We start from the raw sequence: 72,089 nt of genomic DNA, 5'->3' as shown, positions 1-72,089 counted from the left end.
CATGATAGGTGTGACCTCTGTATAGATTTTTTACACTTTTTGTTTGTAATTTGTACTCCCAATTCTCATTTAGGAACACTCCATCTAGGATTGAGGTGCTAGGAATGTCTTTTGAATTTGATGCAATGTGGTTCTCTATGGGTTGACTCTTAGTGGTCGTTAATTTAGGAGCACTTGATTTCTCTCCTACCAAGGATATTGACATATGGCCTTTTGATTTTAACTCTCTGTTGAGTTTATATGTGAAGCTAATTAGTATATGGCTTCTCTATATATAGCACCCGAGTCCCCTCTATATATATATCATCTTATGTGTGTATTCTACACACTTTGGGGTTCTATTTCTCTGCTCTCTCTTTCTCTCTCAACATGGTATGAGAGCATGACGTTTATGTTTTTTATTTTTCTCCTAATTGAAAATGATGTTGCAGAAACTACTCGTTGTGAGAGCTACCAGAAGTAATGTTCTCTACAACTTTGGAGAAGAAACTTGTTGCAAATTCTACACCCATTCTAAGTTATCGTTCGCACATGTCTGAAAAGCAACTTTCACTTTTTGCTTTCAATTTTGATCCTAATTCAAAACAATTTTGCAGAAAAAGCCCCACCAGGCCATTGGAATCAATGTGGTCTACATTTTTGAAGAAGAAACTTTTTTCAAATTCTGCACAGATTTTGAGTTATCATTCTCAGACGGTAAACATGTGTGAAAAGCAACTTTAATTTTTTGTTTTTGATTTTTCTCCTAATTGAAAAGGATTTTGCAAACATGGCCCGTGAGGGGCATTGAAATCGATGTGCTATACAACCTTGTAGAAGAAACGCTTTTCAAATTTTGCACAGATTTTGAGTTATCATTCTCAGACGGTGTACATGTCTGAAAAGCAGCTTTTGGTTTTTCTTCTGATTGAAAGCGATTTTGCAAAAACGGCTTGCGCGACCCACTAAAACTGATGTGGTCTACAACTTTGAAGAAGAAACTTTCTCTAAACTCTACAGCAATTTTGGATTATTGTTCTCAGACTGCGTACATGTGTGCAAATCAATTTTTTCTTTTTGCTTTTTTTTTTCCTCCTTATTGGAAAAGACTTTACAAAAACAGCCCGTGTGAGCCATTGGAATTGATGTAATCTACAACTTTGTAGAAGAAACTTTCTATAAAGTCTGCAACGATTTTGGATTATCATTCTCAGACTGCGTACATGTCTGAAAAGCAACTTCCACTTTTTGGTTTTGATTTCTCTCCTAATTGAAAACAATTTCGCAGAAAAGGCCCACGAGAGCCATCGGAAATGATGTGGTCTACAACTTTGCAGTAAAAACTTTCTCTAAACTCTGCACAATTTTGGATTATCGTTCTCAGATTGCGTACATGTCTAAAATGTCTATAGATCTATTTATGGATATTTATCATGAATATCGTTGTGATTCAGTTGATCCATTGATGATCATCCAAATTTTATTGAGCTACTAATGGTATATGATCTTTTGTTATATGATGTATTTGCTCATTGATTTTGGTATAATTATTTTTCTAGAGATATCGATATAGTTAACCTCGTTTTATTTATAATCTCTCGTTGATACCATAGTGATTTTGATGGCACCATGATGATGTTTTGTTAGTACTTTGGTCATGGTGATTTTTGTTGATACCATGATAATATTTCTTTGATACCATGGTTATTCTCAATGATACCATGATGTTGTTTCCTTGATACCATGATGTTGTTTCGTTGATACCATGGTTATTCTCAATGATACCATGATGCTGTTTCGTTGATACCATGGTTATTCTCGGTGATACCATGATGTTGTTTCTTTGATACCATGGTTATTCTTGGTGATACCATGATGTTGTTTTGTTGATACAATGGTTATTCGCGATGATACCATGATGTTGTTTCGTTGATACCATGGTTATTCTCGGTGATACCATGATGTTTCGTTGATACCATGGTTATTCTCAATGATACCATGATGTTGTTTCATTGATACCATGGCTATTCTTGATGACATCATGAACATGATGCTTTTTGTTGATATCATGATGATTTTTATTTTTTTTGATACAAAGATGATGTTTTGTTAATACTTTGATGATATTCATTGACATCACTACGTTGATAAATTTTGTTTTATGTAGTATATACAGAGGTCATTTGCATCACGTAATAATGCATCTTATGTATATATGTTGTCAAAAGAGTGGCGTCGCAAACCATCTCTTATGGAATTGTGAACGTAATTATTTCACTAACGATGCTAAAAAAGTTCATGACTATGTTTTTTGAGTCTATGATCTATGTAGGATTGATCAAAGAATTCATTTCATGAAGACAAACTTGGTGAAAATAAAAGATTTATGAAGACATGTTTGGTGATGCCATATTGATGACAAGCTACACAACAGATTCACAGAGACACTTCTGATCATGAGCTAATCGATAGTCTTTACACCTCTTTATTGAACCTTTGTATTGATTATTGTATTTGATAGGATAGGAGTAATATAAATCCTCATAAAACATTCATTGTAAAAGGAGTGATGTAGCTCCTCATGAACATTTGTACATTCAATGATTTTTATAATATAACGGTGGGTGTATATAGAGATGTGGGTTTTTTCCTTAATCCCCCAAGGGTTCTTTCATCCATAGCTAGGGACCCTTATTTGAGCGGGGTTGTTGAGCTTATATGTGAAGCTACTCAATATATGGCTTCTCTATATATAGCACCCAGGTCCCCTCTATATATACATCATCTCATGTGTGTATTCTACACACTTTGGGGTTCGATTTCTGTGCCATCTCTTTCTCTCTCAACACTCTCTACATTGCTCCGCCTTGTGTAAGCTCTCCATTTCCTTTTCCCTAGCTGCAATGATATATCGCTCAACTTCTTGCACTTCGGTAAGGCTTCTACCATAAGGTAATATAACCTTAGAGTGGAATAGCTTTGAAGAGTCAGGGGGTGCAGTGAATGGAGTATTCACGTGCACACTCTCAAAGAGCATGGGTTCTACGTTGGTCATGAATGGCAAATTTACTTCCCCATCCCCCTCATTTACATCGTTAGCTCCATGTTCGGAGCGAGTGGCTCTACTAAAGGTTTCCTTCAAGCGGCTAAGCATTCTCGGTCCGGATCTTGGGCCCATGGGATGCATGTCTTGTCTTCAGCTATAAGGATTAGGCATTGAGTAGCTTTTCATGATGTCATAGTTAGAGGAAGATTCACTAGACGCAATATGAAAGTCCTAAGTGGTACTTCCTTGGGTCATTGCCGAGGGCCCAAGACCTAAGGTAGGTGGGTATTGAGAACTCTAGCACCTGTATCTGCTCAGGCCTTGATCGTGTAGTTCTCTTTTAAATTTATTGTGATTTCCATATCAAGACCATTCGTCATCAATTTTGACCTCATCGTCTATTAGGAGTTGAATCTCAAGGGTATTGAGGGGTAGAGCTTGAGGAATAGGTTGCCTTGCTACCTTTCTCTTCAAAACTCAAATTTGTGCTTTGTCTCGGGATTCTTCAATCACATGCTTTCGTTTAAGCTTTCTTTCCTTTGTTGCATGCATTCTTTGCAAAATATTATTAGTAAAGGGTAGATGGTATTTGAGTAGGCGAAAAATGTTGATCCAATTTTCCATGATCTCTCCATCTAAGGTAGCTAGTTTGACAGCACAACTCGGTGAAACATCTTCAATGACAAAAGGACCAAGTTCTTTTTTCTTGATTTGGGGTATATGTTGTTTCAAGGAGTGCACTAGAGCTAAATCCTCTAGTTTAAAAACTCTGGCTAGCAAATGTGAGTAAAAATATTTTTTTGTTTTCATTTTTGTGTATATATACAAGCAATGGCCACTAATCGTTTTTTATCTAGTTGTTGTAAGTCCTCGAGTCATTTTAACCCCTGTGCAATATTGCATCCAGTTCATCGCCAAATTGAAAGGAGTCATGTTCAAATTTGTTTTAAATGAAACTCGATACAACCACAAGGCTAGATGAAGATGTATCTCTCAATCTGTTCTGTCTGAACTAGCAATTTTAGCTACTACAAAGCTCATAATTCTATTTTTATGTTTTTCTTTACTATTTGCCTTGGGATGATAGGATGCATACTTGTTATGGATTACCATGAGCTCAATTAATAAGTTCTCTATCACCTCATTGAGGAAATGCAATCCGTGATCACTTACAAGATCAATATGAAGTTCATATCTAGTGAATATGCATTCATACAGAAATGCAATAGTAGTTCTAGCATCATTATTTCTAGTGGCTTGTGATTTGGTCCATTTGGTTAAGAAATTTATGACTACAATAATATATTTCACCTGAGTTTGTCATGCTAGTGGTTGACTCACAAAGTTTATAATCCACTTAGCAAGTGCATGTGCTCCCGCTCCCAATCATAGGTTGTCGTGGCATACTATCAATTTGTGCCAGTATCTTCGCTTGTTGACTTGAATTGCATCGTCAAAAAAATTATTTGGCATCAACAAACAATGTTGGTCACCAAAACTTACTTTCAATAGAAGAGAGTGTAAACCAGACTGTGAGGTCCCCAGCCCTAGAAGATTGAGGTGACCTGATAGATGGCCTTCCTTTATCCTCAAACTCCATTGATGACACCTTAATTTGTTTCCACAAAGTAGATATACAAGCAACAGAATAGAGGAGGTCCTCTATCCATAGTAATCATGGTTGTAAGGCTCATACACCACAGGCTAGGTCGATAAATCAAAGATTCTAATAGAAGTTATTTCCTATAACATAGAGATGGAATCCCATTGACATATTTATAATCCATAAACAATGTAAATTCTCCCATGTTTAAGAGGCACGGTCTCCATTCATAAACCTTAAATGTTATATGAGACATATTCTAAACAAATTAGTAATCTTGTGAAAAGTACCCAACTAATCCGGTCCATAGCTTACATGGGCACGTATGTTTGGGACATCTCGACTCTCGATCCTATATGAGACATCCATGTGTCGCATTACATATGGAAAAACCTCTTCCATTGTGAGGATTACAAAGGAAAAACCTCTTCCATTGTGAGGATTACAAAGGGTCTACTCTCGACCTTAATTTGTTTCCACAAAGTAGATATACAAGCAACAGAATAGAGGAGGTCCTCTATCCATAGTAATCATGGTTGTAAGGCTCATACACCACAGGCTAGGTCGATAAATCAAAGATTCTAATAGAAGTTATTTCCTATAACATAGAGATGGAATCCCATTGACATATTTATAATCCATAAACAATGTAAATTCTCCCATGTTTAAGAGGCACGGTCTCCATTCATAAACCTTAAATGTTATATGAGACATATTCTAAACAAATTAGTAATCTTGTGAAAAGTACCCAACTAATCCGGTCCATAGCTTACATGGGCACGTATGTTTGGGACATTTCGACTCTCGATCCTATATGAGACATCCATGTGTCGCATTACATATGGAAAAACCTCTTCCATTGTGAGGATTACAAAGGGTCTAGGTAGGAGATAGGAGCGAAACTTTGTGGTAGCAAACATTAGTGCCAGAACCATGTGTTCTACTTCGGTAAATCCCTTTTCTCACGGGGTCATGACACGACTAGAGAAGTAAATAGGGTGCATGAAAGAAGTTTGGGGGTCCTTTTGCATTAGCACGGATCCGAGTCTATCACTTCTTACACTAGGGTTCACATAAAATGGCTCGTCCCACTTAGGAGGTAAAATGGTGGGAAGCTTAGCTAGGATTTGTTTTGGCTCAGTAAATTGCTGCTCATTCTCTTCACTCCATGAGAAGACCTCCCTCTGGGTGATTTTTTTTTGGGGAAGGACCACTTGAGATAGCAAGTGAATGAACCTTCTTAAGTATCTTACCTTGTGAAGGAAAGAAACCAAATGCTTAGCGGTGGTGGGTGACGACAAAGATACTAGGGCTTGAAACTTGCTAGGGTCAGCCTCGATCCCTTTTGCTGAAATTACATGGCCAAGGAGAGTGACTTTGCTTTCACCAATGTTACACTTATCCATGTTGAATTGGCCACCCAAGGTTTGTAACCTGGTTAATGCATCATAGAATTTTCTTAAATGAAGGGCCAAAAGGCATCACCCCCCCCCAATAGTGAACTCTCAGTGCTCTTTTATAGGTGTTGGCTGCTTGGATTAGGGTAATCCCGGTCTGATTAGGGTAAGCTAATCAGGGAGACAAAGCAAGTGGTGGGCCCAGTGTGGTTAACCCTTGATTTGTCTTGGGAGTTATTTAAAATGAAAACCTCTAGGTGGGCCTTTGTGACCATCACCTAGAAAGAGGGAATTTACAAATTGGGAATTTACAAGGCTTGGGTGAAAACTGAAGAAATGATGATCATAATTATTGAAAATGGCATCGTGGTTGCGTGATTCCGGTGAATGGTGTGTTGCCGGTGCATCTGTGTAGTGTGTACATCTTGTCGGGGTAGGCCGGGACATGCCTTCGGCGCATTTCTTCTTTTTGTCGTTGGCGGCCCGTGCTTTGGGTTTTCTCCTTCTGTGTCAATGTCGATGGCATAGAATCCCTTTGGTTTTTCTTACTATTTTATGTGTGGTGCATGTGTATATGCATGTGTGTGTATGTATAGGTGTGTGAGTGTATTCGTATATGTATGTGTGTGCGCGAGCGTGCGTGGGAACGGGGGTGGAAAGCCTTATTATGTATATAATTATTATATTTTTTAAAAATTTAGTTTTCGGTGTTTTTGACTGCAATGGAGGTATGCAATGAGAATGGGGAGAGAGATGGGGTGAGAGAGTGGGTGTGAGTGTGTGTGTTGTGTGTGTGGTGTGTGTGTAGAGAGATAGAGAGAGAACAGAGAATTTATTGCACCTGTGCATGCCCGTTGTCGTGGTGTGGCACGTACATAGTGTAAAAGAAAACACATTCACCTCACTCTTGACACTTCTCAATGTATGCAGATAAAAGAAATCATGTACATATTGTGATATATGTTGAAGCGCCTACGGCTGTCATTATCATGTACATACCTATCCGCGGAGTCGTGGCCCTGGATGTGGCGCATTTGCATGATTTTACACTTGATAAGATGCTTAATTTGGTTTTACAATTTATATATTCCAAGTGTTTTATGGTGGCACACTCATCTCGCCTATAAAGATTGATGCGGGCAAAACTTGCCAAAAATAGCAGCTAGCAAGCGCGGTTGCAGAATTGCGTGGAAAGTGACCCAAAATGGTATATTGTTGGAAAATGATGCTTATCTATGATTTTTATGCTTATGCGAGTGATCCCACAAATTTAGGGATTTTTTTAACTCCGTTTGGGATTTTTTCGCATCAAAAATGACATTTTTGGGTCAAAATGACCTAGTTTTGGTTCAAAGTGGCAAAATGGCCCAAAAATTGACACATCAGCTGAAAATGCCGTGGGGAAGAGATAGAAGGGGGCTTTTTACAGAATAAACTAGAAATTTTTCTCTACTGTGTAATAGCTTCCATGGTTGCTCAATCTATGTGTGAGGAGTCCCGCCTCTTCGCAATCTTGTATCTGAGCTTGTGAGGGAGTGAATTAGGGTTTCCCCTTATCAAAATGGTGTTTGGGCTTCAATATAGAAGATCTTAAATCTCTGAAAAATCAGAAAATTATCTTCATGAAGGTGGAAGCTCGAGCATTCCTTTCAACTGTTTGATGTTACGACTATGTAATTGGGGGCGAGGCTACATGATACCATGAAAGAGGTTTGGGTTTTGATTGAGAATTGTGCTTTTATGAGCAACAAGGTTCTATGGCTGAAACTTTAGTGTTTTTTAACGGTCCTTTCAAGTGAAATTGAATGTGATTTGGTGATCATCTCATCATAATCTCGACTATGAAAACAAGCAGACTCCAAGCACAATAGGAAAGAGGGTTTGTGACTTTGCTGTCACGAACCCTCTTAGATTTTTGTCACCCTTAGAAGATGGTTGGTGATTATCCACAAACGTTTTTTCACAAAGGTTTTGTGACTCTCATCACGAACTCTCACAGCCAGAGGTTTTGCACCTTCCCAGCTAGACCACACACATTCCGACATCTCTGGTGAACCCGATGCGAAGCAGCTGGGGTGGGGGTTCAAATACCTCTTTTGAAAGGTTTAATTAAAAATAATTAAAGCTATGGATCAACAAGAGCAAAAAGGCATGCGTTTTGATCAAGGCACAATGAAAATGTTTCAAGCATTCGCCTTGTTTATGCAACAACAACAGGCTGCAGAAACAAGGGAGGTGTCAGCAACCAAAGCCCTTCAAGCTATTGTGAACAAGATGGACCAATTTGAAGGGAAAGATGTCACAAATTTTCTTTGTGGTTATGCAAAGGATATGGAGCTACAACGGGTTCTAAAGGTGGACATGATTCGTATTTTTGAGCTTGTTGTGGTCCCCGAGATTAGAGACCATGTAAGGGGAATCAGGGAGGAGCATGGAGAAGGTTGGGAGCAATTCAAATTATCCCTAAAGGAGGAATACTTCATGGAGGACTCTAAAAGGGTTACAAAAAGGACCTTCTTGGAATGGGTCGCAAAGTCAAAAGAAGGACTTTCCATCACCAAACTGTTCAGAGAGTTTGAGCGGCGCTATGCTTAGCTGTAAGGAACAGAGCGAGCCACTTTGGATAGCAAGAAGACCGAATTGTTCCTTCAAGCTACAGGTCATGAGCTCTAAGAAAATATAGAGCTACTCCTTGAAGAAAAGAATATAGAACATGGTCTAAAGGCTCAGTGGAAAGAGGTTGAAGACGTAGTCTCATTGCTTGCTAAGAGGCAACGTCGTAAGGACAAGATGGTGGTGCATGGTACTACCTCTCCTCCTAGCATGTCAGAGATTCCACCAAAGCCTACTATTGTGAGTCCAAAAGGTGATAGTTCAATGCTTGATGATCTTATTAAGGGCATGCAAGAAATGAAGTTAGAGCTAACAAGGCTTGAAGAAAAAGGACAACCTGCAGGACAAAAATCCCAAAGCAAAGAAGGATTTGTGCACAGATGCATATAGTATGATGGCATGGACCATGGTAGAAGGGTTTGTGATAGCTTTAGTGATGCCTTAAAAAGAGATCTTGTGTTTTTTAAGGATGGCAAGATCCATATGTGGGAGACAGGTATGCCATTAGGAACTAACTTTGGAAAAGGAGGTATGCGGAAGTTAGTGGAGGACATGGCAACTAGTCATGCTATTTCTGCAGTGGAGGATGCTACCTATGGGGTAAAGATAGAGCTAATTCCAAAGAAAGTATTAAAGTATAATCCAGATGATTTTGAGGTGGTTGATAGCTTGTGGCCATATGCAGTAGCCTCAGCCGAAAAAGGGAAGGTAGCTAAACAAGTATTACATGAAGCCGGTGATTGCATACACCATACAACAGGTTGGGATGACCCGGTGGACTCTTTATTAGTGCATACCTATCTTGCAAAATGCTATAACAATGAAGCAATTGTGGAAGAGAAGCGCAGACGTGAGAATGGAGATGTAGGTCCTTCTACTTCAAAGAGAGTTACAAGAGCTGGGGAAGAAAGGATCCAGGACCTTCTTATGAGGCTCCACCACATGTGCCCCCTCCTCCTGAGATTCCTATAGAGGAGGCATCTACAGGAAAGAAGAAAGAGCAAGGAAAAGCTAAAGCAAAAGGCCCTGCATACAAACTACAATCTGACATTGAAGCTTCCACAAACTTAAAGCAGGTATTGGAGGAAAGGATTTTGAATAGCAAAGATTGAGTTTACCTTGGGTGAGGTTCTTGGCATTGCTAAACACGATTTTCATGAAGAAATTATAGATATCATAAAAAGAAAGAGGAAAACTCTCACTGAGTCTATTCCTCCACAATGTGAGGGTGAAGGGGAGTCACTTAAGGCACATGGAATACATGTCCAAGAGAGTGATTGTGATGAAAATGTGGTAGGATGCTACTAGTCTTCTCGAAGAGATGCACATGCTCGATCTACAGATGATGATGATGATGATGAAGCCTGCTATAAAAGCCACTGGGCAAGAGCTAAAACAAAAACCTTAGTCAAGGTGGGTGATCTTGAGGAGCCATATGTTGCATTGATAGATCATGGCTCTGAGATCAATCTTATGTCCAAGAGTCTTTACATGAAGGGTAAGTGGCCAATAGATACAGACCATGGGTGGATGATTAGAGTTGCAAATAACTCATCAGGAAAGCTGTATGGGGCTTGTCAAAATGTGAAAGTGACGATTGGTAATGTGAAGGATGAGCAAAATTTCTTTGTGCAGAAGATGTCTACCTATCCTCTTATGCTTGGGCAGCCATACATCATAGCCGTTTGCATGGAAACAAAGGTCTTGGATGATGGTTCTGCTTATGCTAGGGTAAAGAGCAGAGATGGAAAGCGAGCTGTGCAATTTTTGACTGTATGTGTGAATCACGAGAGAAACCGCAATAGTCTTCATGAGTATCCTCTACCAAAAGCGAACAAAGAGTTCAAAGAGTACAGGGAGACAGGGGTTTTTTGGCCATGTACCATTGTGAAGCGGGATTGCAATGGTACAAGAAGAAAATGATTCTCACCTGACCCAAAGCGAGAGGAATCTTTTTCTATAGGTTTCCAGGAATTAACAGAGCATGGGTCAGTATGTTTTATGATGCTTGAGGATATGAAAAGAAGTGTGTGACAATATGTATATAGTGTACAAAAATACATGAAAGAAAATGGTTTCATAGAGGATACTGAATACATTTCAGGTTTCTTTGAACAATTTTCTCATGTAGATACTATGCTTGAGCTTGAAGCTATAATGGATTCTAGCATGCAAGATGGAACCCACATTGTGGAAGTATGCTCTATGGAAATGTACGATGTGATTGAGGATTTTGAAGATCAAAAATATTTCAATGTTAATGAAGGACCGGAAGTGCATGTGGAGACCAAGTACAAAATGGTGGCAAAGAAAGTGAGACCAGTGGCCTTACCTTTACCATCAGATTGTAGGAAAAAGCTAGAGCAAGCTTCTTTGCAGCCGAGTCTCAGGGATCCAAAAAGAACTGGACACAAGTTCACAATGGAATCCCTAAAAGAGATAAAATTTGGTTGTGAAGAGTTTTTAACAGAAGAAGAGAAGAAGATTTTTAAAGAAATGCTTTCAAGACATGGTAAGGCTTTTGCTTTCCAGCCACATGAGATAGGGTGTGTTGATCCTAATGTTGTTGCACCTATGGTGATCTTCACTATCCCTCACATACCTTGGAATCTACGCCCAATTCCGGTTCCAAAAGCACATTTGCCAAAGTTAATAGAACTACTCAATGAAAAGATTAGCATGGGTATCTTGGAGCCTTCTTGTGCGCCATATTAAAACAGGTGGTTCACTGTGCCTAAGAATAATGGAGCTTTGCGGTTCATACAAGATATGCAACTTGTAAACAAGGTTACCATCAGGAATGTGGGTACAGGACCTATAGTGGATGAATTTACAGAGGCGTTTGTAGGAAGGTCAATTTACTCAATGGGAGATCTCTATTTAGGGTATAATCAATTTCAGCTAGATATTGAGAGTAGAGATCTGGAAACTATGAAAGCACCTTTGGGACTGGTACATATGTGTACCTTACCTCAAGGAGCAACAAATTCAGTTGCACATATGATGAATGGGATGAACAAGGTTCTATGTGACTTCATACCTCAAATCACAATGCCATTTCTTGATGATGTGCCCATCAAAGGATGTGAAGACAAAGATAAAGATGAAGATATGGATTCAAGGGGGTGCCGTAAGTTTGTTGCATACCATATCAAAGATTGTGATAAGCTTTTTTCAAAGCTTGAAGAAGTTAATCTTACCCTGTCAGGGCAAAAATCTGTATTTGGTGTCAATGAAGTTTTGATTGTGGGGCATATGTGTGGTCCTTATGGTAGAAATCCTTGTCCAAAAAAGATGGATGCAATCAAAAACATGAAATAAACATGTACAACTATAACTGAAGTTCGAAGATTTCTTGGTGCTTGCGTCTTCTATCTTATTGGATACCACATTATGCACATGTAGCAAATTTCCTTTTATAGGTTGTTGAGAAAGAATCGGAAGTTTCAATGGGAAGAAGAGCACACAAAAGCCATGAGAAAGCTAAAGAATCTACTTCTTTCATCGCCAACCTTGAGAAAGGTAGACTATGCATGTGGGAGACCTGCCATTGTGACAGTGGACACGAGTCCTACGGGGATAGGATGGGCAATAGGGCAAGATGATGATGAAGGAAAAAGGTATGTGGTGAGATTTGGAGCCAAGATTCTGAGTTCTCGCCAACCCGATTATGCACAAGTAAAAAGGGAACTATGGGGGTGGTTACAACATTGAGACGTGACAAGGAGTACTTGATAGGGGCATTAGTGGTTGTGGAAACTGATTGTTTGCCTCTTCTTGGAATGATCACAAACTGTTCGACTCCTGATATTGCAATGCTACGATGGATAGCCTACATAAAGTCCTTGAATCTTGAGCTCAAGCATATTGTAGGGAAAGATAATCCAATGGCAGATATGCTATCTAGGGCAAGGTATGAAGATGAACAGGACATGATTATTGAGGGATATGATGTTGGCACAAAGTTTTACACTATTGATCCTGCAAAGAGTAGTCATGCATGTTTTGTGTTTTCACTTGAGTCCTTTGCAGAGGAACTATATGAGGATGACTGGCTCTTGATATGTCGCTACTTAAGTACTTTGCAGAAGCAGGATGATTGGACTGAGCAAGAATTTAAGAGGATGAGAAGAAAAGCATATGGATACTTCTTGAGGGATGGCTACTTATGGAACCATCCTAAACGAAGAGATGGAACACCATTGCGCATAGTATGCGATAAGGTTACTTAGCAACAAATCATCAAGGAGTTCCATGAAAGTTTATGGGTAGGACATCGAGGTGTATGGGCAACATTTGCCAAGGTAAAAGAAATGTATTGGTGGAAAGGTATGTATAAGGATGTGGCTGAGTTTTTGGAGTCTTGTCTCACATGCCAAATGTATTCAAATGTACGGCATCGTCATGGACTACATCCTACTTATCCATTAGCCATGCATTACAAATGGGTTGTGGATTTGGTTACAATGCCTTTGGGACTTTGGCAAATGAGGTATTTGGTGCTTGCAAGAGAAGATTTGTCTAATCAAGTTGAAGGGCGTGTATTGAGGACAAAGAGTACACAAGCTGTATGTAAATTTATTCTTGAAGATGTGATCTGTCGCTATGGGTGTGTGGGAAAGATAACTGTAATACAAAAGAGCTGGATGTTGATGAAGCAAGGGAATCCTTCTCTAGAATGGGCATCAAACTAGCTTTAACTTGTGCTTATAACCCAGAGGAAAATGGAAAAAGTGAAAGAGGTAATCCTCCAATAATCAAAGATTTAGCTAAGGCTTGTGAAGGTAAGCTTGGAGAATGGCGAAGGTGACTGCCATTTTCATTGTGGGCTGACCGTACAACACATAGTTCAGTCACTGGCTATATGCTTGTTGAATTGATGTATGGTCAAAAACCTGTGATGCCAATTGAAGATGTAGTTCTTACATGGACTATATTGCCATGGGAAGATGGAATGAGTAGAGAAAACTTTCTTGCATTGCGCATACGGAAACTAGAAAGAAGGCTTGAAGACATTTTGCTTTCAAAAGCTCACCTAAAGAATGCAAGGTTGAAAAACAAAGACAGATTTGACAAGATGCATAGGCTCAGACCGAAAGACATTGAAGAAGGCGATTGGGTGTTGGTGTATGATAGTAGCCTTGAAAACCAGCACTCTACAATAAGGAAGCTTGCAAAGAGATGGTTTGCTCTTTATGTTGTCAAACATGTGCATGGAAACGCAACTTACACCTTACATGAACTGGATGGGACAGAACTGAAAATTCCCATTGCAGGAAAAAGAATTAAATGATTCAAAAGAAGAGGGGATTCTAATTCATTTGATGCACAACCAAGTGAAGAGGATGATGAAGCCAACTGAAGCCAACTATATGCAAACTGAGGATGAAAGTGACAATATGGCGTCTGACCATGAGTTTTAATGCTCTACAAATGTTGTTGTGGCACATACGGGAGGATGTGCAGGTTCAGAGGGGGTGGATGTCGTACCGGGGCACGTACATAGTGTAAAAAAAAAAACATTCACCTCACTCTTGACACTTCTCGATGTATGCAGATAAAATCAATCATGTACATATTGTGATATATGTTGAAGCGTCTACTGCAGTCATTATCATGTACATACCTATCCGCGGAGTCGTGGCCCTAGATGTGGTGCATTTGCATGCTTTTATACTTGATAATATGCTTAATTTTCTTTTACAATGTATATATTCCAAGTGTTTTATGGTGGCACACTCATCTCGCCTATAAAGATTGATGTGGGAAAAAACTGCCAAAAATAGCAACTAGCAGGCGTTGTTGCAGAATTTCATGGAAAGTGACCCAAAATGGTATATTGTTGGAAAATGATGCTTATCTATGGTTTTTATGCTTATGCGAGTGATCCTACAAATTTAGGGATTTTTTGGACTCCGTTTGGGATTTTTCGCATCAAAAATGAGCTGAAAATGACCTAGTTTTGGTCCAAAGTGGCAAAATGGCCCAAAAGTTGACACATCAACTGAAAATGCGGTGGGGAAGAGAGAAAAGGGGTATTTTTACAGAAAAAACCAGCAATTTTGCTCTACTGTGTAATAGATTCCATGGTTGCCCAATCTATGTGTGTTGGAGTCCAGTCTCTTCGCAATCTTGTATCTAAGCTTGTGAGGGAGTCACTTAGGGTTTCCCCTTATCGAAATTGTGTTTGGGCTTCAATATAGAATCTATTAAATCTCTGAAAAATCAGAAAATTGTTGTCGTGAAGCTGGAAGCTGGAGCATTCCTTTCAACTGTTTGATGTTACGACTATGTAATCGGGGGCGAGGCTACATGATACCATGAAAGAGGTTTGGGGTTTGATTGAGAATTGTGCTTGTATGAGCATCAAGGTTTCATGGCTGAAACTTTAGTGTTTTTGAATGGTCTTTTTAAGTGAAATTGAATGTGATTTGGTGATTCTCTCATCATAATCTCAACTACGAAAACAAGCAGACTCCAAGCACAATAGGAAAGAGGGTTTGTGACTTTGCTGTCACGAACGCTCTTAGATTTTCTGTCACCCTTAGAAAGAGGGTTGGTGATTCTCCACAAAGTGTTTGTGACTCTCATCACAAACTCTCACAGCCAGAGGTTTTGCACCTTCCCAGCTAGACCGCACACATTCCGACACCGCGAGGGAGAGAGAGAGAGAGAGAGGGAGATGATAGCGGCCTACTTACGAGCACTGTGTGCAGAGCGCAAGAGAGAGAGGCAGGTTTGTGAGGTGGTGAGGAGGGAGAGGATGAGTGTGTGTGTGTGTGTGTGTGTGTGTGTGTGTTAATAGCAAGGGGATGTGGAGTGGATGCGTGAGCACAAATAGGAGCGGACATGGGGGGGCCGCCTCTGCGAGCGAACGCGAAGCGGGAAGGAGATGGGGGGGGGGCGGTTGCAATTGTGGCCCGGTGGGGCTAGGTCCTAAGTGCGCGAGGGCTGAGGGTGGGACGTGCGCCATCAGGTGCCAAGAGCGGGGGGGGGGGTAGTCAACGGGAGGGGTGGGTGAGAGAGAATATATTTATACATATATATAAATAATCTTCCCCTAAGGCGGGTTCCCGCCAAGGGAAGAAGAGGGAGAGAGAGGGTGAGAGGGTAGGGGTGGGGAAGAGAATAGGGGTGGGGTGAGAGAAGAGAGAGAGAGAGAGAGAGAGAGAGAGAGAGAGAGAGAGAGAGAGAGAGAGAGAGAGAGAGAGAGAGAGAATAAAGAGAGCTAGGTAAAGATAGGGGGGGAGGGTGTTTAGGCCAGTGGTCCGCGAGGGTGGGGGCGAGGAAGAAAATAGGGGGGGGGTGCTTAAGGTTGAAGGGAGTGTGGACAAGAGGGGGGGGTATAGTTGCCCGCCGTGGCTGGAGTGTGCACAAGTAGAGAGAGGGAGGGATAATATTTGGAACAGAGAGAGAGAGAGAGAATAATATCTGTGGCGGTCCGTCGGGGCTGGAGTGATGCAGCAGCCAGGCAGTAAGATAGAGTCAATATTAGCAGGGCCAGGCAGTAAGAGAGAGAGAGATCGTCTTTTGGTGATAATGGAGGGGTGGGGCCAAACCCCACTAGTGGTTAACCTTGGGGGGGGGGGGGGGGGGGGGGGGGGGTATGGTGAATGGTAAGGGCTTTTTTTTTTTTCTCTCTTTTTGATAACAAACCTTTCCTTTCTTAGGGTGTGGTTCTCACGGTCACGGTTTCCAAAGCCGGCCATCAATAGGAAGTTGTCTAACTGTAGGGAGTTTCCCTCTGATTGCACTTTTGGCTTTTGTTGCAGCATCCACATTTCTCATGGAAAGATAATGGTATTTACTATTTCTCTATTTGTGGCTTGAAACCTTCCGATGAAGATGTTAGCCGATATTAGTTCGAATACCTGTTCGGTGATCTGAGCTTTCCCATCTGGGGAGATATTTGTTATCTCATAAGGTGCACCATTCCACTCCCTTTGTGCTTTTATTTGAGGCATTGACGGGTGCAAAGCGCGACACGAATCCCAACGGCCTCGAGAACGGCGGGAGCCGAGGCACGCCGCAGGCTGCTCACGGTGAAGCGAACAAGGGGCACCACCTAGCTTTGAGTGGCTAGGACGCAGACAAAGGTGATTTTGAGTTTTACGGACTCTAGAGAGAGAGAGAGAGAGAGAGAGAGAGAGAGAGAGAGAGAGAGAATAGACAGGTGATGAAAACCCTCGAGGGTGTGAGGGAGAATGAGAATATACAAATTTGGGATTTTTTTACAAGATTTGGTTTGAAACTGAAAAAAATGACGACAACCTACGGGTTTTACTGAAGAGGGCGTCGTGGACGCAATGCCGGTGAATGGTGGCCTCGTTGGTGCGTTGGCGTAGCGCATTCATCACTTCGGGAATCGGCCGGGGCATGCCTTCGGTGCCTTTGCTTGTTTTGGTGTTGACGACGCGCGATTTGGCCGCCTTCTTTCTTTTTGTTGATGTCGTCAATGTCCTTCGGGTTTTTTTATGTTTTTTATGTTGTGTGTGTATACGCGTATGCGTGTATGTGTGAGTGTATAGGTGTGTGGGTGTATGTGGTGAGGTGTGCCCGCGAACAGGTGGTATATATGTTTAATATATATACATATACATTATGTTTTTTTTCTCTTTTTTTTTCAAACAAGCTGACTGTAAGGAACGAAACAGAGAGTGGAAGAGTGGGAATGCGAGAGAGAGAGAGCGGGGGGGGGGGGGGGTGCTGTATGTGTGTGTGTACCCTTCGCCCGTATGGGCCGAGAGTGAGAGAGAGGAGGGATTAGAAGTCTTTATGCGGCTATGGCAACACCGAGAGAGTGAGAGGGGCCCATGTGTGTGTGGGTGTGTGCGGTGTGTGTAAGAGAGAGAGAGAGAGAGAGAGCGTATTACCTTCGGGCTATGACAAAGAGAGTGCGAGAGAGAGTCTGAGGGGCGAGGGCTCGGGTGGTGGTGATCGACAGAGAGCAAGAAGGGGGGGGGGGGGGGGGGGTATGAGAGTGGACAACGGAGTGGGAAAAGGGGGGTGTATAGTGGTTGTAGAGAGACAGAGAGAGAGACTAAACATTGTGGCGGGTTGCCACAGTGGGGAGGAGAGTGAGAGAGAGTGTGTGAGTGAGGGGGGGAATTTGGATAAGAGGTTATGTGGAGAGAATGTATTGAGAGAGAGAGAGAGAGAGAGAGAGAGAGAGAGAGAGAGAGAGAGAGAGAGAGAGAGAGAGAGAGAGAGAGAGAGAGAGAGAGAGAGAGAGAGATTCTCTTTTATGCCCACGGGGCCGCTCACTCAAAGGGGGAGAGAGTGAGAGTTAATTGAGGGAGGAGAAGATACGGGGGGAGGATAGGGCGGTGGTCCACCGGTGGGAAGAAAACAAGGGGGGGAGGATAAGGAGGAGAGTGGAGACGAGGGGGTGTGGACGAGGGGGAAGAGGGAGGGGTGAGGCATGGCGGCCCGCGCTCGGCTATGATATGGACGAGCGAAGAGAGAGAGAGAGAGAGCTTGTGAATAATGAAAGAGAGAGAGAGAATATTACAAAACTGGCCTCCCGCCAGGGGATAGTGGAAATGTTTTTTTATGCGCCCATTGGGCGGGTGATGCAGCGGTAGGGTAAGCGAGAGAGTGGGTTGGCAGAGCTAAGTAGTAGGAGAGAGAGAGAGCTCTGTCTTCTGGCAATAACGGGGAGATGTGGCCAAATTGGTGGCGTCCTGCGAGTGGTTAAGCCTAGAGGGGTGGTGAATGTTAAAGAAACTTCTTTTTTTTCTCTTGGTAATATGCTCTCCCCTTCTTGGGGTTTTATTCTTGCAGTTGCGGTTTCAAAAACCGTCTGAATTAGCCCCCCCGTCTGGCTAGAGGCATTCATGCTTCTAGCCCTACCTCTGATTCTTAAGTCGCAGAGTTGGAGGGTTCCCCCTCTTCTGGAATATCTAGCATGAACTCTGGATCAAACTTAAGGAGAAACCTTTTTAGCCTTCATGCATTGACTCTAGTCTTGTGAATTCTCCCATCTGCTTCCATCAGCTTATAGCTGTCGTTGTCATAGTGCCTTTTGACAATGAATGGTCCTTCCCATCGGGGTTGAAATTTCTTGTCCTTCGTGGTGTCAAATCTGTTGTCGTATCTCAATACTAACATGCCTTTTCTTTAAGCCCTTGATTGAAGGTGAGCCGGCAACGCTATGCTTGCGATGCATAGTGATTGATTTCATCCTTCCTATCTAGTTGGAGCCTTTCCAGATCCATGATTTGGTTGCAAAGATTTACAATCGGGCGCTATAAATGGCTAGCCATGACTCGTAAGCTAGCTATCTGAACCTCAATGGGTAGAATTGCCTCCTTTCTGTAAAATAGATGGAAAGGGGTGAAACCTAATGATGTTTGGAATGTCGTTTGGTAGGCCCATAGAGCAGCCATGAGATGTTTATCCCAGTCTCCTGTGTGTTTATTCACCTGCTTTGTGATGATTTTGCAAATCATTCCATTTACCTTTTCTACTAGGCCATTACACTGTGGATAGTATGGTGTGGAATGTCGGCGTGTAATGCCTAACTTTTTCATCAGTTCTCCCACCATATCGCCTCTGAAACCTGGTCCCCTATGAGATACTATCTCAAGAGGAGTGCCAAAACAACAATAGATGTGCTCAAATATGAACTTTGCTACCTCTTGGGCTGTAATGCGGGTGGTGGCTGCTGATTCTGCCCATCGGGTCATGTAGTCTACACCAACTAGAATGTATAGTTTACCTGATTGAGCCCTTGGTAGAGGACTGACTGCATCTATTCCCCATTTCTCAAATGGACCGTATGCGATGATAGGAGTCTATGTTTCATAGGTTAGTGTGTGATCACTGGCCACTTGACATCCCTTGCATGTTTTACACCAATGATGCACATCCGTGTTCAGGCTAGGCCAAGAGTATCTTGCATGTAGAATCTTTCAAGAGGTGATATCTAAAGTAAAATGACCGGCGTAGACACCATCATGGCAATTTGAAATTACCTCTGTGATCTCACTAGATTTTGGCACTCACCGGAGAATCTGATCCTTGCCCTTATAATACAAGTGGTCGTTTACAAGGCAGTATCTTGTAGCCTTCCTTACCAGCCACTGTTTCTTGCCCCTAGTGTACCCTTCTGGATATTGTCCTATATCTAGAAAGTTGATGATATCATGCATAGCATCACTACCTTGAAAGAGTGGTAGTTTTAGTTTGATTGCTCCTATGGGAACGTCTTGTATTCTTTCCTTGGCTAGAGCATGTGCCTCCTGATTTTTTGTCCTGGGGACATGAAATAATTGCATTGCTTTAAACTTTCTTAAAAGATCCTTAACTTGGCATAGTTGACCAAGTAAAATCTGATTTACAAACCCAAGTGCCATTTATGTGCTTTATCAAAAACAGACCATCGCCAAACACATTTAGGCGCTAAATCCCTTGCGAAATACACTTTTCTAACCCAAGAATTGAAGCTACATACTCTGCTTCGTTGTTGGAGTGGGAGTGTAATAGCTGCACGATGGAGAATACCCTTTCCTGTTGCTCATTGAAAATGACGAGGCCAAACTGGTCTACTGTTCTCTTGTATGCTCCGTCAAAGAAAAGAGAGTGATCTCTTTCTAGCTTAGGAATTTCTACCATTGGTGTCTCTTCTTTTGCTTCTGTGTCAACCTTCAGCTTCTTCTCATAGTGGCGATGGGTAAGAATACCTACTAAACTAGCCCTGGTGGAGTTTTCTACTTGCATGGTGGAGTCAAACTCTTGTAACCTTACTAGCCATTTAGAGATCCTAGATGAGACATCCATGTGTCACATTACATACATAAAAACCTCTTCCATTGTCAGAATTACAAAGGGTCTAGGAAGTAGATAAGAGCCGAACTTTGTGGTAGCAAACATTAGTGCGAGCACCATGTGTTCTATTGCGGTGAATCCCTTTTTTGATGGGGTCATGACACGACTAGAGAAGTAGATAGGACGCGTGAAACAAGTTTCGGGGTCCTTTTGCATTAGTATGGCTCAGAGTGTATCACTTCCTACACTGGGGTTCACATAAAATGGCTCCTCCCATCTGGGGGGTGAAATGGTGGGGAGCGTGGCTAGGATTTGCTTCACCTCGGTAAATTGTTTCTCACTTTCTTCACTCCATGAGAAGACATCCGTCTAGGTGACTTGTTGTAGAGGGAGAACCACTTGAGATAGCAAATGGATGAACCTGCTTAAGTATCTTACCTTGTGAAGGGAAGAGACCAACTGCTTAGCTGTGGTGGGTGATGACAAAGATACCAGAGCTTGAATCTTGCTAGGGTAAGTCAATCCCTTTTCCTGAAATTACATGGCCAAGGAGAGTGATTTTGCTTTCAGCAATGTAACACTTATCCATGTTGAGCTGTCCACCCAAGGTTTGCAGCCTGGTCAAGGCCATCATCGACTTTGATCAAATGGAGGGAGCATGAACTATAGATGCAAAAAACATCTATGAAGACTCGTATTGACATTCCAAAGTATGGTTGGAAGAAAAAAGTTACACAGCGCTGGAATGTGGTCGGAGTGTTGGTGAGGCCAAAAGCCATCACTCTGTAAGCAAAGCATCCCCAAGGTGTTATAAAAGTTTTCTTTTTCTAGTCTTCTTTTGCAATGCTAATATGAAAGTATCCGGAGTAGCCATCACATACTGTGTAGCACTCATGACCCGCCACTTCATTGAGAATTTTATCTTGGAATGGTGGGGGAAAGTGATCCCTTTTTGTGGCTGCATTGAGAGGTTTATAGTCCACACAGACTCTCCACTTGCCAAATTTCTTTAGTGTGACTAGTACTGGAGAGACCCATTCTCAGTCTTTGACGTGGTAGATGAAACTTGCCTGTAGCAAATTCCTCACTTCTTTGAGTAGTGCCACTTGCTGGATTACCCCAAGTCTTCTGAGCTTTTTCACTACGGGTTTACTTCCTTCTTTGAGTTTTATGCGGTGTTGTACTACTGTGATTCCTGAGATCTTATCATAGCCATCAATGGACAATGTAGTGAAGTTACCTAGCATGGAGACATATTCCTTCCTCTCTTCATCGGTTAACTCATTGGAGAGCATCCGATGTAACTTACTTGTATCCTTCAAAGGATTGCGTACCTGATGGTCCTTCTTGGTTTATCGGTGGTGCTTCAGATTGTGTCAATATTTTTGGGTCTTTTAGGAGGACTCCCATCACTTCGATGCTAATGTCACTTTCTTCAGTTGTTGTTGTCTCTTCTCCGAAGGTGGACAAATAGTCATTGGTGGGATCATCTTATGAAGCCTCTAAGATCATGTTGCGTTGCTTCCCAGTCCTCATGTCGTAGAATATGGACTTCCCTTTAGCGTCCTTCATCTCAATCATTACGGTACTCGAGCCATGAGCCAGGGTCTCCCAAGAATGATAGGGTATCCCTCTCCTTTGTGTCGCATGAAAAAGATGTCTACCTCCACTTCTGTATTGAATGCCTTTACTTTGACCGCATTCACATTGCCTACGCATTTCTCTCTTACGTTATTTGCCATTTTGGCTTAGCAAGTGCCGGCCTACTCACCTCTAGGCCTAGATGGTGCATCATTTTTTCACTCATGATGCATATTTGCGCGCGACCATCTATGTAGACGTTTGAGATTCGTTGCACCTTGATGTGGGCATCCATGGTTGGTAGGATGTCCTTGAGATCCCTCCCAGAGATAGCCCCACCTATCCTTGGTCTTGATTTTCTTGTACTTACCATCTTCGTCCATTGCCTCCTCATCCTTGGTGCAAGGAGGTGTAATTGGGACCAAGTTATCTTTTGGCCCTGCATCAACACATCCTGAACTAAGGCGTTGAAGGAGTACGAGCGGAAGTGTGACACGAGAGAGAGTGCGAGAAGAAGATCACGACGATATGGTGAACTCGCTCTATTGTAATGTACAGAGCATAGTGCGTTCTTATTAGGTTTTTACAAAAGAATATGTGTACATACCTGGTGACCCACCCACTTACCTGGGCGACCAAATTGGGCTTTATACCCCAACAACCTCCCACTTAAAGTCCAATGTGGTACTTTAAGTGTGAGAGAAGCTACTATATAAGCTAATATACAAGAGATGTAGAGAAGTGATGTACTACCCTACACCTAATTGCTTTCGAAAATGCGCAAAGCTCTCTGAGGGAAGTCCTTTTGTAAGTAGATCAACAAGATTTTCTGTGGTGTGAACTTTGACAAGCTGAATTTTCTTATCCTTGAGCATTTCCCTGATGAAATGATACTTTGCATCCACATGCTTTGTCTTTGAGTGATAAACTGGATTGCGAGCCAATTGTATAGCACTTTGACTATCACAATATAACATAGGCATCTCTTCTTTGATTCCCAAATCTGTTACTAGTCGATTAAGCCAAATTGATTCTTTGCATGCCTCTGATGCTGCAACATATTCAACCTCTGTAGTAGACTGAGGAACACAATCTTGTAATCTAGAACGCCATGATACTGCTCCACCAGCTAATGTAAAGACATACCATGACATAAACCTTCGGTTTTCTAAGTCACCTGCATAATCTGAGTCTGTAAAAACCTTTACACTTAGCTCCTGACTCCCATAGCATATACGCATACTCTTTGTAGCTTTCAGGTATCTCAATATTCCTTTCACTGCCTCCCAATGTTTCTTGCCTGGGTTTGACATGTATCGACTTACTACTCCCACTGCAAATGCAATGTCTAGGCGAGTAGCAATCATTGCATACATCAAACTACCCACTGCAGAAGCATATGGAATCTTATCCATTTCAGCCCGTTCTTCCTCAGACACAGGACAATCTTGTTTGCTAAGTTTCACATATGGTGGCAATGGAACACTCAATGCCTTTCCCTTCTCCATATTGAAACGTTGCAAAACCTTCTCAATATACTCTATTTGAGATAACCAAATAAACTTCTTTGATCTATCTCTCTCAATGCGCATACCAAGTATATGAATTGCCTCACCCATGTCTTTCATGTCTAACAATTTTGCCATCTTTGACTTCAAAGCTGAAATTTCTTCCAAGTGCTTGCCAGCAATCAACATGTCATGCACATACAAAATAAGGATCAACCAACTACCATCCTTAGCCTTCTTTGTATATAGACAATGATCGAACTCACTACATTGGTAGCCTTGAGAAAGCATAAACTTGTGGAATTTATGGTACCATGCCCTCGGTGATTGTTTTAAGCCATAAAGACTCTTTAACAACTGGCATACCAAATCTTCGTTGCCTTTCTCAACAAACCCTTCAGGCTGCTGCATGTAAATTTCCACATCTAAATCACCATGCAAGAGCGCTCTCTTGACATCCATTTGGTGCAACACCAAATCTAATATGGCAACCAATGCAAGAAAGCATCTCATTGTAGTCATCTTAACCACCGGAGAGAAGACTTCATCAAAGTCAATGCCTTGTTCTTGCTTAAAGACCTTGGAAACAAGACTTGATTTGTACTTTGGCTGACTATCATGAGCGGTGATCTTATACCTATAAACCCATTTACAAGGTAGATCCTTTTTGCCCTGTGGTAATTTAACTAGCTTCCATGTCTGGTTTTTATGCAGAGATGTCATCTTTGACTGCATGGCCAATTGCCAATTCCCGGAGTCCTTCATTTGCAATGCGTCCTTGTAACATGAAGGCTCATTGCAATCAGCCAACATAACATAGTTCATAGATGGAACAAACCTATCAGGAGGTCACGTGATACGTCGAGATCTATGCACAATAGGTGGCTCAGGCTCAGCCACAACCTATGGTTCCAATCTATCCTGTCCTTGCTCCTCTTGAGCCTTGACATGTTGTCTTGCACATGCAGGTCCATCTTCTTGGAAGACAACTCTTCTAATCTCCTCAACCCTCTCTGGTTTAGAATGATATTTGGATTCATTAAAGTGAACATCATTGCTGTGGATAACCTTTGTGGATTCGGGATCCCAAAGTCTGTACCCCATCTCACCAGAATTACCATAGCCTAGGAAGATGCACTTTCTACTCTTTGGCTCAAGTTTGTTCCTAAATTCCTTTGGAACGTGAGTATATGCCTCACAACCAAAGACTCTGAGATGCTTGTATGAGGGCATTTTTCCTGACCATACCATCTCTGGCACTGAATCCTTCTGCAAAACTTTGCTAGGAGATCTATTTACAAGATGAACAGTTGTTGATACAGCTTCAACCCAAAACCCATTTGGCAGTTGTGCATTAGACAACATACTTTTGACCTTCTCTTGTATGTTCCTATTCATCCTCTCAACAACACCATTTTGAGGAGGATTGTAAGGAGCAGTAAGTTCACGTTTTATAAATTTTGACTCACAAAAGTATTGAAAGGCCTTTGAAACATACTCTTCACCATTGTCACTGCATAAGCATTTAAGCTTCTTGCCACTCTGATTCTCCACAAGTGTCACAAACGTTTTGAAAACACTAAACGCTTCATCCTTGTGCTTGAGAAAGTAAACCCATACTTTCCTCGAGTAATCATCTATAAATGTCATAAAGTAAGAAGCTCCCCCTAGAGATAGGCTAGGCATAGGTCCACACAAATCACTATGAACAAGTCCCAACTGTGTATCTCTTCTACTGCTTCTATGCTTATGTGGCTGTTGTGTTTGCTTACCATACAGACAATGTTCACAGAATTCAAAATCATTAAATGAAGAGCCAGGCAAACAACCGTAACAAGACAAGATTTCCATTCCCTTCTTGGACATATGTCCTAACCCGCTATGCCACAGAGAAACGTTCGGCTGCTCGGTTACATTGATTACATTTTTAGAGACATTTGATACATAAATCATGTAAATTCCTCCAAACTTTACTCCATGTGCTACTATCATAGAACCCTTGGATATCTTCCACATGTTCTGTTCAAAAGTGGTGACGTAGCCAGCATCATCAAGTAAACCTGTGTTGATCAATCTCTTTGTAATTGCGGGAACATATCTCACATTCTTCAGTGTGAAAGAAGAGCCATTCTGAAACTTCAATTGAACATCTACAACACCTAAGATCTCACATGTCTACCCATTGCCTAGCCGAACATGATCTTTAGTGGTCACATAAGAGATAAACCACTCCTTGTTTGGAGACACATGAAGTGATGCCCCTGAGTTTATAATCGAGTCACTGAGTGCATTTCCATCAGATGCTGTAAGAAGATCTGAGTCCATTGTATTCTTCAAGAAGTAGATGTCTCCTAACACTAGACTATCATCATCTGCAACAGTGTTTGTCACATTTATTTCTTGAATCTTCACTGAGGACTTGTTCTTCTCACCATGGTCTTCAGCTTTCTCTTTGCCTTTTTCTGCTTTCCATTCTCTGCAGTCTCTTTTCATGTGACCCTTCTTGCCACAATGGTAGCATTCTATGTCACTCTTGCCTTTAGCACTGCGGGACTTGCTACGAGACTGATTCCTCTTTCAACCTTTGTACTTTTCTTTGGTCCTTCCCCTCACAAGTAAGGCTGTTCCTTTGCCTTTGTCCATTGTCTTTCTATTTGTTTCTTCCGTAAGCAGACTTCCTTCTACACCTGCTATGTTCAAACAATCTGGAGGTGTAGAATTACTCAAAGCTGTGCGAAAAGTGTCCCAACTTTCCGGCAATGTGATCAACAGGAACATAGCTCTAACAGGTTCATCAAACTTGACACCTTGAGCTGACAACTAACTATAGATGGTGTTGAATTCATTCAGATGATTGGACATAGGGGTCCTTTCTTTCATCTTCAAGTCAACAAGCTTCATAAGCCAGTATACTTGTGAAGCTGCACTCTGCTTCTCATAAAGATCACTCAGCTTTTTCCATGCTTCATAAGCCGACATCTCGTCTGCTACATTGAAGTAAACGCTTTCTGGCAAAGTCAGCATAATGGTAGAAAGTGCCAATTCATCCATTTCGCTCCATTCATCTTCGTCCATATCTTCTGGTTTTATCCCCTTGAGCTTTATAGGTTTTATCTGCTTCTTTTGTACCAACACGTGCCAAATATGCTTCTTCCACAATGGGAAATTGGTTCCATCTAGCTTCTTGATATTGTAAAGAGCAGTGTCCTGTGATCCTGCCATAGCTACGCTTCACAGTAGTTTACTTTCCTGGGAAAAATTCGGCAGAGTTTCCCCTATAAACTGACCTCTGAACCAATATCAACCTGTCAAATGAACCAAGGAAGCTTCAGATTCTGCATAAATTTCGACAGAGTCTCCTTTGTAAAATGGCTCTAGTATACTAAAAAAACAGACCAAAAAACAGCTCAAAAAACCACTGTCTCTCTAACACTGTAAGATGTGGGTGAACCTGTCCTGCACCTGTATTGTCTCTCACTGTCCTGTAAGCATAGAGTGTGACAATGCCTCAATGGCAGTAAAGCAAAGATGCAATCCCAATTGTCTAACTCACAGTCAATACATCCTAGCTGCCTATCTAAGGGTGCTCGAGGGATCGCTCCAAGACCTGTATCACCGAAAAGATCTCAACATTCGAGAATCTCCCAGCTCAATAAAACCTCAATCGACCCTCAACAAAGGCTGCAGTAAATCTGACAGTACATAGACTTCCCACAAAGTCATACATCCACAAATTTCCCACTATATGCTGTAACCGCTGCGACGGTTGTTTGCTGCGTGACTCACAACCCGCAAACCCTCAACAAACATACATCATCTTTGACAATGCATCCCATGTGGAAGTACTTGCAATGTGAGGATGAAATCCGGAATATCAAGTAGCAAAAACAAGCTACGTGATCAACTAGTGGATGTCACCTACAGTCTATGTGTAGATGCACCCGTGTCGTATGTGACACGCCTCCAAGAACTGTGAGCCGTCCTTCGATCTGTAGACAACCACGAATCAACACTCTGGGAGTGCCAATATCCTCAGCACCTACAGTCGTAGGCCGAAACCCCAAATTTGCAGAGTCAGATCTGCACCGCCGAGACCACGTAGTCTGTTAACCCTCACGGCTCACGGACACCCCATCACCTACGATGGACGTGTATTATGTATTTGGTAGAGTCAGGTACCGGGCTTGTCGGACCAATAGGAAAAGGGAAAGAGTGATCGCCGATGAGAGGCGCACTCTAACTGGGACATTCAAGGGATTAGTTGGCTAAGCATGGGCGCCCAAGTGTGAATGGGGTGAGCTCATATAAAAGCCAACTAAACCTAATTTTTACTCATTCTCTCATTTGTGCAATAGAAGAGTGCTCTTGCTCCATCTCCATCTCCATCTTCTTCTTCTTCACCTCGTTGTGTGTGTGTGTGAGAGAGAGAGAGAGAGGGAGAGTGTGTGTGCGATCGAGCATTACGAAGGCACGACGGCGGCGAAGCGGTTGAGCGCGGCACGACTGCAGCTTCTTCTTCATCGCGGCGAGGAATCCACCACGAAGGCGAGCGTAGAGCGGTGAGTGACACACCCTTTGCTCTCTTGAGCTTGCTAGTTTAGGCTTGTTGTGTGCTTGGAGCCATTTGTGGCTCGCACACGGTGTATCGGCAAGTCCTCGCTTCGACAGTGCGGGAAGGAGCGCACATTTTTGGCGCCACTTCCGGGAAAATGCCCTACACTAAGCTCGGTTAAGCACTTTACGCTTTCTTGTGGTGCAATTTCTATCATAGGAAAGGCAGGGAATGAGTGTGTGTAGTTGTGTGGAGATTTCTGTTTTTTGCGTTTTCTGCGTTTTCTGGTTTGCACTGCACAGTTAGCATTTCTTGCGTTTTTGCATTTTCTGCATTTTCTGGTTCTGTCAAGTTTCAATTTCTGCATTTTCTGTGTTAAATTTTTTGCATTTTTAATTTCTGGTTTTTTTTGCATTTTCAATTTCTGCATTTTTTGCATTAAAAAAAATAAAATAAAAAAGTCCGAAAAATAAAAACGCGAGTGAGGGGGAGGTTAAATTTTCGAAAATAAGAAACGTGAGTTATAAAAACGGACGGGTTGGTTTCCCCAAGGCCAAGCCCAGGCCTCAGTCCTCAGTCTTATGATATATACTAGACTCACTCTTATATATATACCCTACTCCCTCAAGAGAGAATGAGAGCATGTGGGGCAAGTCCTCCACTCTCCTCCTTTCTCTTCCCACTTGCACCCTTAGACTTTCTAGTTTGGGCCTAGTTCCCTACTGGAAATTGACAGTTTTAGGGATTTCGAGGGCATAGAGTGACCAAACGGAGGGCTGTAAAGCACGGCACGACCCTCTGACCGAGACGCTCGTTTTGAGCTATCATACGCTCTATTCTATAGCCGGGTCAGAAAAAAAGGACCAAAAAGTCAAATTAAGGAAAGACTTGGGTTGCAAAACACCCAAAAATACTAGGTGAGCAGCCTTCACAGGCACTCACTGACACTTCTAGGGGATCAAGTCATATGAACCTATGCTCTGGACGAGTGTTAGAGCACGATCACATTGGTAGTGCCTCCGTTCATACGGACAACCATTACCCATCCACGATAGGCTCTAGACCCTCAGCGGGGACACAAGGTAGCACCACCCAAGACCCTAAAATAGCCGCTAGTGATTCCTCCTCCGACTCAGAAATCATGGAAGCATACCCTACCCAAACCACTCAGAGAGAAGGCCATGCACCTCCCGAAGCTCCACAGCCTAGTACTAGTATGTTTAGTCGTTTCATGGAAACATTAGGTAGAGCTACTCGCTCGGAACCTGATGCAAATGAAGCACACGAAGGGGGTGGGGAAATGGACTCTCCTTTCACATTGCACGTAGACCCCACACCCCCAAAGAGTGTCCATATGGATATCCTACCTGGGATGACTGAGTCGGACAATGTGGATTGGGTCCACCTAGCAGCAACCATAGACACTTGGGGAAATAGGGGGACGACCTGGGTAACACCTGAGGGGGATGAAATGCCTATACCCTTAAATATGCTACAAGCAATGCATATCGCTTCTGACAAGACTCATCCTAATGTAACGAAGAAAACATACAAGTGGGTCCCTAAAGCTTCTTTAGTGACCATAACTAGTGCTAAAAAACAGAAGCCTTGTAAGAAACGTACCACTCACTCCAACAAAAGTAAGAAAATGTTGCGATGGATCCTTAAACGACTATTGGAAGCCCAAGGCTACTATCAAGGAAATGATCAAATCTGGGTGCCAAAATGTAGATTGCGCTCTTACCTATGACCTGACCCAAGTGAGCCCAATCCCGTAGCTCCAAAACGAATCAATGATCGTGGAAAGAAAAAAATCACAGAATGCTACACACCCGCTCCCGAGCTAGTTTGGGTACCAAAGAAAGAACGATTTTTTCCACCTAGCTCAGGAAGGGGGGAGTCCCATGAAGCTTCTAGCTCCTCATGTAATACATCCATAGAGGTAAACGCTTCGACATAGCCTCCATCTATAGTAGTGGACCTCCATGAAGCTACAAAAGAATCCACACCTCCCAGTGTTCAAGAATCACCTGATGAACCACTTCAAGTTCGATCCTGGGAGAGTACCTTACCACCCTTGCAACTTGACGAGGCACCTAGGGTAATAGAAAACTACTGGCAAAAATCCTCACCTATTACCAACTGGAACAATTGGTTTCAAAGGGTGACAAGCTCATTTCAAACGGTATGATCTACCCAAGGAAGGGAGGAGTGTTTGTGGACATCCATCATTCACTTGCTTCCCTCTCAACCTTTCTCCCCGACCTCTTAATCTCTGATCTTAGGGAATGTACATATAAAGCTTTATACTCACAAAAAACAAAAAAATAATAAAGAGCAAGAGCAATTAGCAAATGAGTATGCACATTAAAAGTCAAAACATTGACTCAGACCTACACATGTCACATCTGGTACAGTGAAACAGAAACCTATTCCATAAAACACCTTTGATCCTCATCACTTGAGTGATGGAGGGTAGGTAAGATTAGTACGATAGGAGTGTTTCTGTTTTAGAGTTGAGAGATTAGCGAAGTTCTATTTTCCCACTAATGTGCCTCCTAGAGGTATTCCTTTTGTTTCCTAGTGTGTACAGGAGCGTGTTGCTATTGATAGTATTTGGACCTTCATGGAACCTTTCTCTCATTCACACTTCAAATCAAGCGCGACCATCAACACAAACAGGTGTTTTATGTCCATTAGCATTGCCCTTATCTTTTTGCATCCATGTTTGTCTGCTTTGATTGTGATTGGTAGCATAATATTCAGCGCATTGGCTTAGTATCAAACATTTAATTCAATGTAATCTTTTGTCATAATCACTTGTCTAGGTTTAAAACTCAAGCAGTCCGACTAAGCTAGTTTGACCAAGTTAGGTGTTAGAGATCTTCTCTTAATACCATGGGGAATGACTTCCTAATAAGCAATGGTTACTTAGGTTCTTAATCCGATTTAGGCAGCATTGTGTGAAATGTACTAGGGCTTTCTAGTGGGCTTGACCCTATTGACCTTTAGCTTAAGTATTGTAAAGGGAGTTTACTAATGTGATGAGCCTCGGGAGATGTAACAGTGTTATATGACCCCCCAAAGTTACAAAATTAAAATGCTGAAAATGAACAAACAAAAAATCAAAGTGCCACAATGTAAAATTTTAAGCTGGAAGAGAAATCCCTACTTAAATTGGTACTTCACTCACATGTATCGCCTATTGTACTAGAGCCCTAGAGGTTCCCAGTGTGGGCGCTTTTCCTTCAAAAGCAAAAAACCCAAGGCATACAAAATAAGCACACACATCAAATTGAATCAATGTGAAAAGACTTTGGGGGGTCAAAGAAAAAGTAATCAGTCAGGCGATGATTTCATGAGAAATTCCTTTTATGGTAGCTTAACTACAAGGTCTTCTAGATATAGCCTCTAGTCAGCCCTCGAACATGAATACTTGGCTCTCGCGATTAAACAACTTAATTGACCACAGATAATTAAGAAGCTTACCCATGGTATTAATATTTGATCTCTAGTGCCTTTCGACCGTCAAATTAGCGACCCCAGACTTGTTTAATTTTCTACCTTTACATCTCTTTATGCATTTGATTACATTGCAATTTAATGTTCATTGCTAATAAATTGTTTGAAATTCTTTTACCAATCAATTTGTCTACCTAAAATTGCGTATGCTTTTTAAGAGAATGCCATTACTGTGCCAATGTTGTTTGATTTTGCAGTGACTGAAGAAGGCTAAGGACATTCATCTCAATTGCTCTTCCATCTCGACGAACAAGCTTCAACTGGATAGCTTCCGAGGACGGAATCTACATCAGGAAGGGGGGCGTGTTAACCCTCACGGCTCACGGACACTCCATCACCTAGGACGGACGTGTATTATGTATTTGGTAGAGTCAGGTACCGGGCTTGTCGGACCAATAGGAAAAGGGTAAGAGTGATCGCCGATGAGAGGCGCACTCTAACTGGGACATTCAAGGGATTAGTTGGCTAAGCATGGGCGCCCAAGTGTGAATGGGGTGAGCTCATATAAAAGCCAACTAAACCTAATTTTTACTCATTCTCTCATTTGTGCAATAGAAGAGTGCTCTTGCTCCATCTCCATCTCCATCTTCTTCTTCTTCACCTCCTTGTGTGTGTGTGTGTGTGTGTGAGAGAGAGAGAGAGGGAGAGTGTGTGTGCGATCGAGCATTACGAAGGCACGACGGCGGTGAAGCGGTTGAGCGCGGCACGACTGCAGCTTCTTCTTCATCGTGGCGAGGAATCCACCACGAAGGCGAGCGTAGAGCGGTGAGTGACACACCCTTTGCTCTCTTGAGCTTGCTAGTTTAGGCTTGTTGTGTGCTTGGAGCCATTTGTGGCTCGCACATGGTGTATCGGCAAGTCCTCGCTTCGACAGTGCGGCAAGGAGCGCACATAGTACGAAATGGCCTACGCAGAACTTTGTTGAAGCCGAATGGTGGCCGAGATGACCTCATAATGAAATTCTGAGAACACCAAGCCCTTCGGTTTTTCCCACAAGATTTGGGGCCGTGTCTTCGCCTGTCGAATCTCACTCCAATATGAGCTGGTGACTCTAGCCTCGTGTAGTGCTGCCCCGAGCCTCGATTTGAGCTCTGATACCAAGTGAAGTAGTACGAGCGGAAGTGTGACGCGAGAGAGAGTGCGAGACGAAGAGCACGATGATATGGTGAACTCGCTCTACTGTAATGTATAGAGCATAATGAGTTCTTATTAGGTTTTTACAAAAGAATATGTGTACATACTGGCGGCCCGGCCACTTACCTGGGCGACCACGTTGGGATTTATACCCCAACAAGTGTATGGTTTAGGAAACTCACCTAGTGAAAAATCCACGATGTCTATCTTCCGTTGGGGCTTAGATGCCGCTTGCTAGACTCACCTTTTCCTTTCATTTTCTCTTCTTTTTGAGAGGTTTCTTTGTGCCTGGCATGTTTCATCCCCATGACATCCACTTCTTCTACTTTTTCTTTCCCTTTGTGCTTCTCTCGAACTGGTTCTTCTACCTTTGCCTTCCCTTTAGCTTCCAAGCTAATAACACTTACTGCTTGGTTTATAGTAGGTGGTGGGGGTAGCGGTGGAATAAGAGGTGGTGGTGGTGGTTGTTGCTGTACAGGTGGTCAAAGGATTTGGACCGGTGGAATCAGCCTTGGTTACCTGGGTGGTGGTGGTCTTGCCCTTGGCGGAGAGATCTAATTCTGTCTCCCTCCTCTGTTAAAATTCTGCCTTCTTGGATGTGGGCAGTAGTACATGCCATGGCCATCTTTCCCGCAATTATAGCAGTGGTACTCTTGGTTTTTCCTTGATTGTCCTCTTCCTTGTTCTAGATTTCTGATAGGTGCATGCCGTTGCTGCACCAGATGCATGGATAAACTCTCAAGTTGGGTAGTGATGCGACTCAGCAGGTCTTGCTGCTCTTCTGATGTCTCTTGTGGTTGGGCTCTATGAACGGCTGTTTTGCAGTCATTGGTGTTAGTCGGACTGAGCTTGATTCCTCTAACTCGTTGACTCTTGCTTGCATGCCCAGCTTCTTGTCTTTAAGGCGGGCTACTTCCACTGCCAACTCATATGTTGCAGGAAACCTTCCCTTCACCTTCTCCTTAAGCGGTGACCACAGGCGAGCAATGAAACAATCCTTCTTTAGGAAATTAGGCGCTCCATCTCCTTCCTCCAGTGAGGCAACCCATCTCTCCCACAAATCCACAAACTTGTACTCGTAGGTGGCATATTATAGGAGACTTCTCTGTTTTAATCCCGTCAGTAGCTGCCATAGTTTTTCTGAGGTTGTGCCTCCACCAAACCTCTTCACAAAGGCAGCACGTAATACACCCCATGCATTTTTGGTAGCTTGGGACAAAGAAGTGTACCAAGATTTGGCCTCTACATTCATCAGTAGAGGAAAAATTCATAGCTGTGAGGTGTCGTCATCCCTATTGGAAACCATACAAGCGATGTCGAAATCATCCAAAAAGTCGGTGGTGACATCTTCTCCCTTCTTCCCACTGAACGTGGGGAAAGAAACACTTGCCATGGTAGTGACTCAGGAAATTACAAACTTTTTTCTTTTAATAAGATATTAATGACAGTAGCGGCTCATAGCGGCTTTTTACAAGGTTGGGTGGATAGATTAAAAGAGGATAAATATGGAAACACTGAAGGAGTGGTGGTAATCCAATATGGGGAGAATTATAGGGTTTGGGGAGCTAAGGATTTCTCCTAGCACCGCATCACCGAACAAATACACAATCTTCTGTTGGTAGAAGATTTTCCTATCTACATAAATATTCACATGCATATGTTGTAGAAATCTAAACGGGAATGATGTTGGCGCGTTTTTCATCATGCAAAGAGGGTGGAGCACTTACTTATACTCTTGCCGTGCCGGTGTTGATGAGTCGGCACATCCATAGGAGGTTGTTGCCTTTCATAGGCTCTACTGTTCCTTCGTCGCTCAGCATGTACGGGGTGATGGCAATGCGTTTGACTACTCCCAATCTTTTGGCTAGCAGTAACTACAGATAATTACCGTAGTGGGCGTGTTGCATGAAATACACTCCATTCAGCTATAGCTCCTCATCTCCGGTCCACTGGGTTTCACCTATGGTGGAGAGATTCTTCAGGATGAGGTGTACGGGGAGAGGAGAAAGACCCTCTACCCATCTTTCAAAACAACGAGAGCAGTAACCAAACCACTCTTCCTTAGGCATGGAAACCTTCTTACCACTTCTGCTTCAAGATTGTTAAAATGGACTGGTAGTACTCGCATGCACCATGCAAATCGATAGGCAACCTTCCGCTGCTTAGTCTTGAATGACCTTCTCTTTGGCAAACTAGGTACGACCCGGCTTTCCAAACTTGAAGCACTCGCATGGCCGGATGCTTCTTCCTTTGGGGTCATGTTTTTCCAGACTGTCTTAGCCTTTCCTTACCTTCGGCTCGAGCAGCCTCTTTAGGCCATTTTGGAGTAGCGGTTTACCTTTGATTACAGTTTCCTTAGGGAAGAGAGGCCTTACCGTTTTCTTTCCTCCTTTGATATGGAAGACCTCCTCACGGTGAATGTTGATGTGGACAATTTCATCCCCTTCGCTACCTTTGTTGCTCGCACTCATTGACAATGTGCTTTGGTTGACAACAGTGATAGCACTTCATAGGCCTCCCACCTGATGCGCTCAATTTGTGGTAAGAACGAGCAACACGAGATGGGGAGCTTATCTCTTGAATACTGACGACACTACAGCCTGGCAGTAGTACTTCAATGAAGGCGGCTAGTGCCTCTTTAGTCTCCTCCTCTTCGGTCCTCCAGTTAGAGAATTCCTACAGCCATTCATCCATGATTGATGATGTGCATTACTTCGAGCATTGCAAACTGAAGGTTTTTAAGAAGCCCTCCTCCGTGGGGGCACCAAATGACGGGCGCAAAGTACGGCACGAATTTTGACGGTCTCAAAAATGCCGGGAGCCGATGCACGCCGCAGGCCGGTCACGATGAAGTGAACAGGGGGCACTACCTAGCTTTGAGCGACTAAGACGCACACAATGGTGATTTTTGGAATATCATGGACTCTAGAGAGAGAGAGAGAGAGAGAGAGAGAGAGAGAGAGAGAGAGAGAGAGAGAGAGGATGAAAACCGTCGGGGGTGTGAGGGAGAATTATTCTCTTGAAATATTTACAGCAACCTTATTTACGGCAAGGTGGCAAATCATGGTGATAGAGAGATAGAGGGAGAGATAGTGAGCCTCCTTGGTGCGTTCTTTAAAGATGAGTCATCGGCACGATAACATTGCTAACATGAGTGTGTGTGCATCGACCACTCGAGCCGGATGGTCGCCTCGCTGGTGTGTCGGTGTAGCGCATTCCTCACTTCTGGGATCGGTCCGGGCATGCCTTCGACGCCTTTGCTTGTTTTGGTGTTGGCGACGCGCGATTTGGCTGTCTTCTTTCTTTTTGTCAATGACCTCGATGTTTTTATGTTTTTCCTCATGTGTGCGTATACACGTGCGTGTGTATGTGTATGTATGGATCTGGTGTGTGTGAGTGTATAGATGTGTGGGTGTATGTGGCGAGGTGTGCGTGGGAACAGGTGGTATATATATTTAATATATATACATATACATTGTGTTTTTTTTCTATTTGTTTTCAAACGAGCTGTCTGTAACGTAGGAAACAGGAGCCAGAGAGTGGGAATGAGAGAGAGAGCGGGGGGGTGTTGTGTGCGCGTGTGTGTGTGTGTGTATACCCTGCGTTCGTATGGGCCGAGAGCGAGAGACAGGAGGGATTAGAAGTCTACGTACGGCTATGGTGACACTCAAAGAGCCAGAGGGCGCGAGGTGTGTGTGTGGGGGTGTGTTTAAGAGAGAGAGAGAGAGAGAGAGAGAGAGAGAGAGAGAGAGAGAGAGAGAGAGAGAGAGAGAGAGAGAGAGAGAGAGAGAGAGAGAGAGAGAGAGAGAGAGAGAGTGTATTCTGCACCTTCGAGCTGTGGCACAGAGAGCGCGAGAGAGTCTGAGGGACTATAGCTTGGGTGGCCGTGATTGACAGAGAGCGAGAAGGGTGGGGTATGAGAGTGGTCAATGGAGTGGGAAAAGGGGGGGGGGGGGGGGGGTATAGTGTTTGTAGAGAGAGAGAGAGAGAGAGAGAGAGAGAGAATATATATTGTGGCACGCTCCCACTGTGGGAGGAGAGTGAGAGAGAGTGTGTGAGTGAGGGGGGGGAGGGGATTCGGATAAGAGGTTATATCGAGGGAATGTACTGAGAGAAAGAGAGAGAGAGAGAGAGTATGTGCGATTCTCTTCTATGCTCACGGGGCCGCTCACTCAAAGGGGGGAGAGAGTGAGAGCTAATTGAGGGAGGAGAAGATAGGGGGGGAGGATAGGGCAGTGGTCCGTCGGTGGGAAGAAAACAAGGCGGGGGGGGGGGATAGGGAGGAGAGTGGAGCGGAGGGGGTGTGGACGAAGGGAAAGATGAAGGGGTGAGGTATGGAAGCCCACTGGGTTGGGATATGGACGAGCGAAGAGAGAGAGAGAGAGCTTGTGAATAATGAAGGAGAGAGAGAGAGAGAATATTCCAAAATTGGCGGCCCGCTAGGGGATAGTGGAAATGCTTTTTTATTTGCCCATTGGGCCGGGTGATGCAGCGGCAGGGTAAGTGAGAGAGAGTGGGTTGGTGGAGTCGAGCAATAGGAGAGAGTCTGTCTTCTGGCAATGAGGGGGAGATGTGGCCGAATTGGTGGCGCCCCGCCAGTAGTTAAGCCTAGAGGGGTGGTGAATGTTAAAGAATCTTTTTTTTTCTCTTGCTAATATGCTCACCCCTTCCTAGGGTTTGTTTCTCGCGGTCGCGATTTCAAAAACCGGCTGTCAGCATCTTGTGGTCAATTGTAGTAATGAAACCAGATTTTAGCCATTGATCAGAGCTCTCAAAAAGTTTCAAATGACGATCAAATGAAAAATGAGCGTAACTTTGTCAAACCTACCCCAAGTTTGATCAAATTTCACCATTGCATCTAGGATTACTATAGGCACAAGGATATAATGTAACAAATGAATTTTGGTAAAAAGAAACATGGATCACCATCCATGTTGGGAAGAATTTTGAAATTACAACTAGGGGAAGTTGTTCCTAGGCATATAGAGATCGTACTGTGCCATTTTCTCTAGATTTAGGGTTTGAGGTACATGGATTGTGATCCATGTTGGGCAAAGTTTTGAAAATCTAATGATAGGGTATATCTAGATGATTCCTTGGTCCAAAATTTTTGGGAGTTGGATCAATGGTTTGACACTTGGGCTAAATTTTGGAACTTCTTTGTAGACTTTTTGGCACTTTAAAGTGGATTTTGGAATTCAAATGGCTTGAAACTTCATGGCTTGGCTTTCTTGAACATACTGTATCATTTTTTCTTTGATTCGGCAAAAAGGTACATGGATTGCGATCTATGTTGGGAGGAATTTTGACACAGTTTTGGTGCACATATGTTCCTATAGGTTTTCCTAGTACATTTGTGACATATTTTCAAATTTGGACACGTTTCTCCTTAGTTTGCCCCATTTTCTAGTTTATGGTCATTTTCTTTCCATTTTGACCATATCTGTTTCTTGCAATCATTTTTAGGTACATGTTTTCCCTAATATCTATCATTGTCTCGATTTCGGATCATTTAGTATGTAGTTCATAGCTTTGCTTGGCTCCTTGTCAAATTTCACTAGAATTTGAATCCTTTTGAGGAGACACATTGATTTCCGCAATTTTCACCATTTTGCAAGTAATCCTTCGCTTGATTTTGATCCTACAACCATCCTTAAGCTAAATTTCCTTGTTGATAGGATTCAAGGAGAGTGTGAAGTCTCCCAATTAGCTTAAGCAGCAATTAAACAACAAATTGAAAACTTGTCAAGAAATCTTGGGCCCTCGGCAATGACCCAAGGATGTACCACTCAGGACCCGCATATTGTGTCTAGTGACTTATTCTCTGACTAGGACATCATGAAAGGTTACTAGATGCCTAATCCTTATAGCTCAAGCCAAGACATGCATGTCATGGGCCCACGGTCCGGACCGAGCGTGCTTAGCCGCTTAATGGAAACCTTTAGTAGAGCCACTCGCTCTGAACATGGAGCTAAAGATGTACATGAGGGAGGTAGGGAAGTAAATTCTCCGTTCATGACCAACACAGACCCCATTCTCTTCGAGAGTGTGCACGTGGATACTCCATTCATTGTACCCCCTGACTCTTCAGGCTTATTCCCCTCTGAGGTTATATTACCTTATGGTAGAAGCATTGCCGAAGTGCAAGAATTTGAGAGATATATCATTGCGGCTAGGGAAAAGGAAATCAAGAGCTTTGCAAGGTGGAGCAACGTAGAGAGTTAAAAGAAAAAGGCCCTATTGTCAATATCCTTGATAGGAGAGAAATCAAGTGCTCCTGAATTAACGACCACTAAGGGTCAACCCGTAGAGAGCCACATTGCATCTAGTTTAAAAGACACCCCTAGCACCTCAATCCTAGATGGAGTGTTCCTAAATGAGAATTGGGAGTACAAATTACAAACTAAAATTGTAAAAGACCTATACAGAGGTCACACCTATCATGTGGGTTGATTATATGTCGTAGAATCCACAACAGGTGCTACTAGTGTAGAGGATCAACAAAAAAGAGTTTTTGAGGTCATCCATAGGGTTATTGAGCTAGAGATAGAGAACAAGGGGATCCACATGCCTTCAATGGGTCTCATGAGATTCTTGGATATAGGGAAGGTTAAACAAACAATATTATCGCAAATGGAGACTCCCTTAGTAAGTCCGATGGATCCTCCATATGTTGTTTGGCCAGGGGTGTCACTGCAATCTTAGCCCACAAGTGGTAGCTTTACCTTTCCAAGTCTAGCCCATCTTTCCCTTCATGACACCATGGCTACCATGCCTACCCCAATGATGGGCATGCCAAGAAACATGCCATGGACCTCGTTTGTTACTAAGGCACCACTACATGGTTTCTTAATGTCTGCAACAATACCTACAAGTGTGTACCAATCGTATACACCTATGGGTCCTTGTACTCATGTAGTTCCTACCCCTCCCATTGTTTCAAAAACACAACCACAACATCCAAGCTCATTTTTTCATGGGACCATGCCGGCTGGCATTAGCATGTCAAATCCGGTGTCTGCTATGCCTAGGGCCACCCATATGAGCTTTGGGACACCACATGGCACAACACCATACCAAACTTGGAACCCAAGGGATTCCTATGCACCAAGCCCAATGCCAATACCTACTCCACATGTAGTCTCTCGAGCTTCTTCACCCACGATGCCTACTCACTTAGGTGACTTGGAAACATTTGCTCAAGTTATCGATCAATCTATTGTTGAGAATATGTGTAACATGCCTGATAAAGATCCTATAAGTAAGGAAGTACAAATAGCCAAGCTCACACAAAGATTTAGTGGAGACAGGGATGTGAGAAATCATATCAAAGTGTTTGAACAAATATGGATTCTCTAGGAGAACACAATGACGTGCATAAGAGTAATTCTTTGAGCCTAACCTTAAGTGGGAATGCTGGGGATTAGTATAGAACCCTAAGGCGGAAGAAAAAATGATTTACCCTACTCTTAGGAGAATGTTCTTGAAAAAATACATGCGAAAGGGAGTGCTTTGGGGTGTATCCTCTCAGCTCCAGAAAGCCCAACGAGAGAAAGGATAGTTGGTGAGAGACTTTATTATTTTCTTGAAGCATTTGAACTCTCGTTGTAATCGAATTCAGCGCTTTAATAATAATCAATTGCTTGATAGATTCATTAGGGGATTATGACATGAGGATATCTACAATGGCCTAGTCATTAGAGGTATCACCACTTGGAAAGCAATCACCACCAATGCGATTTAATTGGAGGATAATTTAATGATTTAAGGAGAAAGAGTGTCTGTTAAACCTAAATCTACTAGCTCACTGTTGGAGCTATATATGGCTCACTCTACTCAACTTGGTCTCACCTATATATTTGTATCTTGTCCTCAATATGAATCAGTCTTTGGGAGCGTATATGGTGTGTCTCTTGTCTCGTCTCTCTCTCTTTCTCTCTACATCGCAACACTCACAAGCATCAGGGCATGAGCCAATCACCCTAAAGCCAAGCCAATAGACCCCCGGATTTAGCGTCATTGTTTCATGCCATGATGCTTGCGATCCAGTAGATTTAGGCTCAATGGACACTCTTTCTCCTTGAATCATTAATAAGAACCATTTTAACCTTCAAATTAATGCATTTAGCTCACAAGGAAAGCATCATGAATGACAACAAAATTGATTATGGTTATACTTAGGTTGTAGAGCAAGAGACAAGGAGCACAATGTGCTATTAAAAAATGAATTCTCATTACCATTCGAGGAGAAAGGAGGATTACAATTTGTAGAAGCAAGAAGCTCTCACAGTGAACGTTTTTCAAATCCTTCAAGCTAATGATATCTCTTTAATCCTAAACAAAGGGTTTTGACTTGAAGGTTAAGGGAACTTTCCCATGGCCATTCGGCTAGAAACAAGGGTGTAGAATCAAAGAGGGTCCCTCTTCTCCCCTCTGTTGTTGACGGGCACAAAGCACAACACGAATCCCGACGGCCTCGAAAACGCCAGGAGATGATGCACACCGTAGGTTGGTCACAGTGAAGCGAACAGGGGGACACCACCTAGCTTTCAGCGGCTAGGACGCAAGCAACGGTGTTTTGAAATGTCACGGACTATACACACACACACACACACACACACACACACACAAAGAATAGACAGGTGATGAAAACCCTCAGGGGTGTGAGAGAGAATTATTCTCTTACAATATTTACAGCAACCTTATTTCCGGCGAGGTGGAAAATCATGGTGATAGAGAGATAGAGGGAGAGATAGTGAGCCTACTTGGTGCCTTCTTTAAAGATTACTCATTGACACGAGAACCTTGCTAACATGAGTGTGTGTGCATCGACCATTGGAGTCGAGATGTAGACAAAGCTTCTTCATAAAAACAAATTCCCAAAGACAATTTCTACACTAAGTCCCCTCTCTTGTGATGCAAATGTTGCCAATTCCTCCCACCAAAATACTACCAAGTGCTGATGAACTTGCCCCCCCCCGATAGTGACCTCTCACTGCCTCTTTATAGGTGCTGGTTGCTTTAGATTAGGGCAATCTGGTTTGATTAAGGTAATCTAATCAGGGGAGACAAAGCAAGGTGGTGGGCCTAGGTGGTTGACCCTTGCTTTGTCTTGGGAAATATTATATGGAAAACCTCTAGGTGGGCCTTTGTGACTATCACCTAGAGAGATGAGAATTTACAAATTTGGGATTTTTTTACAAGATTTGGTTTGAAACTGAAAAAAATTACGACAACCTACAGGTTTTATTGAAGAGGGTGTTGTGGACGTGATGTCGGTGAATGGTAGCCTCGTTGGTGCATCGGTGTAGCACAATCGTCACTTCCGGGATCAATCGGGGCATGCCTTCGGCACCTTTGCTTGTTTTGGTGTTGGCGACGTGTGATTTGGCTGCCTTCTTTCTTTTTGTCGATGTCGTCGATGTCCTTTGGGTTTTTTTATGTTTTTCTTGGTGTGTGAGTATACGCGTACGCATGTATATGTATGTATGGATAGGGTGTGTGTGAGTGTATAGGTGTGTGGGTGTATGTGGCAAGGTGTGCGCAGGAACAGGTGGTATAGATATTTAATATATATACATATACATTATGTTTTTTTTTTTCCAAATGAGCTCACTGTAACGTAGGAAAGAGAGAGCGAGAGAGTGGGAATGAGAGAGACAGAGAGAGCAGGGGGTGCTGTATGTGTGTGCGTGTGTGTGAGTGTGTATACCCTGCACCCGTATGGACCGAGAGCAAGAGAGAGGAGGGATTAGAATTCTGCGTGCGACTATGGTAACACCGAGAGAGCGAGAAGGGGTGGGGTGTATGTGGGGGTGTGTGGTGTGTGTAAGAGAGATAGAGAGAGACAGAGAGAGTGTTTTCTATGCCTTTGGGATGTGGCAGAGAGAGCACGAGAGAGATTTTGAGGGGCGAGGGCTTGGGTGGCGATGAGGGTGGATAAGAGAGAGAGAGAGAGAGAGAGAGAGAAAGAGGGCCTAGTGGAGTTGCTTGCGGCCTTTGGGCAGAGAGAGCGTGAGAGAGAGATTCTGATGGAGAGGGCGAGGGTGGTGTTGATCGACAGAGAGCGAGAAGGGGGGGGGGGTATGAGAGTGGTTAATGGAGTGGGAAAAGGGGGGGGGGTATAGTGGTTGTAGAGAGAGAGAGAGAGAGAGAGAGAGAGAGAGAGAGAGAGAGAGAGAGAGAGAGAGAGAGAGAGAGAGAGAGAGAGAGAGAGAGAGAGAGAGAGAGAACATACATTGTGGCGGGTTCCCACCGTGGGGAGGAGAGTGAGAGAGAGTGTGTGAGTGAGGGGGGGGATTTGGATAAGAGGTTATGTGGAGGGAATGTATTGAGAGAGAGAGAGAGAGACAGTGTGAGGTTCTCTTCTATGTCCACGGGGTCGCTCACTCAAAGGGGGAAGAGAGTGAGAGCTAATTGAGGGAGGAGAAGATAGGGGGGAGGATAGGGCGGTGGTCCGCCAGTGGGAAGAAAACAAAGGGGGGGGGGGGGGGGGAGGATAGGGAGGAGAGTGGAGCCCAGGGGGTGTGGAGGAGGGGGAAGAGGGAGGGGTGAGGTATGGCGGCCCGCTGGGCTGGGATATGGATGAGCGAAGAGAGAGAGAGAGAGCTTGTGAATAATGAAAGAGATACAGAGAGATTATTACAAAACTGGTGTCCCGCCAGGGGATAGTGGAGATGTTTTTTTATGTGCCCATTGGGCCCGGTGATGCAGCGGTAGGGTAAGTGAGAGAGCGTAGGTTGGCGGAGCCAAGGAGTAGGAGAGAGAGAGCTCTATCTTCTGGCAATAACGGGGAGATGTGGCCAAATTGGTGGCGCCCCGCGAGTTGTTAAGCCTAGAGAGAGGTGAATATTAAAGAAACGTTTTTTTCTCTTAGTAATATGCTGTCCCCTTGTTGGGGTTTGGTTCTCGCGGTCACGGTTTCGAAAACCGTCCGTCACTGTTTGGTTCAAGTTGTGGTAGCATTTTTTGTTGTCATAATATAGCCTCTTGCCGCATCAACTCCAGGGAAATCATCTCATGTTTGAGGTTCTTTACCACCTCATCTGGAGTAATCATGACGAGGGCAGACAATTCCAGTACTTTCAGTTCCTACTGCAGGTAGACTTTCTGCGAGGGATCATTTACTTCTGAGATGCAACACTGAATTTTTTCCTTGTTTGAATCCGAAGTGGATGTCGTGACTGGATCTGCAGGCTTTCTCCGTGCTGGTAGTGGGCACCTCTATTTGATGAGCCTCAAATGTGGAACTTGCTCAAAGTCTAATGGGACTTGTTAATGCTTGGCTTGATTGGACCTCAGAGTCTGTGTCCCCTCTTGCATCAGCCAACTGCTTCCTTAATTCTTTGATTCTTCATCTATGGTTTGTTGTAGGGCCCTATGTCCTACTGTCATTATTTTTCTATCATACTTCGCATGAGCCAGGGCTTCTTTTAAATATATAATCTCTTGGTTCAAGGAGGCAGATCTTGCAGTGGCCGTTGAGGAGGAGGGCGTCTCTTGTATGGCAAGGAACAGAGTCAGAGTCGTGCTAACCATGACATATGAGCCTTGCAACTTCTCAAATTTTTCTCTATTCTTTGTTAACTCCTCCTTGAGGCATTGCTGCTTGACTTGCAGTGTGGAGTTTGCCTCGTTAAACTGCTGCACCTCCTTGTAATAGAAGGCTACATTTTCTTGTTCCTTTTGCAGCTCCGATTGGGCTTGGAGTTGTGCTTTCTCTAATGCGTCTATTTTTTTCTTTAGTTGTAGATCATCTTATGTTGCGTTTGACACGTCTCTTTTGGTATCTTTCAAATGACTCGATTATTTCTGCTCCTTTCTCTATTATAGCTTGTGATCGAGACGATCTTGGCCTCTATTGGCTTTTTGGCCTTGACCTTATTTTTTAGCCTCACGAGTTTCTTTGTCTTTCAGTTTCTGATCTTCTAGAGCTGCAGAATTTGTCGTGGGATTTGCTTGTGTTGCCTTCATTTCTTGATCTGCATTTAGTTCTGACTACCTCTTCTTCACTCCTTACTCTGCCAAGTCTTCAACTTTTTCTTTCTCTTTTACTGTAGTCTCTAGAGTTGTCCCTCCCCTTCTGAGTTGTCTTCCTCTTTTTTACTTCAAATAGATTCGTCAAATGATTTGAGATCATCAGCGGGTGGCTTCTTTGATTCCTCTTTTTCCCTTTTCTACATTTTTTGCTTGAGCTCGTTATGGATTCTTTGTTGCATGGCACTGGCAATCTCACATTTTTTCTCAGCTTCCTGTCTTTTGTGCTGCTGAGGTGGTCCGGGGAGGGCGGCAAGAATAAAGGCTTCTAAACACCCTTCAAGCCTCCCATGCTGCTCAATTGGGGGTGGGGCAAGCACAGTCAAAGATAACAACAACCCAGAGACAAAAACCAAACACGAAAGGGGCACCACCTAGTTGTAGATGCGAACTAGGACGTATGTGACATCTCCTTGTACTCAAAGAGAGGGGAATGCAAGATAGCCACACACACAAAACACAAACATTCACCACACCAGAGTGAGGTAAAGAGCACAAATCAACTTGAGCAACTCAGTCTTAGCCTTAAAGACTAGACGCACACAAAGCTTGGTAAGAAACAGAGAGATAACACAAAACATGATTTTGTTGCCAATACACAAATTGTCTTAGGGTCACGGGAGCCCTCTCAACGAGCACAATCTTACAATTGACTTTTTAGGCAAACAATTCAACAAGTCCTCAAACCTCCAAGCATGAAATGGCACAATATACTTCAAGGACAATATACCTTCAACCACCTGGTGAGCCAACTAATCAAGTCAATTTGGAGAGAAGAGTCATAGTTGTTGCATATAATTGCACCCAAAACTATAATTCTTATTTATGCACAAAAGTAGGCTACAAGTGTGATGAAGAGTATGGAATCACTTCACTCCTCTAGATGGCATAACTAACTTCAAGATTCTCCATGCACCTATGTGTGGTTTTAGAATAGAGCGCTCACAATGCACACACTCTACACAACTAGCCTTGAAGAGTGGTGTGTTATGTATGGAGAATGGTGTGGTGTAATGTGATTATGTGATGATTTACAAGGGACATAAGGGCTCTATTTATAGGTTTTAGAAGCCCCGATTAGGATTAGACCTAATCAAGTTTATTTGAAGAAATCAAAGATTATGCATATTTCTATTTTTTAAATGAGGGTGGGTCTCTCTTATCCTTTGAGTCACATAGATGTGCGCTCAAGAGAAGACAATTATTGAGGATGAAAGGACAGAGGATTGAGTGAATAATTTGGGAGTGCCTACTCTAATAGATAGTAGAGGGTGCATTTTTACACTAAGGTTAGTGGTTAATAATAATCACCACAAAAAATTTACAAAATCATTCACCAAATGGTGAAATATATGATGAGAAAATTCAGAGAATGGATAAGCTAGTAAACAGAGGTTGAAGCTTTGGAGAAGTTGACATTCACCTGTTTACAGCACCAGTAGAAGAAGCGGTCAGCTTGGCGAAGTTGCACGTGTCGATGAAGCTATGTTATCTTCAAACCTTGGATAATTCATGATAAAAGCCTTCATTTGCAGAGGTTAACCTTGGATTTTTGCTTGTTTTTGTAAGTTCTTTAGAAAGATGAAGAGGGTATGGTAATATGGACATATATGTAGAGAGAAAGGGGAGCGCATAGAGGTGTAGAAATGGAGGATGAGGGCTTTGGAGGTGTTGGAGAAGTGGCAATGGTGAAGAGGGTGAAATAGGGCATGGGAGTTGTAGGTTTGGGTGTGGGAAAGAGAGGGAGGAGTGTGTAAGAGTGAGTAGGTGTGTGAAAGGGTGAGAGAAAATAGAAAGATTTTTTGGTGTATGAGGTGGTAGTTTTGAAGTCGGCCATAAACTTCATGTAAAATTTCCCTTGACTTCAAAATTTCTAAAAACATTATGAAAAATACTTCATTTCACGAGCTACATTTTATCTTCTGGAAACACCCTCAGATTCGGATCAAAAGAAGGTGTCAAAATTTAAGCTTCAAAATTTTTGAAAACATTATGAAAAATACTTCATCTCACGAGCTACATTTTATCTTTTGGACACACCCTCAGATTCGAATCAAAAGAACGTGTCAGAATTTAAGCAAAAACTTGTCCCTCCAGCACCTACTAAGGCTTGACATGGGCCACTATTTGATTATTTTTCCTTTGTAGTCTTCCAATTGAGCCCCACATACATCAACAATGACCTAATACTGCCAAGGATCTTGCACAAATGTATGGTATAGGATAAGTATCAAATATAATATATACTTGTGGGATCAGAAGATAAACTAGGAAATCATGAAAAATGGACAAATGGGATGCATGGTGGCAAAATATATAAAATAAAAGGAGGAAAATCATGAGGGAAGGGACCCTCAATTGTTCTCTACTTGGAGTGGTTTATGGAATTTATTTGAAGATGAAACCTATGTACTTGTGAATATTTATCTAGGAAGGATGGAAGAAAAATATGACGGAGTCGATAAGTTTATTGGTGAATTTTGACGGTGAAGTCACATAAGGGTTTTTCAAGGCTTGTGTGAGTAGAGCTTAAGGGATAGAATGATAGTAAAATATGTATAAGGTATGACACGCGATGGAAGCTAGCATACTCAGGACTGATAGCACACACCTAGGAATATATATTTATGTAAATACAATTTTTTTGAAAAAACCCCTTTATACTGAGGTCCTTTATTTGATAGAAAATATTTACATGTAAAGAGGACCGTAATATTATGAATTTATATTTTTGTCTCCTAGCCCAATGACTCGCTCAATGATTTGATAAAGAAAATGTGATAAAAACCCTAAACGTACGCACACTATTTACAATAAAAAAGCGAGCCTAGTCATTGTGCTAGGGTGTTTTTGTGGGGTGAAGTGGCTTCTTAAAATATTTTATGATAGCCAAAAAAACGGCTATCATTTAGCCTCCCCTAAATGATGGTGCATTCATGTACTATCAAAAGGTATATCTTCCAATGAGAATTTTTCTCGATCCTTTGTGATATTTGGTGCTTTAATTGAATCTTCATCTTGTAGTACCAAGCCCAATGACTTACATGGCATTGTAGCTGTTTGATGCTCTTGTAGATCCAATAGTAGAACTCGACTCAAGTTAGGCTTTAATCGATACCCATTCACCTTGTTGGGGTGCTCCTTGCCCTCCAAATCCATGAGTTGATAGTAGCGTGAATAGTAGGCCTTCTTCACAATGTAGGGACCCTACCATCTAATAGAAGACAAATTTATGATTTTTGGCCTTCCATAAGTCCTACATATGATCTCCAATTTGAGAGGAGATTATAGATCTAGAATCTACACGCCGAGCTCTTTCAATAGATATGTTACATGATATACTTTTGCCCACTAGATTTTAAATTTCATTTTGGGGGGAAATTTTGAATTCAAATAAACTAGCCGTTTTACCTGTTTGAATTCAAAAGTTGTCCTTTGATTGCTTTCTTGATACTAAAGGTTTGACTCTCTTAAACTGCCAAATAAAGGGGCCCTACTAGACTCCATTTTTTTCCTAATGGACCATTATCAGAAACGATCTCCAAAGGTGTGCCAAATAAAGAGGCCTCCATTTTTTTCCTAATGGACCATTATCAGAAACGATCTCCAAAGGTGTGCCAAATAAAGAGGCCCTACTAAACTCCATTATTTTCCTAATAGACCATTATCAGAAATGATCTCCAATGGTGTGCCAAATCTGCAACAAATGTGAGTGTACACAACTTGCTAACTGTCCTCTCATTTACTCTTGCCACACTTTGAGCTTCTACCCAAGTAGTCATGTAGTCTATGGCCACCAAGATATACAATCTTCCATTTTTAGTTCTAGGCAATGGACCCATAGCATCAATGCCCCATTTTTCAAACGGAACATTCGCAAGGACAAACTGACGTGGACCATGTAACAGACGCTTGTTTCCATTAATTAGACAATTGTGGCATCTTTTACACCACTGTTGAACATCAATGTGCAAGCTTGGCCAAACATACCAAGCAAGAAAAATCTTTTTTGCAGTGAGTTCCTGTGCAAAATGACCACCACACGTTTCCTCATGCAAACCTTCAAGAATGGCTGGCATCTCCTTGGTTGTCGGTATTCTCCTGCAAACTTGATCCTTTCCCCTTTGGTAGAGGGCACCTTCCAAAAACAAATATGAACTCACCTTCTTAATGAGCCTCTTCTTTTGAGCTTTTGTGAAGCCCTCTGGAAACTTGCCCTTTAGAATGTAGCTCACAATGGGAGCCAGTGACTCCATCCCCTAGTACCTTGGTTGCTTAATCACACTGTTGCTGCCCTGATGACATGCACTTCACCTTCAACACGTGCAACTACTTTTTGGACAAGCAAATCAACATCTTCTTTTGTTTCCAAGGAGTATGATACAATTGTACTTATTCAAATTGATTGAAGAGTTTACGGATGGCATGAACCTTTTGCCTTAGCCTTTCATTCTTACAAGCCCAAATACCTAGAATTTGCTTCACAATGATAAGTGCATCCCCTTTTACCATGAGATGTTGGATCTTCTGATCCACACACATCTGAAAACCATGGATTTGTATGTCGTACTCTGCTTCATTGTTGCTCCTGGAGTCAGGAAAATTCACATGCTCTTTCATAACAAACTCACCATTTGAATCAAGCAACACAAGCCCTCCCTCTGCTTTTCCTGTAGCCTTCTTAAATGCTCCATCAAAGAACAAGGTGAATGCATTAGGTAAAGGCCTTGGTGGTGGTAAGGGTAGAGTTTTCACTTCAGGAACCTTGATGTCCCTTTCATGCACTCTATAGGTGAGAATCCCTGCTAATTGTGCACGTACACTATCTTCTACTCTGAAAGAGTATTGGAACTCTTGCAATTCCATGATCCATTTTGAAATCCTGGGACTTAGTGTCATCTAAGATGACACCCAAGGAAACAAGTTTTCAACAGTGATTATGATAAAGGGTTTTGGCAGGAGGTTGGATCTAAACTTTCTCACTACAAAGACAAGAGAAAGCATCATAGATTCTGCTTATGTGTAATCCTTTTAAAGTGCATTCATGTCCCGGCTAGCAAAGTAGACAGGCCGCATCCTAGTGTTATGAGGATCTTGCTGCAACAATACTGCACCCAATGTATCCTTACCCACACTTGAGCTAACAAAGAATGTAAACTCCCAACGTGGAGGCATGAGCATTGGTAGTTCCACCAAAACCATTTTCATACAAGAAAAGTACTCTTCAAGCTCTTCAGACCATGCAAACTCTATATGTTGTGTCAGCTTTTTGAGGGGGTGAAGTAACTCCGATGCCAAGTGAATGAAGCGTGACATGTACTTCAACTTTTGAATAAATGAAATTACATCCTTAAGACTCTTTGGTGATGGTAGCTCAATGAGATATTTTTCCTTTGCTGGATCCACCTCAATGCCTCTGGAAGAAACCTTGTGATCAAGCAAGATCACTTCATCCTCACCTGTGTGGCACTTGTCGAGATTGAGTTGATCTCCCATATCATATAGCTTCTTCAAGCCTTCTTCTACCTTCGGTAGATGCAATGATTTAGAGCTATAGATGCAAAAATCATCTATGAATACTCTAATAGACTTCCCAAAGAATGCATGAAACACCATGTTCATGAATTGTTGAAACTTTGCTGGAGCATTTGTCAAACCAAACGGCATGACTCTAAAAGAAAAACAACCCCAAGGAGTGATGAAGGTCTACCTAGGATAAATGGATATCCATTTCCCCTTGTAGACATAACATAGAAATCAACAGCCTTCTTAATGCCAAAATCTTCCACAAAAACATTCTTACAAACTCCCAAACACCTAGGCCTGCTATTAATTGCCATTTTCACTTTGATTTCAGGTGTCTCATGACTGTGCATGCCTAATCTCTGCATAAGGTCCTTTGTCATGATGAAAATTTGTACGCCCCCATCCACTAGACCCTTGCTAACTATTTTTCCCTTGATATATCAATCTAGCACAGGTGTAACATCCTCATTATTTGGTCCTTCTTTTAGTGATAACTGCCTTTGTTAACTCCCTCCTAACTTGTGGGCACAATGTAAGAAATTGAGGCCATGATATTCTTGGACCTTTACCTCTCATGTCCTCCATAAGGTTGTAGGGATGCATATCATGTCCGAGAGGGAAGTCTTGAAGGTTGATGCGGCGCCGGGTCCTCTTGGCTTCCTTGGTTTCCTTTTCTTTCTTTCCTCGTCCATAGTCACTTTGTGATGTTACTCCTTCCTTTTCCTTACCTTTTCCCCACCCACGTTTGATGCCATTTGCTTGAATGTCACCCTCTTTAGATTGTGTGACTTCTACAACATTTATATTTGGGTCAGGCAAAGGTGGAACTCCTTCCACCCCTTGTGGAGGTGGTCTTGGTCCATTTGGCCTTTGTAGAAGCCTCGGTTGTTTACCAACTACTTCACCTGCATTCATCACTATGTAATTCAAGTTAGGTCTCCCTGGCTCCCCACGGGGCCAAGGACAATTATATATCTCATGTCCAGACTCTCTGAAATTCCTACATTGCAAGACTCTCCTAGGTCGTGGATCTCACTCTTTAGGCTTCTTTGCTTGTCCCTTTGGACCTACAGCTTGTGCAAGGTGAATTGATGAGTTACTTAAGGATTCATTGAAATTTTCAATTACCTCTGCTGCTACCTCTAGAATCTCTTTGGATGTTGATGCTTGCAATTTTCCCTTAGGTCTAGGACCCTCTATTGGAACCTCTCCTCTTAGACACTTGAGTTTCCTATACTTCTTAGCAGCCCTAGTTTCAGCTGCGTCAAAGATAGCAGGTGAACCCGCCTCAACTTTTATCTTGAGTGTGGGAAAGAGACCGGCTATGAACCTCTCCTTCTTTAGGAAATCTGCACCATCACCAGGGTTAGCAACATTTTTGACCCATACAGCCCAAAGACGTAGAAACTCTTGTTTATAGTAGTCATCTAAATCGTTTCGTTTGTGAGAAACAATGTCTTGCCATAGCTTTTGAGTGTTTTGGGGATCAAAGAAGTAACTCTTGAAATGATTCATAACTTTCGTGTAATTTCCTTTAACTTCCTCAAGAAAACAGTCAAACCAAGTGCTAGCATCTTTCCTACGGACCACATCAAACATTTCTACACATTCTTGATCAGTTACTATCCTCTTGATATGGCAAGACATCTAAAATTTTCTAAAAATAATTATGCATCCTCTCCAGGCTCTCCAAAGAAAAGAGGATATTCGGACATTTGGCGTTGGGCCTCCATTGAATCAGTTTCAAAGTGACAACACGTTTTTGTTTTTCTTTCTTAAAAAGATTTACACAATAATATTTTCTAAATTGCAATTTATTCTACAACAAAATAAAAATATTCACATCAAATGACCTATGATAATCAATAAGAGGCAGGATGACAGGGTTTGGTGACGTAAGAGTTTCTCCTACTCTTTGGGCACCAAACATGAACACCATACGTTGTTGAAAATGGATTTTTCTACTAATTGCAATGTTTATTCTAAAGTGTGGAGTAAAATAGAAGGGGAAAAACTCTATTCTTGGACCATTATCCAAGGTCTATGCATGACGTAATTCTTAAAACAAAACAAAAATATAGACGTCCAAATCAAGGTCGTACCTAATGAGAGGCAAAATAAAAGGATTTACTGAAGCGTTTATCTCAGCCAACCTAAGAGGGCCCAAAATTATATAAATGACACGTTCAAATTGCAACTTAGTTCTAACAATTATGTGCACCTTTTGCCTTGCAATGGGAATAAAAGGATCATACAAATTCATGTTATTTATGCAAGCTACTTGATTATGCTAAAGGTGCTCTGAGACTACACAAAACATACACAAGCCCTCCTCCATGGGGGAACCATAATTGAGGCGGTTCGGGGCAGGCAGCAAGAAGAGCGGCCTCTAACACCCTTCAAGGCTCCCGTGCTGCTCAACTAGGGCTCGGGCAAGCACAATCAAAGACAACAACAACCCACAACCGAAAACCAAACAAGAAAGGGGCACCACCTAGATGTAGATGCGAGCAAGGACGCATGTGATATCTCCTTGTACTCAAACACACAAAGACGGGGGAATGCAAGAAATCCACACACACAAAACACAAATATTCACCACACCAGAGTGAGGTAAAGAGAAAAAATCAACTTGAGCAACTCAGACTTAGCCTTAAAGACTAGATGCACACAAATCTTGGTGAGAAACAGAGAGACAACACAAAACTTGATCTTGTTGCCAATACAAAAATTGTATTAGGGTCACGGGAGCCCTCTCACTGAGCACCCTCCTACAATTGGCTTTTTAGGCAAACAAATTCAACAAGCCCTCAAATCGCCAAGCATGAAATGGCTCAACATACTTCAAGGACAATATACCTTCAACCACTTGATGACCCAACTTATCAAGTCGCTTTGGAGCGAAGAGTCGTAGTTGTTGCATACAACTGCACCCAAAACTATAATTCTTATTTATGCACAAGAGTAGGCTACAAGTGTGATGAAGAGTATGGAATCACTCCACTCCTCTAGATGGCATAACTAACTTCAAGCTTCTCCATGCACCTATGTATAGTGTTAGAATAGAGTGCTCTCAATGCACACACTCTACAGAACTAGGCTTGAAGAGTGGTGTGTTATGTATGGAGAATGGTGTGGTGTAATGTGATCATGTGATGATTTACAAGGGACATAAGGGCTCTATTTATAGGTTTTAGAAGCCCCAATTAGGATTATACCTAATCAAGTTTATTTGAAGAAATCAAAGATTATGAATATTTCTAGTTCTTAAATGAGGGTGGGTCTCTCTTATCCTTCGAGTCACAAGGATTTGGGCTCAAGGGAAGAGAATATTGAGGATGAGAGGAGAGAGGATTGAGTGAATAATTTGGGAATGCCTACTCTAATAAATAGTAGAGGGTGCATTTTTACAATAAGGTTAGTGATTAGTAATAATCACTACAAAACATTTACAAAACCATTCACAAAATGGTGAGATATATGATGATCAAAGTTAGAGAAGGGATAATCTTGTAAAGAGAGGTTGAAGCTTTGGAGGAGGTAACATTCACCTGTTTACAGCACCAGTAGAAGAAGCGGTCAGCTTGGCGAAGTTGCACGTGTTGATGAAGCTATATTATCTTCAAACCATGGATAATTCATGATCAAAGCCTTCATTTTCAGAGGTTAACCTGGCATTTTTTGCTGATTTTTTGGAGTTCCTTACAAAGCTGAAGAGAGTATGGTAATATGGACATATATGTAGAGAAAAAGGGGAGCGCATAGGGGTGTAGAAATGGAGGATGAGGGCTATGGAGGTGTGAGAGAAGTGGCAATGGTGAAGAGGATGAAATAGGACATGGGAGTTTCAGTTTTGGGTGTGGTAAAGAGAGGGAGGAGTGTGTAAGAGGTATTAGGTGTGTGGAAGTGTGAGAGAAAGTAGGAAGAATTTTTTGTATATGAGGTGACAGTTTTGAAGTTGACCATAAATTTCATGTAAAATCTCCCTTGACTTCAAAACTTTTGAGAAAATTATTTAAAATACTTTAGCTCACGAGCTACATTTTCTCTTTTGGACACATCCTCAGATTCGGATCAAGAGAAGGTGCCAAAACTCGAGGAAAAAGCTATTCCTGCAACACCTAATAAGGCTTGAAGTGAGACACTATTTGTTTTTTGTCCTTTGTAGTCTTACAAGTGAGTCCCCCCATACATCAACCATGACGTAATATTGGTAAGGAGCTTGCACACATGTATGGTATAGGATAAGTATCAAATATAATATATACTTGTGAGATAAGAAGATAGGCTAGCTAGTCATGAAAAATGGACACAACATGCATGGTGGCAAAAATATATAAAATAAAAGGAGGAAAATCATGAGGGAAGGGACCCTCAATTATTCTATACTTGGAGTGATTTATGGAATTTATTTGAAGATGAAACCTATGTACTTGTGAATATTTATCTGGGAGGAATGGAAGAAAAATATGACGGCGCCAATAAGGTTATTGTTGAATTTCTACGGTGAAGTCACATAAGGGTTTTTCAAGGCTTGTGTGAGTAGAGCTTAAGGGATATAATGATAGTAAAATATGTATAAGGAATGACATGCGATGGAAGCTAGCATACTTAGCTTGATAACGCACACCTAGGAATATATATTTATATATTCCTAGGTGTGCGATGGAAGCTAGCATACTTAGCTTGATAACGCACACCTAGGAATATATATTTATATAAATACAATTTTTTTGAAAAAAACCCTTTATACTTAGGTCCTTTATTTGATAGAAAATATTTACATGTAAAGAGGACCGTAATATTATAAATTTATTTTTTTGTCTCCTAGTCCAATGACTCGCTCAATGATTTGATTAAAAAATGTGATAAAAACCCTAAACGCACGCACACTATTTACAATGAAAAAGCGAGCCTAGTCATTGTGCTAGGGTGTTTTTGTGGGGTGAAGTGGCTTCTTAAAATATTTTATGAGAGTCTACTGGCTATCATGATCCTCCTCTAAAGACTGGTACTTCAAAGGAGTGTCTCTTTGTTGGGATCCATCTTCTTGGCTGCTCCCAACATATGACTCTGTCTTTTCACTGTCAGAATCTCTCAAACTTTGACTTGTCTGCTTTACTTCTAGTTTTGGCCTGGTGGAAGGTCTAGCCAACCACAGGTCTTACTATCCTTTTAGACATGTGGATCATATCTATCTGTGCTTCTGCGGGTGGTAAATCTTGAATCATCCCCATTGCCTGATAGGAAGTCCGCGTCACCGTTGGTCCCACATTCATGTAGGCCTTGCTTCTTTGTCTCCCTTTTAGGTTTTCTTCGACAATGTTGTCGAGGAGGTAGTTCCGAAAATCATAGCTGACAACTCTTCTCTCTGCCAAGCCCATTGCCATTACTAATGCCATGTGCAGCAATGGTTTTGTATATCTAGGTGGCTTCTACACTTTGAAGTGTTGCAATATAAGGCACAATCAAAATTCAATTTTTGAGTATATCAAATATTGATATGATAGCTTGTGGCCTCTTTGTTTCATGAAATCTTTATTGTTATCTATTGCCTTTGTCTTTTGCCATAGATTGTGCGTCCCTTGTTGTAGGTGGAGGGCTTCATTGCTTATTTCAGCTATGATTTTTACCTTAACTACTACCCCATCCTTGTAAATCAGAGTTGCTTCCCCATTGTACTCAATTGAGCTTTGGATCTCATGAGTTCGCTGTTCCCCAAGGAGGTAATCGTAGGAAGTTGTCTAATTGTAGTCATCTGCCCCATGCTTGCACTTCTAGCTTTTGGTGCAGCGTCCATATTTCTCATGGAAAGATAGTGGCATTTACTATTTCTCTGTTTGCGGCTTGAAACCTTCCGATGAAGATGTTAGCTGGTATTGCTTCGAGTACCTCTTTTGTGATGTGAGCTTTCTCATCTCAGGAGATATCTGTTATCTCATAAGGTGCAACGTTCCACTCCCTTTGTGATTTTGTTTGAGGCATCATGTGGTCAATAGTAGCAATGAAACTAGATTTTAGCCATTGATCAGAACTCTCGAAAAGTTGCAAACTTCACAAAAAAACAAAAAATGAGCGTAACTTTGTCAAAACTACCCCAAATTTGATCAAATTTCACCAGTGCATCTAGGACTACTATAGGCACAAGGATATAATGTAACAAGTGAATCTTGGCAAAAAGGAACATGGATCACGATCCATATTGGGAAGAATTTTGAAATTCCCACTTATGCGAGTTCTCAATACCCACCTACCTTAGGTCTTGGGCCCTCGGAGATCGTGCCTCTTAAACATGGGAAAAAAGACATTCTTTATGGATTCTAAATATGTCAATGGAATTCCATCTCTATGTTATAGGAAATAGATTCTATTAGAATCTTTGATTTATTGACCTAGCCTGTGGCGTATGAGCCTTAAAACCATGATTACTATGGATAGAGGACTTTCTCTATTCTACTGCTCGTATCTCTACTTTGTGGAAACAGAGTAAGGTGTCACCAATGGAACTTGAGGATAAAGAAAGGCCATCTATCAAGTCGCCTCAATCATCCAGGGTTCGGGACATCACAATCTGGTTTACACTCTCTTCTATTGACACTAAGTTTTGGTGACCAACATTGTTTGCCGATACCAAATGATTTGTTTGATGATGCCATTCAAGTCAACAAGCGAAGATGCTGACACAAATTGATAGTATGCCACTCGGACCTATGATGGGAGTGGGAGCACATGCACTTGCTAAGTGGATTATAAACTTTGTGGGTCAGCCACTAGCATGACAAACTCAAGTGAAATATATTATTGTAGCCATAAATTTCTTAACCAAATGGACCAAAGCACAAGCCAATAGAAATAATGATGCTAGAACTACTATTGCATTTTTGTATTAATGCATATTCACTAGATATGGACTTCATATTAATCTTGTAAGTGATCGCGGATCGCATTTACTCAATGAGGTGATAGAACACTTATTAAATGAGCTCATGGTAATCCATAACAAGTATGCATCCTACCATCCCAAGGCAAACAATCAAGCAAAACATAAAAATAGAATTATGAGCTTTGTAGTAGCTAAAAAATTGATAGTTCAGATAGAACGGAGTGAGAGATGTATCTTCATTTATCCTTGTCGTTGTATCAAGTTTCATTTAAAACAGATTTGAACATGACTCCTTTGAAATATGTGGATGGACTGGATGCAATATTGCACACGGGTTGGAATGGAAAGGGCACAAATTTTTAGAATGACTGAAGGACTTAAAACAACTAGATAAACAACGATTAGTGGCCATTGCTTGTATATATACACAAAAATGAAAACAAAAATATTATTTTTACTCACATATGGTAACCAGAGTTTTTTAACTAGGGGACTTAGCTCTAGTGTACTCCTTGAAACAACATATACCTTAGTTTAAGAAAAAAGAACATGGTCCTTTTGCCATTGAAGATGTTTCACCGAGTTGTGTTCTCAAACTAGCTACCTTATATGGAGAGATCATGGAAAGTTGGATCAATGTTTTTCCCCTACTCAAATACCATCTACCCTTGACTAATGATCTTTTGCTTGGCTCTGTGATAACTAGGTAGTTCAGCACCGTCGGCCTTTTGCTTTGCCAAGAGTAAAAGTTGTCCTAGGATCGTTGTCTGTTGATGGAACAGTAAGCTGGGTCGATCTTGAAATGCTAGGGAACGTTCTTGTAATAAGTTTCATCTGTTGGTATTTGCTTAAACCATTTCTTTCACTAGAGGGGTTAATTATCAATGATTGTCTGAATCTGATTTCTCGCAACAGGAACCTCTCTCTAATCCCCTCCGCTATTTGGTTCAAGTTCTGGTAGCATTTTTTGCTGCCATAATCTAGCCTCTTGCTACATCAGCTCTAGGGCAATCATCTCATGCACGAGGTTCTTTACCACCTCATCTGGAGTAATCATGATAAGGCCAAACAATTCCAGCAGTTTCAGTTCATATTGCAGGTAGACTTTGCGCAAGGGATCCTTTACTTCGGAGATCTAGCATTGAATTTTATCCTTGGCCGAAACCGAAGTGGATGTCGTGGCTGGATCTGTAGATTCCTATGTTGCTTTTTTCCTGTTGGTAGTGGGCACCTCTATTTGATGAGCCTCAAATGTGGAATTTTCAAAATCTCCTTCTTGCTCAAAGTGTATTGGGGCTTGTTGATGCTTGGCTTAATTGGCCCTCGGAGTCTCTGTCCCCTCTTGCCTCAACCAGCTGCTTCATTAATTCTTTGATTTCTTCATCTTTGGCTTGTTGTAGGGACCTGTGTCCTGATGTCATGATCTGTCTACCATACTTTTCATGAGCCAGGGCTTCTTTTAAATCTTTAATCTCCTGGTTCAAGGAGGTAGATCTTGCAAGCGCCGTTGAGGAGGAGGGTGTCTTTTGTATGGCAGGGAGTAGAGTCAGAGTCGTGCTAACCACAGCATATGAGCCTTGCAGCTTCTCATTTTGTTCTCTATACTTTGTTAGCTCCTCCTCGTGGCATTGTTGCTCAACTTGCAGTGTGGAGTTTACCTCGTTAAACTATTTCACCTCCTTGTAATAGTAGGCTACATTTTCTTGTTCCTTTTGCAGCTCCGATTGGGCTTGGAGTTGTGCTTTCTCCAACGCCTCTATTTTTTGCTTTAGTTGCAAACCATCTTCTACTACCTTTCACACGTCTCTTTTGGTATCTTCCCATTTCAGTTTTTGCAGGTTGTAAACAGCCCTTTGACATTGAAACTGGAGCTTGATCTGCTCTAAGTGAGCATCAATATCAAATGACTCGATTATTTCTGCTCCTTCCTCTATTATAGCTTGTGATCGAGACAATCTTGGCCTCTACTGGCTTTTTTGGCCTTGACCTGATTTTTTAGCCTCATCAGTTTCCTCTACTTTCAGTTTCTGATCTTCTAGAGTTGTAGAATTTTTGGTGGGCTTTGCTTGTGTTGCCTCTATTTCTCGTTCTGCGTTTAGTTCTGACAGTCTCTTCTTCACTCCTTGCTTTGGCAGGTCTTCAACTTTTTCTTTCTCTTTTATCGCAGTCTTTGGAGGTGCCCCAATGTCCTTGGGAGAACCAATCTCTTGACTGTGTTGGTCCTGCGTGTCTTGTTGTTCCTCCCCTAGTGAGTTGTCTTCCTGTTTTTTAGTACAAATAGATTTGTCGAATGATTCGAGATCATCAACGCGTGGATTATTTGAATCTTATTTTTCCTTTTGCTCCATTTTTTTGCTTGAGCTCGTTATGGATTCTTTGTTGCATGGCACTGGAAATCTCACATTTTTCCTCAGCTTCCTATCTTTTCTGCTACTTGATCCTTTTTAAAGCAGCTGTCTGCCTATGTAGTAGTGGAATGTTTTCTTCTTCTTCCTTCTCTTTTTCATTGTCAGCCTTTGTTACTTGGGTTTATTTTTCTTCATGCTTTTTTTTGCGGAGCCTTTTCCTCAATGCTTGTGCTTCTTCCATTGTCCTCTTGGCATGAGTAATTGAATAGATTCTGGCACATGCACATTTTCTTTTCTCAATCGTGTATATCCTAGATTCTATTGGATGTCATGCTCCTCCTCAAAATATTGGTACTCCATAGGACGGTCTCCTTGTTGGGGTCCAGCTTCCTCGCTACTCTGAGCATCTGACTATGTCTTTTCATTGTCAGAATCTCTTAGGGTTGAACTTTGCCTTGTCTGCTTTTCATCTAGTTTTGTCCTGGTGGAAGGTCGGACCACAGGTCTTACTATCCTTTTAGATATGTGGATCAGATCTATATGTGCTTCTGTGGGTAGGCCATCCGCATCACCATTGGTCCCGCATTCATGTAGGCCTCGCTTCTTTGGCTCCCTTTTAGGTTTGCTTCAACAATGTTGTCGAGGAGGTATTTCCCAAAATCACAGCTGACCACCCTTCTCTCTTCCAAGCCCATTGCCATTACTAATGCCATGTGCAGTAATGGTTCTGTATATCTAGGTGGCTTCTGCACTTTGAAGTGCTGCAATATAAGGTGCAATGAAAATTTGGTTTCTGAGTATATCAAATCTTGATATGTTAGCTTGTGGCCTCTTTGTTTCAGGAAATCTTTATTGTTATCTATTGCTTTTGTCTTTTGCAATAGATTCTACATCCCTTGCTGCAGGTGGAGGGCTTCATTGATTATTTCTACTATGATTTTTACCTTAACTATTGCCCCATCCTTCTGGATCTGAGTTGCTTCCCCATTGTATTGAATTGAACTTTTTAGCTCATGAGCTCATCTGAAGTCTGTTCCTCAAGGAGGTAATCGTAGGAAGCTGTCTAGCTGTAGGCATCTGCCCCCTGCTTGCACTTTTGGCTTTTGGTGCAGCGTCGATATTACTCACGGAAAGATAGTGGCATTTACTATTTCTCTGTTTGCGGCTTGAAACCTTCCGATGAAGATGTTAGCCAGTATTGCTTCGAGTACATGTTTCGTGATGTGAGCTTTCTCATCTGGGGGGATATCTGTTATCTCATAAGGTGCAACATTGCACTCCCTTTGTGATTTTCTTTGAGGTATCTTGTGGTCAATTTAGCAATGAAACCAGATTTTATCCATCGATCAGAACTCTCAAAAAGTTTCAAACTTGACAATAAAATGAAAAATGAGCGTAACTTTGTCAAAACTACCCCAAATTTGATCAAATTTCACCAATGCATCTAGGATTACTATAGGCACAAGGATATAATGTAACAGATGATTTCTGGCAGAAAGGAACATGGATCACGATCCATGTTGGCAAGAATTTTGAAATTCCAACTAGGGGAAGTTGTTCCTAGGGGAGTTCTACATGGATCGCGATCCATGTTGGGCAAAGTTTTGAAAATCTGATGATACCTTCTGGTAGGGTATATCTAGATGATGCCTTGGTCCAAATGTTTTGGGATTTGGATCAATCGTTTGACACTTGGGCTAAATTTTGGAACTTCTTTGTAGACTTAGAGTTTTTTGGCACTTTAAAGTGGATTTTGGAATTCAAATGGCTTGAAACTTCATGGCTTGGCTTTCTTGAACATACTGAATCGTTTTTTCTTTGATTCCGCAAAATGTTACATGGATTGCGATCCATGTTGGGAGGAATTTTGACACATTTTCCCTGCACATATGTTCCTATAGGTTTTCCCAGTACATTGATGACATATTTTCAAATTTGGACATGTTTCTCCTTAGTTTGCCCCATTTTCTACTTTATGGCCATGTTTTTTCCCTTTTGACCATATCTGTTTCTTGCAATCATTTTTGGGTACATGTTTTCCCTGATATCTATCATTGTCTCAATTTCCGATGATTTAGTCTATATTCACAGCTTTGCCTGGCTCCCTGTCAAATTCCACTAGAATTTGAATCCTTTTGAGGAGACACATTGATTTCGGCAATTTTTACCATTTTGCAAGTAATCATTTGCTTGATTTTGATCCTACAACCATACTTAAGTTACATTTCCTTGTTGATAGGATTCAAGGAGAGTGTGAAGTCTCCCAATTGGCTTAAGCAGCAATTTGAAAACTTGTCAAGAAATCTTGGGTCCTCGGCAATGAACCAAGGATGTACGACTCAGGACCCGCATATTGTGTCTAGTGACTCTTCCTCTGACTACGACGTCATGGAGGGTAACTCCATGCCTAATCCTTATAGCTCAACCCAAAACATGCATCTCATGGGCCCACGCTCCGGACCAAGCGTGATTAGCCGTTTAATGGAAAACTTTAGTAGAGCCACATGGAGCTAATGATGTAAATGAGGGGGGTGGGGAAGTAAATTCGCCATTCATGACCAATGCAGACCCCATGCTCTTTGAGACTGTGAACATGAATACTCCATTCACTGCACCCCCCGGCTCTTCAAAGCTATTTCCCTTTGAGGTTATATTACCTTATGGTATAAGCCTTGACGAAGTGCAAGAAGTTGAGCGATATATCATTGCGGCTAGGGAAAAGGAAATCGAAGCTTTGCAAGGTGGAGCAATGTAGAGAGTTAAAAGCAAAAGTCCCTATGTCAATATCCTTGCTAGGAGAGAAATCAAGTGCTCCTGAATTAACGACCACTAAGGGTCAACCCATAGAGAGCCGCATTGCATCTAGTTCAAAAGACACCCCCAGGACCTCAATCCTAGATGGAGTGTTCCTAAATGAGAATTGGGAGTATGAATTACAAGTGAAAATTGTAAACGACCTATATAGAGGTCGCACCTATCATGTGGATTGATTATATGTCCTAGAATCCACAACGGGTGCTACTAGTGTAGAGGATCAACAACAAAGAGTTTGTGAGGTCATCCATAGGGTTATTGAGCTAGAGAGACAGAACAAGGGGATCCACATGAGTTCAGCGGGTCTCATGAGAATCTTGGATACAGGGAAGGCTAAACAACCGACCTTATTGCAAATGGAGACTCCCTTGGTAAGTCTGATGGATCCTCCATATGTTGTTTGGCCAGGGGTGTTAGTGCAAATTTTAGCCCACAACTTGTAGCTTCACCTTTCCAAGTCTAGCTCATCTTTCCCTTGATGACACCATGGCTACCATGCCTACCCCAGTGATGGGCATGCCAAGAAACACGCCATGGACCTCGTTTATTAGTAAGGCACCACTACATGGTTGCTTAATGCCTACAACTGTACCTACAAGTGTGTACCAATTGTATACACCTATGGGTCCTCGTACTCGTGTAGCTCCTACCAATCCCATTGTTTCAACAAACTATGCTCCACAACCACAACACCCAAGCTCTTATTTCCATGGGACCATATTGGCTAGCATTAGCATGTCACATCCGATGTCTGCTATGCCTAGGGCCACACATATGACCTTTGGGACACCAAATGACACAACACCATACCAAACTTGGAACCCAAGGGCCTCCTATGCACCAAGCCCAATGCCAATACCTACTCCACATGTAGTCTCCAGAGCGTCTTCACCCACGATGCGTGCTCACTTAGGTGACTTGGAAACATTTGCTCAAGTTATCAATCGATCTGTTGTTAAGAATATGTGTAACATGCCCAATAGAGAGCCTATAAGTAAGGAAGTACAAATAGCCAATGTCACAAAAAAACTTAGTGGAGACCGGGATGTGAGAAATCATATCAAAGTGTTTGAACAAATATGTGATTCTCTAGGAGAACACAATGACCTACATGGGAGTAATGCTTTGAGACTAATCTTAAGTGGGAAAGTTGGGGAGACTGTTCTTGAAAGAATACATACGAGAGGGAGTGCTTTGGGGTGTAGCCTCTCAGGTCCAAAAAGCCCAACGAGAGGAAGGAGAGTTGGTGAGAGACTTTATTAGCTGCTTGAAGCATTTGAATTCTCATTGTAATCCAAATGAGCTCTTCAATAATAATCAATTGCTTAATAGATTCATTAGGGGATCAACATGAGGATATCTACAATGTCCTAGTCATTAGAGGTATCACCACTTGGGAAGCAATCACCACCAATGAGATCCAATTGGAGGATAATTTAATGATTTAAGGAGAAAAAGTCTCTGTTAAGCCTAAATATACTAGCTCGCAAGTATTAGGGCATGAGTCAATGACCCTAAAGCTGGGCCAATAGACCCCCGGCTTTAGGGTCATTGTCTCATGCCCTGATGCTTGCGATCTAGTAGATTTAGGCTCAACGGACACTCTTTCTCCTTGAATCATTAAAAACAACCATTTTAAACTTCAAATTAATGCATTTACCTCACAAGAAAAGTGTCGTGAACCACAACAGAATTGAATATCGTTATACTTAGATTGTAGAGCAAGAGACAAGGATCACAATGTTCTATTTAAAAATGAATTCTGATTACCATTCCAGGAGAAAAGAGGATTACAATTTGTAGCAGTAAGAAGCTCTCATAATGAATGTTTTTCAAATCCTTCAAGCTAATGATATCTCTTTAATCCTAAACAAAGGGTTTTGACTTAAAGGTTAAGGGAGCTTTCCCACGGCCATTCGGTCGGATACAAGGGTGTAGACTCAAAGAGGTTGAGAGGGTATGTCAAATTACATTACAATTATAAATCATCCTAAGTTGAATTACACGGCTTCTTTTGAGAAATTGAGTGAGTGTTTATAGGGTTTGGTTTGCATCTGCATGTATCCACCAAACATTCTCCACTTCCTATTTATTGCATGTCCTCGTGCAATCCATCTTGGAGTGTAGTCTACTGTCTTCTCTCGAGGGTTGCAGTGAGGTTTCTAAACTTCTGAGATCTTGCTTCAATCTCTACTTTGGTGGCCAGCTCTTTGAAAGGATTGTTGGTGAGAGTACTTTGATATGCGATATGACGTGCTAGCAGATATTTTGTCATGGGATTGAATATGGAGGAGCACACTTCAAAGAAGCCAGTTAGGAACGCCTCGTTGAAGGTTTGCATGTAATGAGAGGGCAAGACCATAACTCTTGCATATAATTCCATGATGAAATTCCTGCTTGGGATTTTTGTCTCCATATTCCAGCAAATGTCTCTCATGCCTTCCACAAAGATTTTCTAGGGATGCTATTGCTTCTATATCATTGAAAGTTGTAATGCAGACGATGGGCATCTTGGCAATCTTTACGAGAATCAGGCATGCAAGATCCGAGATCTCCTTCATTATGTTAATCACCCCTTTGAGTGTTTGAACCATATCTTCTCGGACGGTGGGTTTAATTGAGTGGCTTTGTGATAACCAAATAGTTCAGCATCGCCAGACTTTTGCTTTGTCAAGAGTAAAAGCTATCTTAGGATTGTCGTCTGTTGATGGAATAGTAAGCTAGGTCGATCCTGAGTTGCTAGGGAGCATTCCTAGAATAAGTTTCATCTATTGGTATTTGCTTGAACCATTTCTTTCACCATAGGGGTCAATTATCAATGATTGTCTGAATCTGATTTCTTGCGATATGAACCTCCCTCTTATCCCCTCTTCTATTTGGTTCAAGTTCTGGTAGCATTTTTTGATGCCTTAATCTAGACTCTTGCCGCATCATCTCTAGGGAAATCATCTCATACCCGAGGTTCTATACCACCTCATCGGGAGTAATCATGATGAGGGCAGACAATTCTAGCACTTTTAGTTCATACTGCAGGTAGAATTTGTGCGAGGGATCCTTTACTTCTAAGACTCAACACTGAATTTTGTCCTTGGCTGTTAGCGGCAAGCTAACGTGGAAACCATTTTTCGGAGTTCTCCTTATAAAAGCAATTATTATTTTGATAAATTGAGAATATTGTAACTCCTGTTTTCTTGATAAACCTTGTAATTCATGAGTCGGGGCTACAAGCTTCCAGATTGTATCAGCCATTCAAGTCCCAGCTTTGGCTGAACTCCAAGTTATTACTTTCGACCACCCAAAAACGTTGGCTAAGGTATAAAAGCCAATTTCTGTAAGTTTTTGAATAAGAAATACACAGCGTGAGCTAACGGTGCTCACTTCTCTCCTTCTCGTGCTTCTTACTCCCTCTCCGGTTGTCACATTGCGAATGCGTCTGTTGCATTGCAACCGCAGGTAAGAGCTCTACGCATTGACGTAAGCCATTCACAGTATTTCACAGCTTTTGGCGTCGCTAACCTGCGGCCTAATTTCATCATGAATAGGAATTTACATGTTCAAATAAAAAACTAAGTATAGGCGGGGTATTGGGTCATCATTGCTAAGCATTTAGATGCATTCTGGGTCAAAAACGACTAAGTCAAAAATCCACTACTGTCAATAATTACAATTTTGGAACTTGACCTAAAGTGGGGTTTAAGGCCATAGGCATGTGTTTTTAGGTCTTATAAACTTGTCTTAGAAGTTTCGTTACGTTTGGATGTCATTTGATGCTGTAACGGATGTGATTTTCTTGCCAATGAGCGATTGGCTTTTAGTGATTTCAGTCACTTGAGTGTAGGCTGAGCTAGATGCGAGTTGTTAGTTGTTTTCCAAGAGATTGACAGCCTCTTGTAGCCTCTATGCACTAGTCAAGTCAGCTTCGTCCCAAGGTTTGACAAATTAATCGAGGTTCTCGCTAATATTGCAATAAGATAGGATGGTGAGGTTAGACATGCGTCCCACATTTGGCACCGCTGTTTGGGATCGAAAAGACCTAAACTAGGGAAAAATATGAGCGTCTTGTGTAACTGTCCTTTAACTTCGTCTAGGTTCGCTTAGAGTTGAAAAATCTCTTTTAGAAACCGCATAGTTTAAGATTGTCGTCTTTTGCTGTGTAGAGGTAGCTTGGAAGTAATGTACTTGCTGAATACCTTCAGGATTGTAGGATTGTAGATTTAGATTAGTATCTGGAGAAGGATTGGTATACGAAATAAGTCTTAAGATCTAGACTCTGAAAAACATAAAAAACACAAGAAAAAGAGAACACTTTCCACAACCCCATTGCATGAGAAACTAGGAGTAGGGTAAGTAGGATCGGAGGTGGATTTCATAGCGTGAGTTGATATGTAAGGTTGCAAAATTTCAGGTCTACGACTAGAAATAGCACGAAAAGACTCGAATTCACTCAATTCAACTGGGGAGTAAGCCTAAGAGTTGTCTGAACAAGTGGGTAAGCTCAAGGACACTTCGAGATAAAAATTTCAAGAATTTGACCAAAACTCAGATTATTTACTTTTTCTTGACGTTTAAGGCCAAACTAAGTTTTGACTTGATTCATAGGCTTAAAACACATCATAAAAGGACTGTCCTTGAGAAAATTTCAAAGAAGTACTCATTTGAAGTCTGAAGTTAATAATCGTGATTATTAACTTTTTGCTCTAATTTGGCCAAGGATCATATCATTGCCTCATTGCATGTGTACAAAACTTTTGTAAAGGCCCAAGAGATTTGGATCACTAAACTGGCAAAAAACTGGGTGAAAACTAAAGTTTGTATTGACTTTTTGAATCTTGAGTGTGAATAGAGGAAAAATTTATCCAAACTTGGTGAAAATTTATTCATACGCTTATATGGAGGCGATAAACATGTGTATATGCTCAGTTGACCAAAAATTTGACAAAAGTAAATAATCGCGATTATTCACATCTGCCCTGTTTTTGAAATTTTTTGACCAAGTTGGCATACCACTAGCTTTACCATGTTGTAATAAGCTCACAAACCAAATTTGGTAAGATTTGGATCATTGGAGTGAAAACTGTAATAAAAATTGCAAAGTTAGTCTGCGAACAAATAATTGATGACCATTTGACCAAAAATTGTCCAAACTTGATGAAAATTGGCTACTGACCTTAACATAAGGTGCCTAATAGATCTGTGTCAAAGTTGGGACAAAATGTTGCAAAAGAAATGTCAAAAGTAAATAATCACGATTATTTATATTTACTTCAAAACTTAATGTTTTTGCAAATTTGACTATACCACAAGGTCAAGCACATGAATTGGACCCCACAAATCAATTTTGGTGAAATTTGGACCACAAAAGTGAGACTTAAGCTAGATTCTTGAAATCGGACTCTAAGGACACGGAACAGTGGGTAAACTTGATCAAATTTTGTCCAAACTTGTTGAAACTTGCCCAAGGGCTTTAACAAGTTGTTTACTTGCCAAAACCATCCAGAAAGTATAAAAAAGTGACAAAAGTAAATAATCACGATTATTTACTTCTGCTATCCAAAGACTTCAAATTTGACTTTTGGGCTTATACAGTGTTAGACCAACATAAAATAAGGCCACTCGAAAATTTTGGGTTCAATTGGATCAAAATTGGTACAAATGCACTCAGTTTATAGATTGCAGATTAAACCTTTGATTTTGCTAAGGTGAATGTGAAAGTCAAAATTTTGACTTCCATAGCATGAATTGAAGTGAAATACAGAGACCAATCACTGGAGTTCTCAAGAGCTCTACTGTCCTTATAGAAAAATAGCTAACTTGATAAATTTTGTAAAGGAATCAGGTTACAGATGAGGAATCAGTGGCTTGACAAAAAGTTGCAATTGAGTCAAGTGAAAATTGACTACAAGTCAATCTAAGGTGAGTACTCTATCCAGGGCTTCATAAGTCTATATGAACCTTAGATCCCGTCGTGTAATAGGAGAATCAAGGCATATTTGGAGAAAACACCAGTAGAGTATCCACTGAAGAAAGCATAAATCAAGGCAATCCCTTGCACACAATTCCTGAAGAAGTCTCGGACACTTTTTTAGATTCAACATCCGAAATTTCTTCTTACTCGACTCACTCGAAAACCGGAACAACAATGCGCTACAAGCATATACTATCTTTTTACAAGACTAATCATCATGGAGCCCAGTTTTATTTGGATCCTAACAAAGAGTATGCTATTCGCATTGATGATCATAATATTGAGTTTGAAGAAGAAGTTAGGGCCAACAAGCAAGGAAAAATGTACATGGATCGAAACGGAACTCAATATGTACAGGTTGAAAATCCTGATGTGATAGACAAATGGGGATTATAAGTAAACACTATAATCCCAGATATGTCAGCAAAAGAAGAACCACCAACTTTGGAATTCGAGGGATACAATCAAGTAGACTTGAAGCTCTTGAAACGGCTTAGTACGGATAATCCCAGGATCGGAGTCTATTGTTGGGAAGATAGAAACATAAAATCTTTTGTGGACTTCTCATGCTAGACCAGGACAATTAACGGCCATGAAGATCATCTATATCTTGAAAATCAAAGATAAGGGATCTACGGATCTACCAACTTACTTGTTTAGGGATTGTTATAACAACTTTGTTATGATGACTCCTGAGGAGGTAGAACAAACCAAATACCAGGGGTGTTCCATACAGGATTGGATATTGGATCAAGGACCAGAAACCACTCCAAGAGACAAAAATTGTGAGAGATCATCTGAGAGTAATGTGAAGAAACCAAAAAACACCTAATCACGGAGAAGAACGGGTGACACTAAGGCCAGTCTAGGGCTACATGAGTCGCTATTTCCGACGGATTGGTTTGAAGCACTTGGAACAGGACCAACTCCTAGAAGACCTAGAGTTGAACCAAATAGACGTGTCAGACCATTTGATTTCCAAAAATAGGTCATAAAATACAGTGGATCGGGGGATCCATATGACCACTTAGCAAGCTTCAAGCAAGTGCTAAGACCAGAGCGTATATTCGACTTCCATACTCAATTCGAGGGGTTTGAAATGACATTAGAAGAAAAATCTTTGACATGGTTCCAAAACATTCCACCAAGGTCAATCATGGATTTGAATACATTAGCTCAAGCATTTGGAGCTGCTTGTTCTAAAACAGGGACTAAACATAATATGGTAGCTCAAATCTACAGCTTCAAACAGAAACATGGTGAGTTTGTTAGGGATTGTGCAACTCGAATGAAAGAATACATTGCCAGATTCCCAGAGATGGAGATAATTGCAAAGGAGCGACTTGTTTCATTGTTTTTGGAGGGACTTCTAAACAAAATTCATGCTATACTCTATAGTAAAAAGCATACAACCCTAGAGGCGTGTGTGTCTAATGCTATCGACCTAGGAGACAATTGTGAGATCTTTAATGAAGAGGATGTCCCTAAGGATAACCAAAGTGAGAAGACTCCATCCACAAAACCAGCACAAGTGGGAACAGCTGCCGTGGCACCACTCTCAGCCATACAAGATATGCTAAAAAGGATGAATGACATGATGAACAATATGCAGAAAACACCTATGAGAGGACTAGGACAGGGGATATTCCCACAAGGACAACCCATTACTCCACAAAAATGGTGTAAAATTGAGGGTAAATAAACCAACCACGAGACCCATGAGTTCTACTTCATACCAAAGTATGATGGGAATGTTCAGTATGTGCCCATGAGGCCACAAGGACAACCCATGTAGAGATATCAGCCTAATATGGCTCAAGTTCAAAGACCACCAATGGGTATGGAGAGACCTCAACCTGTGTTGGGACAACAACATCCTTATCCTGGACATAATGCAGTGCCTGTAAAGTACATGCACTCAGAAGCAGTCATAGATGAACAAGCATTAGTACCAGTTACACCCTATGTAGAGCCTAGTCCATCTACAGTAATGGTAGAGGGAGATTGGTATAGTCCACACCCACCACCAATGGAGGAAACCATGACTTATACTCCACCAGAGCTTGCACCAATGTATTACGTAGCTAATCAAGGTGTCAGACCTCCTATGGGAAGACCCGTGATGAAGCCCAGAACAGGAAATTATCATAATTGTGGTGCTGATGACCATTGGAAGAACGAATGTCGAGAGCTTGAAAAAAACCTCAAACCAATTGAACCCTATTGCATACAATGTTGCAAAAAAGTAGGACACTTTCCGGAAGATTGTCCTAAGAATCCTTTGAGCAAGGGAAAAACTGTAGTCAACGTAGTCCAAGTAATGCCTAGTAGCTCACCAGAAAGCGAGCCGATTTTTCCAATCAAGGTACTCACTAGAACCCAGGCAAAGAAAAAGAAATACAATTTCTTTGATGATTCGGAGAACACGAAAGTTTCTTCTCAAAGAATCAAAAGGAGTAGAAGCAAAAGGTATGAGATGAGAAAGCAAAAGCAACGGGTTGAAAACGAAGAGAAAGAAAAAATTATATCCTAGGACAAGTTGAAAGAAACTAATAGTGAATTTAAGGAAAAAACCATGAAATTTGGAGGATCCATTTTGGTTGATAAAACTTTTGAGCATATCAATGCCGCATTGGAAGCCTACCAAGCAGGACTTAAAGCAGGCCAAAACATGGAAAACAGATGGAAAAACTATCCATCTCTAGACCTGGAAGCAGCTAAGCTGGAAGCTTATCAAAATTTGGTAAGAATCACGTAGGAAATGCTGGATAAACAGAAACCCAAGCTTGAAAGTATTGCAAAACCGGAAGAGCTTGCGGTAGAAGAAACGAGAGAAAAATCCGATGTGGTGGCAGAACCCCAGTTTGACACAAATGAACCAGAGCTCATGGTGCCAGACATTGAAGATGACTTAGACGGAATTCCATTTGTGGAGGAAGACTGGCCAGGACACTTATGGGACAAGGTAAGGGAGATCAATGATGGGAGCCTAACTTTAAAGTCGGCTCCTATAGAGGAAGTCTGGTTGGATAACCTACCATCTGATATAAACATGGATATACAATCCTTGTACGGGGATTGCGGGTCAGAGGCTTTAGGAATATCTAAACTGATGACATTAAAAACATTACCTTATTACTTGGGAGATAACGAAGATGAGTCTATCATTTGCAAAACCACTCAAGTCAAAAGAGCCAAACAAACCCTCGAAGTAGAAAACATTCATTCAATCATGTCTACACCTATCCAATGCACTCTTGCCTTGGGAGAACTGTTGAAACTCAAGCCATACTTATGGAATGATTTACAAAAAACCCTAGAAAAGGTGGGGATAATGGGGTTAATTTCTAAGAACCTGGGAAACTCAAAAAATGAAACAGAATCCAAAGAGATACAATCAGTTCCTATGAAAAAGGTTGGAGAATATTATGAAGGGGAAGAAGGAAACACTACCCTTCCAATGAAATTTAATGACATTCAAACCATGGCAATACTAGATAGTGGAGTTGGCATAGCCATAGCCGCTAAAGTACTATGGGACTCCTGGGGACAACCAGCCATTAGACAAATGCAAATGAAATTGCAGTTGGCTGACGGACACATTGAAAGACCACTAGGGCTGCTAGAAAAAGTGATAGTCAACTCCTGTGGAAAAAACTCAACTATGAAATCATATTGGGAAGACCTTTCATGCGACATGTATAGATTATCCAAGATTGGAGAAACGACTATCTATACTTAAAGTAGGTGGGATCTATAACAAGGGTCAATCTAAAGGACAAAACCTATAGAGATGTCTTGAAAACACCCATC

Source organism: Adiantum capillus-veneris, chromosome 28, assembly GCF_014529385.1.
Source record: "Adiantum capillus-veneris isolate H3 chromosome 28, ASM1452938v2, whole genome shotgun sequence".
Taxonomy (NCBI): Eukaryota; Viridiplantae; Streptophyta; class Polypodiopsida; order Polypodiales; family Pteridaceae; genus Adiantum; species Adiantum capillus-veneris.
Note: the sequence above shows the minus strand (reverse complement) of the source record.